Consider the following 72,089-nt stretch of genomic DNA (forward strand, 5'->3'; position numbering starts at 1 on the left):
ATTTTGAACTTATCTTGGTAAAAGGTGTGCCTTCTAGTATTTTCCTAGGAATTAGAAGTCTGACTCCCTGGTCCCTGAAAAATTCTCTTCCTTTTTTAAAAAAGAATCTCTCTCTCATCTTTACTATTCCTCTGTGTCTTTTTTGTCCCTGACTTCCTCACTCTCTATCTCTCTTTCTTCCATTGCCCTCTCCCTGTCTTTTTCTCCTCTCCCTTTCTCTGTTTCTCTGCCTTCTTTCCTTCCCTGTTTTTTTAAGAGAGCCTGGTTTCCAATTCCACTTTTGTTGGTTATTACTTGTGTGGCCTTTAGCAATTCATTTAAATTCCCTGGACCTGTTTTGTCAATAAAATAATTTAACAAATATTTATTAAGCACTTACTATGTATGTGCCAGATACTGTGCTCTGTACTTCTCATTTGTAAAATGAAAGGGGTTTCTAGCTCTAGAGATATAATCCCTAATGATTCTTTGATGAAATATAATTGAAATTGCCCTTTTAAATTCTATTTTAATATTTATTAACTCTGTGATCATGAGTAGTTACTTAAGTGCTTTGTGACTCAGTTTCCCCAACTACAAAGTGGGTAATATAAAAAGTATAGGGCCTTCCTCACAGGGCTTTTGTGAGGGTATAGAGCTCAGAAATCATAAAGCGAAGTAGAGAGGTCAAGTTTTAGTATTAGTAGCAGTATTTCCAAATATTTATTGTTGTTGTTCAGTCAAGGTTAACTCTTCGTGATCTCATATGAGTCTCTTGGTAGAGATACTGGACTGGTTTGCCATTTCCTTCTCTAGCTCATTTTACAAATGTGCAAACTGAGACAAAGTGACTTACCCAGAATCACACATCCAATGAGTATCTAAGGGTCAGATTTGAACTCAGGAAGATGAGTCTTTCTGATTACAGGTCTAGCACTCTCTCTCCTTTGCCCACCTAGTTGCCCATTAACCAGCTATTACTAAGTTCTTATGGGTCTTACTCCTCTTACTCTGAATTTTCCTTAAGGAACAAGCTGCTCTTACACTTTGCTCAATTACTTTGAAAATCTCTGTGACTATGATTCCAGTCTGACTTTCATATAGAATGCCCAGACAGTTCTATGACTCAGGAAGGCCATGGTTCTCTTTCCCTCCATTCTCCCTACCCTGAGGGACAAAGCAGCTGACTGAATTAAGTTTAACACAAGCTCAGCTTTCCAACTTTGCTGCTATCTAGCAGTTAGGTGACCTTGAGCAAATCATAAAATTTTCTTGACTCTACATTTTCACTTGTAACGTAGAGTAATATTTTGACTTTTTTGTCTTGAGAAAGAGTATATTGTTGTGGGGGAAAATATTGGATTTTGACTTAATAATTCCTTAGTTGGAAATAGCACTCTGAGAGTGTCATCTAAAATTCAGAAGTGCTATCTGTTCAAAAATTTTCTTAGCAGCATTTTATGTTGATTGTTAAAAATTGAAAGCAGGCTAAATGTACAATAATAAGGGGATGATTAAATAAATTGTGGTACAGTAATGTCATAGAATATTATAACGGCATTAGGATGAGTATGAGGAATACAAAGAAATTTAGAAATTTAGAACAACCTTATGAAGTCATGAACAGAAAAAAGGGAAAAAGAAACAAAACCATTAGAATGAAGTACTTACAAATTACAACAATCTATGTAAAAAAAACTAAATAAGAATGAATGATAGCATACTAATGGAGATTTAGATGGAATGACTGAAAAGTCGCTATGATTTTTCATGCAGCAAGAGTAATAATTTTTATCCTTAAATGTTTATTGTTAGCTTTGTTTTTTATATCATCTGCATTTCTAAAATGTATCCCTCCCCTACTCAGAACATAATTTCTTGCAACAAAAAATAAAAAAGAAAGAATGGGGTAAATGTAGCTTAACAAATTTAAACAACAGATCAACCAAGTATGCTAGTAAATGAAATGTTTCACACTTTTTTTTTTAGGTTTTTGCAAGGCAAACAGGGTTAAGTGGCTTGCCCAAGGCCACACATCTAGGTAATTATTAAGTGTCTGAGACCAGATTTGAAGCCAGGTACTCCTGACTTCAGGGCCGGTGCTTTATCCACTATGCCACCTAACTGCCCTTGTTTCACACTCTTAGTCCATAAATTTTCAGGACAAACTTTTGATCATTATAATTAGAGCATTCAGTTTTTTTGCCTGATGTCATTTTCCCCTCATTTACATTGTCTTAGCTATTGTGTATATTCTTTTTCTATTTCTGCTTATTTCACTTTGTATCATTACACATTTCTTCTTATGCTACTCTGAATTCTTCATATTACTCGAATATCTAATGGACTCAGGATGAATTTCTCTTGCCCCTCCATACAAACACACACATACATACAACACACACATGTATATTTACATGTATGTATTTGTTGTGACTCCTTTTTGTGACTCCATTTGGGGTTTTCTGGGCAAAGAGTGGTTTGCCCTTTCCTTTTTCAGCTTATTTCACAAATAAGGAAAGAGAGGTAAACAGAGTTAAGTGACTTGTTCAGGGTCATACATTCTTTTATAGCTGGCTTTTTATTCAGGTCTTATAGATATATAAATCATGGAGTTTTTTTTTAATATGGCCCCTTTTCAGGAACTTGTTTTAATTTACTATAAATATATATCAAGAGTTTTCTAATTTTTTAAGTGAGATTGGGAGAGAAAATTGATTTTTGGTCATTGAAATATATAATGATAGGATTATAAAATATTTCATGTTCATTGTGAAATTAATTTAAACATGAATAGTTACTTTAAAAGTTCAGTTGGTTATATTAATATGCAGTTAAATTTTTATTAGAAAATTACTTTAAAATATCCAGGTTTGGAATTTGAAAGAGTGGTTTAAATTTGCTAATTATGAGTTGTTTGACTTTGGCTAATTTGCTTCATTTCCCTATGCTTCCATTCTCTTCATCTGTAAAATGGGACTAATCATTCATCTATTATCTACATCAAAGGGTTATGAATAAAAGATGTTACAAAGATGTCAAGTGCCATATAAATGTGAATTATTATTCAAAATGTTGTCCACAGGAACTTTTGGCATTTTGGCATACTGTGGAAATAATGGTAATCCAAAAATGGCAAAGTCTTTCTAGGAAATGAAGTAATAAGAAATTATTAAATTCATTTTGTATAATAAAGATGTATTTTGGGGGCAGCTAGCTGGCGCAGTGGATAGAGCACTGGCCCTGGAGTCAGGAGTACCTGAGTTCAAATCCGGCCTCAGACACTTAATAATTACCTAGCTGTTTGGCCTTGGGCAAGCCACTTAACCCCATTGCCTTGCAAAAAAAAAACCAAACACCTAAAAAAATAAAATAAAAAATGTATTTTGAGAAGTAAGGAATTATAAGGAAGAATAGTAGGCTGAATAAGAGCACCTAAGTCCCTAGTGAAGAAAAAAAGAGAATTTATACAAAATTAAAGGAGAGCTGTTTAGTAAGGCAGAAATGCAATAGTTTTTTTTTTAACCTTCTCAGAGTCAGTTAGTTTTCACAGAGGATTAAATAAACACAGATTTTTTTGAATCACAGATTGAAGCTCCTACTCAGTCTCTGCTCTCTTTCTCTTTGCCTCTCCCCCAGCACACACCATACTTTTCTTAAACTGAACCATACAGTGAGGCTGGATCAGAGAGAATTTTCATGAATTGCGAGCATAATTTTCAGGAATTACGATACTCAAAGCCCTTGAAACCATGACTCAGAACAAATCTGTGTGCCTCTGTACATCCTGTTCTCCGATTATGTGTCATTAAGGAAAAAAGAAAAAGACAAGTTTCTTTTAGAAACTGCCATGATTATTTGAGCTCTGACGACAAAGGCCTTGGACAAAATAGTAGGTCATGTATCATTGTTCTCTGATTAGGCTATAAATGCTATTGTAATGGAAGTGATTATTCTTACTCCTATAAACTTTTTGAGGATAAAAAGTAACTTTAATTCATTAAAACACAGGATAAAAGATACTTTTCATTCTAATTAACAGCTCCTTTTCCCTCTCCCATTGCTTTTATTTTTTCCCTTTTTTTGTATTCTGAAGTTTAAGGAATCTGAAGATGGTCTTCTTATATCATGTCAGTCACTCAAGTAGAACATAATTTTACCTAGTATCATCTAAGACATTTTGACATATTTCTGTCTACCTGAGGTTCTTAACCTGGGATCTGTGAACTTGTTTTTTTTTTAATTGTTTTGATAATCATATTCTATTTTTTGCATTCAAAAAAAAGGTTTGTGGACTTTACTACATTGCTAAAGGGGTCCATGAAACAAAAAATATATTATGAACTCCTGTTTACAGAACTGCATTTAAATAAGTTTAATTTCTTTTGTAATTCTGTGTATTTTATTCTGAGAAAGGATCTGTAGGCTTCCACACTGAAAAAGGAGTTCATGACACAAAACAGTTTTTAGATCTCCTGTTTCTAGCTCTAGAGAAAATAAAATAAATTCATCTGGAGGAATAAAACATCTAAAACATTGGTCCTTAACCTTGTCTTTGAACGTGTTATAAAACAGATTTTTTGATATCTGGATTTCAATATAATTCATTTCCTTTGTAATTCTGTGTTGTGTATTTTATTTTATAATTTTACAAATATTTTCAGAAGGGGTTGATAGACTTTGCCAGATTACAAAAGGTGTCCTTGACAAAAGGTTAAGAATTCTAGTGGTTCTAAAGGGTGTCACAGAAATAAAGAATGTCTCCCTATCTGTGTTTTTCAAAAGGTAGAGAGATTTACCTCTGCATTCTCAACTAAATAAAAATATTTTTTTTAAAAAAGGATATCTGTATACTTAGGTATAAGTGGAAAAAACAGAATGAGATTTAAAAAAAAATAAGACCAGACCTCAAACTCTGGGCACACTGGTTACATATTTGGTTATACCATGTAGTCTTGGTAGGTGTGTGTGTATAAAATCATCCTTCATATTGCTAATTATAATTATATTTATTTCTATAGCTAGTTATAGAAATATGTCACATATTTATATAATTATAATTGTGTCATACATTAATATAAAGCATGCTTATACATATATTTATATGTTAAATTATTTTTATAGACACATCTCTCCCTCTCATCCTCACCCCCACATTAAAGTATTAAAAAAGAAACCCCTCACAACAAGCATAGATTGAAGCATGCATTAAGACTAATGTCTACATTGGTCATGTTAAAAATGCATGCCTCATTCTGAATTTTAGTGGGTAGCATGTTTCAGTTTCAATCCTCTTGCCTTTGTACCATATAGTCTTTATTGGTCTCTCTCACAGTCACTATTTATATGAAAACCCCAAGTTCAGTAAAGATAATAATTTTGTTTATTCTGGCATATATGGACTTCTTGTGAAGAAGACAATTAGAAAATTTTGGTGCAAGGAATACCTTTAGGGAACTTAGGGGATGTTTCCAATGAGATTGCAAAAAGTTTGTCAAAATAAATAGCAGAGGGTTAGGGGAGAGATATTTCTCCAACAATTATCCCTTTTCAGTGAAAGGAAGTAGTTAAAAAGGTCATAAATGTAGATTCTTTCTATTCTCTTAGTAGCATTAGATACACCAATATTTCAAATCACAGTTAAAATCGATTCATGCTTTGAAATTTCCTGTTTTAGCCTAAGTGCATAAAATAGTGGGTTTGTCTCTTGATGAGATATAAATTTTTTCTTTGTGCCTTGGTCTTCAAGGACTCATTTAAAAGATCTTCATACTGGGCATTGTAATAATAGCTGGTTGCTCTCTTCCAGTTCTATTTTAAAAAATGTCCCCAATCTTAGTGGAGAAATGACAGTCAAGCAGGTATTGTTGAAGTCATTCCTATCCAGGTATGAATTAAATAACCACTATAGTCACTGTTTTTAAGTCTGAAGACTCTGGAAAACATTTGTTTATTTTCCAAAAAAAAAAAAAACCCAAAACCCAACAACTATCCCTTAGCTTTCTATATTCACAAAAAATGCTTTCTTTTCACCTCTGTTTTTTAGGTTTTTGCAAGGCAATGGGGTTAAGTGGCTTGCCCAAGGCCACACAGGTAGGTAATTATTAAGAGTCTGAGGTCAAATTTGAACTCAGGTACTCCTGGGCTGATGCTCTATCCATTGCACCACCTATCCGCCCCTGTATTTCACCTCTTGAAAACCATGAGATGAACAAAGACAAGGCAGAATAAAGGTGGAAAACAGTGATACCTTTTAAAGTGGATGCTTTATTTCATGTTTCAGAGTAGTTTCATGGGGGGTGGTATCCGTCTAGCAAAATCTTTCCAATTCTAGTTTTCCTAATGAGGTTTCTTTATATGATTTCCATTTATATAAAGTAGGCCTTCTATGGCTTCATCTTTTTTTGCAGAAGTGAGGGACTTACGGGTGGTTAAATCTGTTCATAATGTTAAGCTTTTCAGTGTGTGGGTTAGTTTTGTTGAATTGTTTTCCCCCTCTTTTTATTCTTTGTAATAAGGAATGGCTCTCTGAGAGAAAGAAGGATATATTGGGAAATGTGGATTTAAAAAATATATTATTAATATTTATTTTAAAAAAATCAAAGCAATTCAATACATTTTTTTTCGGTTTTTGCAAGGCAAGCAGGCCAGGTACTCCTGACTCCAGGGCCAGTGCTTTATCCACTACACCACCTAGCCGCCCCAATTCAATACATTTCTAAGAAGTCATTATATGGGTGGCTAGGGAGCACAGTGGATAGAACAATGGCTCCAGAGTCAGGAGGACCTGAGTTCAAATCCAGCTTCAGACACTTAATAATTACCTGTGTGATCTTGGGCAAGTCACTTAACCATACTACCTTGCAAAAAAAAAACAAACAAAAAAAAGTCATCCAACATAAAATAATTTTGTCAACAGAAAGACTGCAAGGAAGACCTTGCCCAGTAAGACTTCTTGCCAAAAAAAGTATTTCACTGAAATGGAAAGCATGTAAACTGGGAGGCAAGAACAATGGTTGTGGTCAAGTTTTACTAGTGAAAAGTAAAGTTTAAGTTATCTAGTGAAAAGTAAGGTTTAAGTCTGGAAAGGTAGGAGGGACTTTGATACCTAATGAAGGAGTTTGAATGTCAAAGAGAAGACTTTATATTTGACCTTGGAAGAAATAAGAAGCCACTGGAATTACAGAATGAAGGAAGAGGCAGGTAGGTGGATAAAGGTCCAGGCTTGGAGCTCAATCTGGTCTTTTGCCTCAGTTTCCTCTTCTGTAAAATGAACCAGAGAAGAAAATGACAAATCTCTTGCCAGGGAAACCCCCGAAGAATTGGATATGACTGAAAAAAAACTGAAAAACAGCAACAAAATGAGGGATTTGGTTTTGATGGTCTGAAAGGCCCGTTTCAGAGCTAATGGTCTATGAATCTAAGATATGATTCTAAGATGTTAAGGCACTCCCATTAATGCTTAACATAGTGGCTCACTCCTCAAGGTGGATCAGCCTTATTGAAGTACTGTTATTTTTTAAAGCAAAGGAATGCTAGTTTTTCACCAATGAAACAATTTCCATCTTGTCTGTTTTTTGGGGGGGAAGCATATCAAGATACTTTAAAACTTATTTAATAGGAGTGAAGTGATTTTGCAACTTTTAATATTACTTTGAAGACAGGGCAAACTACAAGACTTAGAACATGACTTTATGGGTAAGCCATTTAGAAATTAAAAAAAAAAACTCTGAATTTGCATTTAATTAAAGTTTGGAAACATATGAAAGGATCCAACTTCAGGAAATGACAACTTATTTTTTTTTTTTCTCAGAGTTCCAAAGGATTGAACTAGGAAGAAAAGGAAAGAATTGATGGAAAAGAACATTCAAATTGACTATAATGAGCATATTTTCCCTCTGAGAGTGAACTTCATTCAACTAAAATAGACTTGCAACCAAGAAAAATGATAAGATACCCTAAGGAAATTTCTGCCACAGCCCAATAGTGGTGCAAGAGGGAGATCAGTGACATCAATCTATCAAAACAAATGAAGTAGACTAATTTACTATTATTTAAAAATATCAAAACCAAATATTTTGAATTGAACTGTAATAGCAGTCAAAATAGCAGAAACTGGGACCAACCTGGATTAATAGAAAGCAGAGTAGCTAGCCTTTGGCAATGAATTTTAGGTTTAGAACATAGACACAATGTGTTAAAAAGGGAAAATATTGTTGTGAATTTTTTTCTGATACCTAGGTACATGAGCATATGATAAGAATTCAAGTATGTACATATTTTAATGATCCTTATTAATATAGAATTAAGTACTTTTCAGGTGCTCACTTGCCCCTGCACATGTTACAGCTTCTTGGACCCATAGGTGAGAGTTGGGGGACAAGTAGACCCCAAAGGTGGATTAATAACCCTCAAAAGGGCTCAGCAAGCTCTTCTATCAGATGTACTAGTTTTCCCTTGTTACCTCATATGCTACATACAATCCCTGTTATCAGGGAGGCTAAGATTGCTGATCACTTGAGTTCTTTGATTTTGACTTGCAATAGGGTTAAAGCTGATCAGATGGCTGGACTAAGGTTAATGCCAACATAGGAGCCCCTGAGAGTTTCTTAATGAGGGGTGAACTAATACAGGTTGGAAAGGGAATAGTAGGTCAGAGCTTCTGTGTTGGTCAGTAATAGAGTCAGGGACAACACTGTGCTTATAACTGTTTAACAACTGGATATAGGGTGAGAAGAAACTGTACCCATGACACATTTTTAAGTTCAGTCGTTATTAACATTTTCTCCATTTCTTTATTAAGTCTAGACAATCAACAAAATAATAGAGCAAGCCTCAATTTATAGCTCTTTGAAGTATAAATTCTCATGCTAAAAATTTAGCATAGACTTTTTCAATCTAATTAGAGCTGACTTTAGTTTACCCCTTGATTAAACTTTAATTAGTGGTGAATGTACTTTCAGGTTCAAAGAGATTGGAAAAAACTAGTCTTCCCTCCAACCACACCCCCTCTACCCCACGGAAAGAAATATTAAAAAAAAACATAACTGAAAGAAGAGAGCACAAGTAGTATAATAGATAGAACAGTGGACCTGGAATCAGGAAGATGAGTTCAAATCTGACCTCAGACATTTACAAGTTGGGCAAGTTACTTAACCTGCCTCAGTTCTTTATCTATAAAGTGAACTAGAGAAGGATATGGTTGAGTCACTCCAGTGTCTTTGCCAAGAAAACCCCCAAAACTCAACAACAACACGGGTTATAATGAAGAGAGCAGGTGGTCCTACAGTCAGGAAAACATGATTTCAAGTCTGGCCTTAGACACTTGTAAACTATGTGGGCAAGTCATTTAACCTCTATTTGCTTCAGTTTTCTCAACTGTAAAATGCAGATAATGATAGCACCTATCTCCCAGGATTGTTGTGAGGTTCAAATGAGATAATAATTGTACAATTCTTATTAAAACAGTGCCTGGCTCATAAGCGCTATATAAATGTTAGCTATTATTATTTGTGAAAGAAGTTTAGACTAGATAGCTTCTGAGTTTTTCTCAGCTCTATGATTTGACTCCTGCTTATATTTGAAGATAAAATAGTTGAGACTTTTCAGATTTTGTTTGTAATATAAGCAAATCTAATAAATTCAATTTCCACGTTTCTCCATATTACAATTATATTGTATCTTCTTTCATTTGGTACAAGGCCATGGGAGACTCCAAGAGTCAGAGTAAGAGAAAATAAGTCATGAACCTTCCTGCCAGAATTTGCTAATGAAGTATCCAAGCTACAATGTACATATTCCAAATCAGGACAAGTTCTGCTTTGAGGTAGCAACTTATTTAGCTTCTGTGCTTGAATTCATAAGTTAGTTTAGCAGATAGCTTTGTGACAACCATTTCAAATCCAAGTCCACTCTTCCCAAGGACCAAGTAGTCGAAGAGAATATGTGATCCTGTTTTGAGGGGATGTGCTTGTACTTCTATTCTTTCTACAGCTTCTGGGTAAATGTTTTTTTCTTCAGTTATTTTGTAATGTCTGTATCTTTTTGATTCTATTTGTAGTTTTCTTGGCAAAGATCCTGGAGTGGTTTGCCATTTCCTTCTCCAGCCCATTTTACAGATAAGAAACTAAGACAAATAGGGCTAACAGATCTGTCCAGGATCATGCAGTTAAGTGTCTGAGAACAGATCTGAACTCATTTTAAGCTAGCACTCTATGCACCACCCATCTAGCTGCCCTAATAAATATACTTCTGTAAAAAGTTATATTGATCAATTCCTTATTGATGACACTAAGGACATATGGACTGGCTTATGATATCAGGGGAGCAAATGTCAGAATGGAGATAAATGTCAATAGCATCATAAAGGAACCCTAGCTCTTCAAGAGTTCTCCTTTATAATCCCAAAGAGATTTAGCTATAGCTTTGACTTGACTCTTGCTAATCGAGTGGTAGTTGATAACATAATAATTGTTAACATTAATATTATACTTACTATGTCCAGGCAGTATTCTATACACTTTGATTATTACCACATTTGATCTACAAAATAACCCTACAAGGTAGATGCTATTATTGGTCCCTTTTACAGATGAGAAAACCAAGGTAAACAAATTAAATGACTTGCCCTGGTAACACAGCTAAATTGTCTAAGGCTACATTTTGAACTCAGGTCTTCCTGACTCCAGAATCAGTTCTCATGTAGTAGGTAGTGGTGATGGTAGTAGCAGTAGTAGTAATAGTAATATTTATATAGAATTTTAAGTTTCCAGAGAACTTTATATTTATTATATTATTTGATTCTCATAATCAATCTGTAAAATGGGTGCTTATGTAGGCTACACAAATACTCACACATGCACGTACATACATATAGATGAAGGGAGAATACCAAACTCCTACCAATACTGGACTTTGAAGTTCACTCTCCTCTGTATCTGCTGTTTCTACAGGGTTCAACTCCATAGAACAAGATGATCCTATGCTAGATATCCCCTGGTATCCTACAATGTCTCCCTCTTTCCTACTTTCTTTTTTTGTCTCCTCTGCCATTAGATTATAAACTCCTTATTATTTTTCTTTTCATTAATTGTATCCCCAGGACTTAGAGCAGTATTTAGAATGTAGTACTTGCTTAATAGATATTTTTTTGGATTGGAGGGGTGTGTATATATATACATATATATATATATATATATATATATATATATGTGTGTGTGTGTGTGTGTGTGTGTGTATGTTATATATACAATATATAATATGTAAAACACAATAAATACATATGCACACTTATATACATACATACATAAATAAATATATACAATGTGTAGCTATATGTGAATGTAATTTATGGAAATATTTAGTTTCGATCTAATAACTTGTCTATTTTTTAATGTCCCAAACAGATTTGTCTATAAGCAAAAAAATTCTAGAAATCACAACAAAGAGAACCTAAGGAGTTTGTATCAATATTCCAATTCTTCAATAGTAACAAGTATATGTATGTGTGTGTGGGGCGGGATGGAGGAATAAGTAGATAGGGACCACACACTATTGTAAGGATGTAGGAGGATCTATAGAGTCAATCACTCAATCACTGATCCATACTTAGTTTTATTGAATTTCTTAGTAATAAATGTTAGAGGTGTGTGAGTTATAGTTTAGACATCTCCTTAAATCAATCAATTACAGACTGAAACAAGGGTGAAGATGTCCTTGATCTATTTGGATGCCTTTGAAGGCCATTGAATGAACTGGAGAGGAACAAAGGAAGTGTGTGCAGATTGACTAAGGAAACTTAGTCAGTCCTAGTGACTTGTGTAAAAAATAGTCCCCTAAACTCTATATATTGTTGTTGTTCAATTGTTTCACTTGTGTTTGACTTTTTGTGACACCGATTGATATTTTCTTGACAAAACTACTGGAATGGTTTAGCATTTCTTTCTCCAATTTATTTTACAGTAGAGAAAACTGAGGCACATAGTTAAATAACTTGCCCAGATCACCCTGGATCTTATAGTGACACCAGTTGGGGAGGATCTGAGGCCAATTTGAACTCAGGAAGATGAATTTTCCTAATTCCAGGTCCAGAATTCTATTCACTACATATCTCTATATGGACTGGTAAAAAAAAATGTTATAGATTTGGGGAGTGTATGGAGTACTAATTTTACCATTGTAGTAAAAACTCCCTTCTGAAAGATAATTAAGTAAGATTGACTAATAGTCTGATAATTAATAGAGAGTGCATTCTTTTGGGAGCCTATCCGCTATAGAATCAAAAAAACAACCCCCAACATCTCAAGGCCATCCCTAGAACCTTAAGGGGAAATGTAGTAGCCAAACTTTGGAGAACAGATCTGCCAGTAGAGTATAGTTTTGGAAGAATACCTCTTTTAGACCATGTGCTGCATTAGAAACAAACTCAGAAAGCCTCCCCTCTACCTGGCTTAGAGAGGGAGTATTTAAAAGGGGTTAGGAATATGATGGACAACTGTCAAACTACATGTTGCTAGCTATGATGATGTAGTGTTGACTTCTGATTTTGTTCTGTGTGACCTTCAATACCTTAACCATGTGTGAGTCCACAGTTTAGGACTATATGACTCTAAAACCTAGACAGCAAGTAGATGGCTAGGTGGTTCAATGATTAGAATGCTGGATTATTGAGTTTGAATCCTGACTCAAATACTTAATATCCTGGACAAATCTGCCTGCCTCAGTTTCCTTATCTGTGAAATGAGGATAAAGAATAACAATGTCATAGGCTTGTTGTGTAGTGTAAATAATATAGAATGTAATACTCTTTGCCAGCCACAAAATGCTATACAAATGTGAACTTTTATTACTATTTTGTTATTTTATACAGGGGTGAATCAGCAATGATGATGTATATTATTCTAATATTGTGAATGTGACCTTTATTAATTGAGCTCTGTTTCAAAATCCCTATAAAAGAGGTGCTCACTGATGGACAGCTGTCTTTTCCTGAAAAGGACTCAAGACAGATTTTTGCCTTTTGTTGTTTTTAAATTTTATGCAAATTTTAGCAAGTGAGATAGTTCCTGTTCTTAAGGAACTTAGTTTTTAATTGAGGAAAGATAGCATATAAAGAGGAGCAAGAAAGGAAGTGAGCAATTTATAGACAAGAACACATGCTTTGAAGATGACCTTGAAGAGAAATGGTAACCTGGATCTGGGTAAGATAAATTGGAAGCTCACTTGTGGGAGTCCAAGGAAATTTTTTAGGTGGAATTGCAGTTTCTAGTGGGGAAAAGTTGAAGAGGTTAGTGGAAACAGAGGGAAAATATATGCAACCCCAAATATCTAAATGAATCTGTAATCTCTTTGAATGTTCCTCCAGCTCTGGAAGGCACAACTCATCCAAACTTGCCCATTTTCTGTGATTCTTGTCCAAGTCCTCATAGAAAGTCCACCCACTTCCTCACTTCCTCCTGAATGTTATAAGGACACCGAAGGATCATTCTGACTTTCCATCTATCATTCATTCCTTGCTCTTTTCACAGGACCAACCCACTTTTTCTTCTTATCATCCATTTCCCTGATAACACCATTTAATGCTGTTTTTTAAGGTTCCTCTTGGGCTATGTGTTACAGTCAGTTCACAACCAACCTGCACCTCTCCATTATCTTCTGCAAATACATTGGGGATGATAAGCAAGAAAGGCAGACTCAAAAAGCATTGAGGAAGAAGACAGAAGAGAAAAAAATGTCTGTGGCCATGCAACTTTCAGGATCCCCAAAAGGTTAAAGCTTGAGGGAAGAGAGAGAGACTGCAGAGCTCTGTCCTCTGCCCCTGGAACAGGACTCTAGGGCTCTGACCAAATTCAGATCCTGATCGCAGTCTAGGCCCCCCCATAGAACAGCAGGGGCCCCCTCCACCTCAGCCCTGTGGCAGACAGGGGTGCATATGGTCATTCATAGACCAGGAAGGAGGACAGAGCTTCACACACTGAGATCCTTGTGGGAGTGTCCCAAAAGCTCAGGAAGCACCCCAAAACCAGGCTCAGGCTGGGAAAATGAGCAAGCAGAGAAACAAGAGGAAGACCATTGAGAAATATTTTGCATATGAGCCCAAGAAGGATCAAAATACTCAGTCTGAAGATGAGGAAGCACAAGCTCCTGCATCTAAAGACTCCAAGAAAAACAGAAATTGGGCTCAGGCTATGACAGAGCTCAAAAAAGACTTTGAAAATCAAATGAGGGAGTTAGAAGAAAAACTGGTAAAAGAAATGAGAGAAATGTAGGAAAAACATGAAAATGAAGTCAGCAGCCTAGTCAAGGAAATCCAAAAAAATGCTGAAGAAAATAGCATGCTAAAAACCAGCATAGGTCAAATGGATAAAATAGTTCACAAAGTTATTGAGGAGAAGAATGCTTTAAAAAGCAAAATTGGCCAGATGGAAAAGGAGATAAGAAAACTCTCTGAGGAAAACAAATCCTTCAGACAAAGAATGGAACTCAGGAAGATTGATGAATTTATGAGAAACCAGGATCCATTACTTCAAAACCAAAAAAAATGAAAAATTTGAAGAAAATGTGAAACATCTCATTGAAAAAACAACTGACTGGTTCAAAAAAAACCCTAAAAAAAGACTTGTAAATGGAGTCTGAATGTCTGAATGCAAACCACTGGTTCAAAAAAAAACACCCTAAAACAAAAGAAAAGAAAAAAACAACTGATATGGAAAACAGACTTAGGAAAGATAATTTAAAAATTATTGGAATACCTGAAAGTCATGATCAGGAAAAGAGCCTTGACATCATTTTCAAAGAATTACTACAGGAAAATTGCCCTGATATCCTAGAAGCAGAGGGCAAAATAGAAATGGAGAGAATCCACCAATCCCCCTGAGAAAGAGATCCCAAAAAACCAATCCCTAGGAATATTATAGCCAAATTCTAGACTCTCAAGTCAAAGAGGAATTATTACAAGCAGCCAGAAGGATATAATTCAAATATCATGGATCTGCAGTCAAGATCACACAGGACTTAGCAGCAACTACTTTGGAAGCTCGTAGGGCTTGGAATATAATATACCAGAAGGCAAAAGAGCTTAGAATGCAACCGAGAATCAACTACCCAGCAAGGCTGAATGTCCTCTTCCAGGGAAAAAGATGGACTTTCAGTGAACCAGGGGAATTTCAAATGTTCCTGTTGGACTGGCCAGAGCTGAACAGAAGGTTTGATCTTCAGCATGGAGGTTGGAGGAGAGGGGGAAAATATGAGGGACTTGATGATGAAATGCATGTATTCCTCCATAGAAAAATGACACTGATAATACTCATATGAACCTTCTCAGTTAATAGAGCAGGTAGAGGGAGCTTTTATAGTTGAAGCACAGGAGAAAGCTGAATTTGAAGATAAAATATGGTGTAAAAATGGAGTCAATAGAAAAAAAGGGAAATGTAATGGGAGAAAGAAAAAGGAGAGGGGGAATAGGCCAAGATATCTCATATAATAAGTTTTTTCTTTATTACAATGAACTATTGCAATGATATGGAAGGGAGGAAGGCAAGGGGGAATGAGGGAATCTTCACTCTCATCAGAAGTGACTAGGAGAGGAAACAGCATATATACTCAATGGGGTATAGGCATCTGAAGTAAGAAAGAGGGGGGGGGACAAGGGGAAGGGGGGGATGTGAGTGATGGAGGAGAGGATGGACCATGGGGGGAGAGTGGTCAGATATAACACATTTTCCTTTTTACTTCTAGGAAGGGGCTGAGATTGGATGGCCTGTCTGGAGCCATAGGGCCAGGTGGATGCTGGGTCTAAGAGGTGGTAGGGGGGGCTTGGAGCCTCTTGGCCCCAGGACCAGAGATCTGTCTGCTGCACTACTCAGCTATCCTATGGCAGAGTCAGAGTGAAAGGAGAGAGAAAATATAGTACATGGTAGTGGAGAAATATGAAAGGAGGGAGTTGGAATCAGCAATGGTAACAGTAGAAAAATATGGAAGTAACTTTTGTGATAGACTTGCCATAAAGAATGTGATCCACCCGCGACAGAGTTGTTGGTGTTGGAACAAAGACTAAAGCACATTTTTTATTATTATTATTATTTGGGGGGGTGCAGGGCAAATGGGGCTGTGTGGCCTGCCTGGAGCCGCACAGCAGGTTGATCTTTGGGTGTCTGAGGCCAGATTCGGACTCGGGTGCTCCTGGCTCAAGGGCCAATGCTTTGTCCGTCACCCAGCCACCCCTACTATTATTACTATTTTATTTTATTTTGGGTCTTTTATTTCTTTTTTTGGTTTTTGCAGGGCATTGGGGTTGGGGTGGCTTGCATGTCACATGGCTGGGTGATTGTTGGGTGTATGGGGCCGGATATGGGCTCGGGTGCTCCTGGCTCCAGGGCTGGTGCTCCGTCCATTGCGCCACCTGGCCATACCTACAATTGTTACTATTATTTTTTTAATTATAATTTTTTTCTCTCCCCTTTACTTTATCGCTCAAGTGAATCTATATTTTGTGGGGGAGGGTGTATTCTGTTTACTCTTAAACAAGAATATTTTATTAATGTATAAAAAACATTATTTGTACAAAAAGAGAATAAATAACTATATATAAAAAAGCTTAAAGCTGAAGAGCCATTTCTATATTTCCATATATTGGTCTATATAATGTTCTTCCCATAGAAGCAGTTAATTGATGCAGTAGTCAGTCAGGGAGAACTGCAAAGAAATCCTGCCCCAGACACTAACTGTGTGACCCCAGGTCATTCACTTAACTACTCTCTGCCTCAGTTTCCTCATGTGTAAAATAGGTAGAGCGTGTACCTCCTAGTTGGTGTAATGATCAAATAAGATAACATATGTATTTCCTATAAAATGCTAGCTCTAGGCAAGTTAAATCATTTAACTCCAAATATAGTTCAATTTCCATCTAGATAGCCATTCCAGAACCTTAATAAAGTTGGTAGTGTCTTCACCTTTAAAGTTTGCTCCTTTGATTAATGAACTCTTCCTGAGTCTCCTTTTGAGGAAGCATCCATGTCAGCCATGCTCACTCCTAACTTGTTTCAACCCATGACTCTTTGGTTTACTTCTGGACTCTGCCCTGGTGGCCTTCTTCAGTTGGCAGCATATCCATCTCTATCATTTCCTCCTCCAGCCTGAATATCCATTTGAGAAAATATCCATGCTAGCTCAGCTCCAGTAATCCCACCAGCGTACTCTGGCTCAGTTCAGATTCCTTTTCCCACTCCTCCCATCTTTTTTGCTTTCTTTTTTGTGCCATTCCCCCCAACCCCCATTGGATTGTGAGCTCCTTGACCGCAGGGACTAAAGTGCTTTTTAGCTTGTGATTATATTCTTAGCAATTAGACAAGTTCCTTGAATACATTAAGTCTTCATGAATCTCTCTCTAATAAATCAATAAACTTTACTGAGCACCTTTGATGTGGCAGTAACTATGCTAAAATGCTGGGGGATACAAAAAGAGGCAAAAGACAGTCCCTGCCCTCAAGGAGCTATTCGAGGAGACATCATGCATGTACACATATGCATATAATGCATGTTTTTGATATTTTCAATCTTTTTTTGTTTCTATCTCTCTGTCTCTGTCTATCTTTCTGTCTGTCTTTTTATCTAAAGAAACATTGTTTCAGAATTTTCATTTCAAAGAAAATTGCCAACCCATAATAAAATCTAGACATTTCCATATCATTTCTCTCTAAATCACATCATATGGCTTTGGCTAAAATACTTTTCTTCTTCCTTTTTAAATGAGGGGGGAAAAAAGACATGGGAGACTTTACAAAAATAGCTTCTCTAATTATGACCTCCACTTGTTTGTTCTTAACATCTCAATGAGTTGCCTTTTGCGTCAGATTACAGATGCACCTAGGTGACTGATGGAAACCAATCACCTGTGGGATGTAGCTTGAGTCAGTAATCCCTGAAAAACCAGAGTTTCTAATGACAATGCTGACGTATATCAGGCTTTGTGATCACACAGCTATAACCAACCTGTTCTCATGTAATTATCTCACAGAGAGAGCTGTACAAAAAAATCATAAAAGGCTAACGCTTTGTGAGTACATTTATGTGCATATTATGTGGATGGTGGGGGGAGGGCAAGAGAGACAAGGAAAGAAGACATTTCTCTGTACAAGAATATTTGTAAGAAAAAAAGCAAGCTAATGTGGAATGATGCTTCAAAAATACTGTATATGCAAATAATCTAGAAGATGGAAGATGAGACTACAATGCTGGCAGGTGAAAGAAGGCATGGCTTTTAATGGCTTAATAATAGGAAAGCTTTGGGAGCCAATGAGGTTAATGCACCAGTGACATAAACCAGTGGGGGGGCTCAGGGAGAACTTAATGTGCATACTAATTGAAGGACATTGAATGCTGATAATGGTAGAAAGATAGGGCTGTGGCTGAATTCACTTCCTCTTATTCACAAAGGATGATATGGCAGAATTTAATAACTTTCATGTGTCCCTTAGATAGAAGCATCAGTATTGATTAAAATACAGTCTTTATGTGCAATGAGGAGGAAAGGGAAGGAATAGAAACCGGGAATGAAGAAAAGATAGAAGGAAAGGAAGGAGAGAAGAAGGGAGAAAGGAAGAGTTAGAAGGAATGAGGGAGAAAAGAAATAGAGAGGGAAGGCAGGCAGACAGGAAGGAAGGAAGGAAGGAAGGAAGGAAGGAAGGAAGGAAGGAAGGAAGGAAGGAAGGAAGGAAGGAAGGAGGAAAGGTGGAAGGGTAGAAGATGGGAGACAAAAAGAGAAAGAAGAGAGGAAAGGATAAAGGGAAAGGGGAGAAGGGAAAAAAGAAAGAAACAAGGAAGACAGTAAAAGTGGAAAAATTAGGAGGGGAATATAAAGCAGAATAGGTTGTTTTTTCAGTCCCCATTTGGGATTTTCTTGGCAAAGATAGTGGAGTGAATTGCCAGTTCTTTCTGCAATTCACTTTACATGTGAGGAAATTGGGTAAGCAGGGTTAAGTGACTTTCTCAAGGTTATACATCTAGGAGGTGTCTGAGGCCAGACTGGAACTCAGGAAGATGAATCTTTCGACTTCCAGCCTGTTGCTCTATCCATAGCAACATCACGTAGTTGCCCTTCCTTGCTTTGTAGCATTTGATAATTTCCTACATGTAAATCCTCACAAATTTTAATGGCTGGCTCTCTGGCTTGAGTTGACTCCATCACACCCCAGCCTCTACCCCAGAAGCAGTACTCTAATAGACACAAAAATGTCAACAGCTCATTACAATTCAATCTACAATGGAGTGAGTAGCAGTACTCTCTGGATGTACTTTCTTTAGCATAGGATATCTGAGTACAGATATGACTCCATCCATTGATTCTTTATGGACCCTTTTAGGAAGGTGACCTGACAAATACTTGGGCAATACCAAACTACAAATATTTATTAAATGCTAATTATTTGCCAGGCACTGTGCACTGGGTTTACTGCAAAAAGTATCTGCCTTCAAGAAGTTTCTATTCTAATGGGGAGAACAACATAAGAAACATGGCTAATTTGAGCCAAAATAGAATCTCAAACTCAACTTCAGCATGCCCCAAATAAAATTCATTATCCTTCCTTTCAAAGTCTCTTCCCTTCTGAACTATTAAGGGGACTACTGCCTTTCCAATCCACTCATGTCTTGGTGTCATCTTTAACTCTTGACTTTCATTCTATTTATATTCTCACAAAAAAGGGCAGTTTAAAGTTCAAAAAGCTCAATTTATGAAATCCTACACATTGAATCCATTGCCATATTTTGACATTTTTACCTTCCCTATTTCTTAGCTACTTCTATTTCTCTACCTATTTCCCAGTCTCCTCTCCATTTAAACTGCTCTCATCACATCTCTCCCTCTGGCCATGAAGGCAACTGAAACAAGCTTGGTCAGACATCAAAGACGCCAAGGTCATCCACAGCATCTGAAGTCATCATCAGTCAGCCTGACTTTTGTCCTGTCACTAGAAGAGTGAGACTCTTGATTGCTGCAATTCCTCCTCACTTCAATCCAATTCATACATGAGTCAAGACATTACCCCCCCCCCAAAGAAGTTAGGTGGTGAAGTGGATTCAGTAATAACCCTGAAGTTAAGGGGATCTGAGTTGAAATTTGACCCTAGATACTTACTAGCTATTTGACCCCAGATGATTCACTTAATCCCACAAATTTTTTCAATTGAATCTTTATGCTCTATTATTTTAATAATGAAGCTTTTTCATGGAAAAACATATTTAACTAGGTCAGACTTGATATCTAGATTACTCAAATCTATGAATTTTCACCCTTGTTCATGAGAAATCGAATTATTTAGGTCAAAAAGTCATATCAGGCTCCTCCATTTGTCTGGTGTCGCTACCTAGTTTACAAGCACAGAAAGAAACAGTCTCTGACAGACTAGCCTTATGAACCCAATTCCATAAAATGATGGCAAGTTTAATATGTTGTATAACTAATTCAGGCTTATTTAAAACTACTATAGGTGTTGCATTATTGATGAGTTGGAAATGCCAGGGAATATGCAGAGAGTAAATTAAACAAGATGACTGATACAGATGATCACATACTTTGACTGAATCCAAAATGCAGGGGTTAGTGCTGCATCTGAGATCTCTAGTTATATTATCTCAAACAGACGGTTTAAGGTTCAAAAGACCTCAATTTGAAAAATTCAGCTTAAAGTCTAGGATATAAAGGTATTTTTTTTAAAGTCCTGAACAGCAAGATGTCAATAAGAAGGTGTTTATAAAGTAGTGAGATGTATTTTGCTTTTTACTCCTGTGTCTTTGATCTCTGGCCCAGAATGAAGTCCATGCTAGAGTGGGAAAAATGGGATATGAAGGTGGAAAGAGGTTGGCAAAGGGAAGAAAATCAAGGATAAAGAAGCTTGCTTGAGAGTCTCGGAATGGATGAAGAAAGCGCTCTGAAAACTGTGATAAGAATGTTAAGTGACTTTGACAAGAGAAGCATATTGAAACTAGAAGGCAGATTAGAGATGACTGGTCAAATGTCCTGCTTCAGGCCCATCTTCCTATAATGATGCTGAGTTTTATTTCTTCCTAAGGCTTTCCTTAAATACCCAGATATGTTTGAAGTACTTAATCTGCAGGGTTTCAATTACTGATGAGGTTTTGAAGATTTTGAGAATTAATTCCTCATTTGTAGACCCTCCAGGAAATTTTACCTTAACAGAATATGGAATGCTGGTGTGTGAGGGGGTTGGCCCCATCAAAAGGCAATCTCTTGTTTAATCATGAGGCTTGGTGCCTTTAAGTCATTAAGTTACATCATAGATGACAAAAACTTAATGCCAAATGATCCTAGCTTCACAAAGATTTCTATTTGGGGAGGGAGCCAAGTAAAATGGAAAATACAAAGACCCTGGAGCTATAGGACCTGGGTTCAAATCTCATCTCTCTTATTTATTTCCTGTATGACCATGGTGACACAAATCAATAGAACACCTGGCCTAGAGTCAGGAAGATCTGAGTTCATATCCAGCCTTACTAACTGTATACCCTGGGCAAGATATTTAACTTCTACATGCCTCAGTTTCCTCAACTGTAAAAGAGACTAATAATAGCACCTATCTCCCAAGATTATTGCATATCAAATGAGAGAATATTTGCAAAGCATCTGGCACATGTGAACAAATCACTTAATAACCTTGGGTCTTACTTTTCCCATCTGCAAAATGAAGAGATTGAACCAGCTGACATTAGAGTTCTCTTTCAGTTCTATGGGCATGAAAATAAACAGGAATGATAAGGAATATTTCCCAGCAAGATGTGAGTTAGATAAAAAAAAAGTGGGCCCAGAATGTTTCCATACATGCTAAAAAATAAAAATAAAAGCAACATATTATTCCTAATTTTTAATATACTTTCTTTTCTTTCCTTCTGAGCTATGAGAAAACAATAAAGGGAGGGCAAGAAAAAGGGATGGATTTTAAAGATGGCAAAAATAACTTTAAGGTTCATTAAATACTCCAAGGGTTTCCAACCTGGAGTATTTGTCCCCCAAAGAGAAGTTTGTCAAGCAGGTATAGGGATAGTCAGTAAATAGCATATTATCCTACTGAAACAATCCAAAGTAATATTAGTGAAATTTTATATTCCAAATAAAGTTTTATTTATGAAAAATTGAGCCATTTTACTTGATTTCTTATGTATGACAAACTCTGGAATTTTTTCTCGTTTAATATTTTAATGAAGCATTTTAATTAATTTAATGTTTTAATTAATTTTTTTTTTTTGCTTAAAAGAAGATGGAGGAAGATTTATAGAAAGCCAAGGGGAAAGGAGATTGAAAAAGGTTGCTGACCCATGATATTCCTGAAGGTCATGTCTCTCTTTTGGGAGATGAGGGAAGTGAAATCTAAGGAGTGATACTGGTCATGGTCAAATTAGGAAGCTATTGGGAGGGCTGAGTCTAGAATCCTAGTCTCTTGACTTCTGATCCAAGGTTTCTTCCTTTCTTTCCTTTCCTATTTCTCTTATTAGGGGTAGAAAACTGAGTAGGATCCCCAGAGTAATTTTCATCCACTTAGAAATAGAAGCAGACCCAGAGTTCCTTCCCCCTCCTCCCAATCCAGCATCATGGATTAGGTGCAGTCTTTCCCCAAGTCCAACATTATTCACAGGTATCCTTGCTACCTTTCTCTGGCTTCTGTAGTGAAAAAGCATAAGTCAAAGAAACAAGGTTTTTAGAATTGCTTCAAAGTTTTCTGACATGCCACAGTAATCATAGTAGTGTCTTAAATCATAGGAATTGTGTATATTTTTCCAGGTGAGTAACCTTTAGGTCAGCTTTTGATTTCTTTCTACTTGACATGTTAAGACTATTTTTTCCTTCTTCTATATTTATATTTTATAGCTATGGAGTTATCGGAACATAAAATTTACACATTCAAAATTTATCTTCTCAAATCCTCACATGCAGATTATTGCCAGGACATTTTATACAACATGAAAGCTGTCAAATTATGACTCTATTTGAAAATGCTGACCACATTTCCTGCTTTTCTGTAATGACAAATCAAAGAAAACTCCAGGGTGAATGGCCTTAATAACTGTTTGATTAAGTGTTCCACAATGGTTTTCCCTCTCCCTTTTCAACTGGCATCCATTAAGATGGCACCATCAAGACTTGATAGCTTCACTGGGAATTGTGCTAGTTTCTGTTACAGTGTGACTAAGATAATCAAAGATATATGTAGCATATCTCTACTTCCCTTAGTGGCATGTTACCCTTTCTTGTCTGTTTTTGGTAGAAGCTCTCATGGGCCATGTCAAAAGCTGTAGGTTGAACAATGGAGAAGAACTTGCCTAGAGTCACAGAGCAAAGTGGAATCTATGTGTCTTTAGCAATTGCTAAAGTTTTATATATATATATATATATATATATATATATATATATATATATATTTATTTATTTATTTATTTATAACTGTATCTATACATAGATATAGCTACAGATATAAGTGGGGTATCAGCTTAAATGGTTCATTACTGTACCACTAAATGAAATGTGAAAGAATCTGAATTGACCATTGCTCTACTAAGGGGAGAATCTGTGGTTTTATCAAGTAGAACTTCCAGAATGGAGAACACCAACAACAAATACGGTCTATTGATGACTATAAACACACACACATATGATCACATATGTTCATGATTTGTATATATGTATGTATCTATATAGCCTAACATTTCTAATTGGATGATGACTGTTTACTTTTAAAATCTACTGAAAATGAATATTAAGGATATAAAAATATGTAAAAAATTATATGAAGATATTTGAAGCTGAAAAACATTTGCAATTGTATACAAACTAATCATAACTGTATTAAAAAGAAAAGAATAAGAAAGAGACAGACAAGATGGACAGAAAATATAGTAAAACTGGAAAGAAAACTAGAAAATGACCAAGAACAAAAGGGCTTTGGTTTGTCTTTTATTGTTTATTAATCTATATTCTACTTCCCTAACTAGATTTGCTAAGGGGTATGTGTATGGTGAAGTATGGATTGCAGGATTTTTTGTGGGGGATGGGTTGTTTTTGAAGGTTATTATCAAATTAATAAAAATAATTTCCTATAAAAATTCCATACTTCAGGCTCCTTCCTCTTATCTTTCCACTCCCTACTCCTTTTAAGAGGGTTTACAATTTGTCAATACATCCTATTTGGGGTTGGGGCAAAGTAGTCTATTTCAGTTATATAACTAGTTATTTAACTGGAAAAATCACTTCTCTCCCTAAACATTTCTATTGCAATTAGTTTTATTGTAGTTAAAATTCAAATGAACACATTCTATCAGGTGTATTTTGAAGAGAAAAAGGATAATAGGGCAGCTTTAGGGATATATATATGCAGGTGTATGATGGAGTTGGAGCTGCTGAGAGCTGATTCTTAAATTTTCAGTGTGAGTATTTATAGCTTGGATCATGTTAATAATACAGATTAAATTTAAATGTGTTGAACACATTTCCCCCCTCTGGAGTATCAGTTGTTAAAGCAAGAGTTTTACTTTGGTCATAAGAGTTCATAGATTTCAACCCAGAAGGACTTTAGAGAGCATCTAAGGTAACCATCTCATTTATAGATGAGGAAACTGCGGTCTAGAAAAGTTCTGTGATTTGCCTAAGATTATACCATTTATAAGTATATAAAAAACTAAGTGATTAACTGATGAGAATAATTAATTATAAGTAATTTTTAGCATTTGAACCCATGGACTATGACTCCCATGTTCAACAATCTTTTTCCACTTTTGTTGCTTAGTCATTTTTCAGTTGTACCCAATTCTTTATGACTCCACTGGAGTGGTTTGTCATTTCCTTCTCCAACTCATTTTACAGATGAGGAAACTGAGGGTTGTTAGACTTGCCAATGGTTGCACAATTAGTAGGTGTTTGAGACCACATTTGAACTCAGGTAGAGGAGTTTTACTAACCAAGCTTCAGCACTCTATCCACCTATTCTCTGTTACTAATGATGATGATGATAGAGATGATGAAGGTGTTTAGGTATGGTGGGAATTGAATTAGGATTATTAGGCATATGTACATGAACTTCAGGTCTTTTTGATTACCACCTGAAAAAGACTTCTCACTCTAATGCCATGGTGGTGGCAATTGTCTAAGTTCACTGTACCCCATGAACAGCTCTGACCATTGCCCTCTCCTAGATATCCTGTCCCACTTCAGTGCATAATTAATCATCCCTAACAGTTAGGAGCATTTCTACCTGGAATTTTTATTATGAATTCCAGGAAGACAATGACTTCTGGATAATTTATAAATCCCAAGAAAGAAATCTGTCTTCTTTTGTTTTTGGTCCTAAATTTGTCTCTTTAATGAAAAAACAAAATCAATAGGTGGGACCACTATCACCCTTACCTTAAGATGACCCCCTTTTAATAGTATAGCAAAGAATTATTTTAGGGCCATCCCCTAGGGTCCCCCCAAGAAGCAGTATGTCTTTGCCCTTTGTTTAAAGTTTAAAGGAACTGAGACCATCTGATCTTTAATCTCTCCTGGATGCTTCTAGCAAAGAATTGCCCTACGACTCTTTATTCTAGATTTATTTCCATTGTTTTACCTGATTTCCCATAGAAAGTGACACAGAAACATTCTTGTCTTCTGTTGCTAATTAATTTGCTTCTGCTCTGATAGACTCGCTAAGCGTTTTATGTATGTTTAAATAAGGGTTGTCCTTTTTCTTGGGAGGGAGATTGGTTGCTGGTTTTAGGTTCCTTTTAATCGTTGTTGTTCAGTCTGGCTTACCATTTCTTTCTCCAGACCATTGTATAGATGAGGAAATTGAAACAAACAGGGTTAGGAGACTTGCCATTAAGTCACCTAACTGCCTTCTTTAATCAAAAGGATCATATGGATAGTTTGATTATCAGTCAATAAAAATTTATTAAATACTTTTTACAGGCCAGGTATCATGCTGAGTTATGAATACAAAAAAAATGGTAAAAGACAGCCAATCCCTGATTTCTAGTTACTCAGAGTAATTTCTATGGTATAGTAAAAAGCACCTTCCTCTGGAGTCAGAAGGTTTGGGTTCAAATCCTACTTCTGACACATCTATCCGTGTGAGCTTGGTCAGGTCCCTACTTCTCAGTTTCCTGATTACAAATTGAGGGTTCTGGACCTGATACTTTCGAAGTCACTTTAAGATCCATGATCCCATAATGCTTCTGTAAGTTCTTGGTGCATTTTTTTTTTAGATTTTTCAAGGCATTGGGGTTAAGTGGCTTGCCCAAGGCCACACACTTAGGTAATTATTAAGCGTCTGAGGTCGAATTTGAACTCAGGTACTCCTGACTCCTAGGCCGGTGCTCTATCCACTGCGCGACCTAGCTGCCCCTCTTGGTGCATTTTTAACGTATGTTCACTTATTTGGCATTATTCAGTGCCTACTTTGAATAAGGCACCATGTTTCGGTGCTTGGATGGAACTTCCTAGAGGCAGGAACTATCTTTTGCCTTGCCTGGCACATTGTAGCAGCTTAATGAATGTTTCTTGATTATCAGTTGTTTTTAAATCTCTTTTGCTATTACTCTACAATTCTCACAGTCTATATAAGGGTTCTAGTAACTTTCATTTCAGTCCTGATACTTATATTAGAAATACTGTGGGGGCAGCTAGGTGGCGCAGTGGATAGAGCACCGGCCCTGGAATCAGGAGTACCTGAGTTCAAATTCGACCTCAGACGCTTAATAATTACCTAGCTGTGTGGCCTTGGGCAAGCCACTTAACCCCATTGCCTTGAAAAATCTTAAAAGGAAAAAGAGAAAAAGAAATACTGTGGAGTTCTCTTAACATATCTATATGCATTTTGAGTAATTGGTCTTGGACTCTAAGCCTTAATTTTCTCTTATTTGTCTCCATGGTTAAATCAGGTAGACTTCAGTTGATTTACTATCAATAAAAAGGAACGTTTGTTTAACAGGGGAGTATATTGTTTAACGTGTGGATTCCCTCCAAAGAGAAACTTGGAGAGTGGAATGTCTTTGCTTTTGTAAACTGCCTCAAAGCCATTGTCTCAGCCTTATTTAATTGGGTTTGCTTTGGGGTTTATAGGAAAGGATACTTGGATTGCCAAATTCAAGTTGCAATCTTCCTGTTACCCTGCCAGACTGCCCAGAAAAACCCCAAACCAGTTTTGGACACCCTCAAAGCCCCTTGAGTTAAAATAGTTCTATGTGGTGGACTCATGCTGGATGAATGACAAATACCCTTTTCTCCTTTTCCTTAGATTCCTTAATGAGAATTCCTCCTTTCTTGAAGTAGTGGTAGTGGGCCCATAAATCTCCATTCCCGCTCCCCCTCCCAGTATATTGGTCTGTTTTTTTGACTTGTCTTATCTAAATCCTGTGGCCTTAATTCTTTTCTCCTTGATTTTCCAGAAGCTTTTGAAAGTGATTACTCTTTTAGAGATATTTTAGAGAGTATTTTTCATAAATGTTCTCCAGTCCAATCCAATAAACATTTAATAAAAATAATCCCTGCCTTTATAGATAACAATCAAATTGGTGGGGGGGGGGCAGAAAACACATGAAAGGAGGCAGGAAAGCTGGAGTGTAGGGAAGTCTGTGGAGTTGAAACCAGTTGAATCTCCAGCAGCTGCAGAATGGAGTGATCAGAGAAATCCAGTCACTGGCCTCTATAAAGGATGTCATTGGGAGGAGTTTTGTGCTTTACCTCCATCAGAAAGAGAGGAGGCTGAGGGAGATGGTGTCAATCAAAGCTTGAGTTAGCAACAAGATAATGAGATTTCAAGTGATAGGTTTATTGGAGGAGGGGAAGTGCATCTTGTTCCATGGAATGGTAAGCAGAGCATCTCAAAATTAATATATTTGTTGGAAGGTTGAAGTGAGTATAATGTGTAAAGTGCATTGAAAACTTTAAGGTATTATATAAGTACCAGTTATTATTATTAGTAGTAGTATTAGTATTAGTATTAGTATTCTTCAAGGTCTATCCATGATTCTCTGTGATTCTCTTCCTCTGTCTGTCTCTCTCTAATTATATCTGTCTGTCTCTGTTTCTTTCAGCAAGCTCCCTCATTCCTATGCCTTCATCTAACACCTCCAAAAATCCATCTTCTTCACCTTACATCAGAAGAGAATCTGAACTACTGATATAACTTTCAGCTGCCTACAAATTTCATTTTCTGATACTTCTCCAAACTCATCCCTAAACTGGGCCCTTTATTTTCTCCCTAAAATACTTTTCTTTTTGACTTCTCTGTGGCACTACCATTCCACTGTCTTCTGAGCCTGAAATCTTGGTGGTCATCTTTGACTTTGCACTCCCCCTTCTGCCATATTTGATCAGTTGCTTGCTCCTGACATCATCTCCTCAATATCTCTTTTATCTTTTCCCAATGTCATTATCCCAATCGAAACCAGCAATCTAACTATGACAATAATTTCCTAACAAGTTTTCCCAGAACTTTTCTCTCCTTTGTCTATTGCATCAATCATCCAACTACCAAGAGAACCTTCCTTACACATGTTCTTGGTCATTTTCATCTTCTGCACCCCTCCCCAATTTCAGTGGCTCCCTATTATCCAGCAAATGAAGTTTGGATTTCTTTCCTTAGCACTTTAGATCACAATCTGGTCTCACTGTAATATACTAGTCAAATGACCAAGCATCTTTCTATTAAAACTATTATGCTAAGGAAATCAAAGTAAAGTCCCCACTTTCAGGTAGCTCACAGTCTTATCTCATGTCATGCCTTTCCAAAGGTACTTATGTTTTAGCCAAAGTTTTCCCATACTCCTATTTTGTGCTTTTGCTATTCCTAGATTGTTCTATCTCCCCCATTTGTCTCCTAAATTCCTATCTATCTTCTGAAATGCTACCTGTTTCAAGTAGTGTTTTCTGATCCACCTGGTAATAACCTCTTCTCCTTCCGTCTTATACAACACATTCTTTTGCTGAACTGAGAAATTCATTTGCACTTCTCTGATGAATTTAAAATTTTGTGGGGTGATCATTATTTATAATACTTCCAATAATGATAGCTAACATTTTTACAACATTTTAAGGTGTTCAAAATGCTTCACATATAAAGCCTCATTTAAACCTCACAGTATCTTTCCCTTATAGTCTGTGAGCTTTTTGAGACCTGGGACAAAGTTCTGTTGAAACTTTGTACCCTGTCCTGTATCATTTAACATATGTTGATTGAATGAATCAATGTGTTTTTGTTCCTACCCACACTTTGGGCAAGTCCTTTACCTACGTAGACAGTTTTCTCATTTGCTAAATTAAGGGCATTCAAATGGAATATCTCTGAGCTCTTTTCAAGTTCTAAAATTCTGTTTTCTATGAAAAATTGATTATAGAAGACCAGATACTGTTCAGTGGGTGTATATGTTATAAGTTAGTATATGTGGGGTATGACAGCATTTTTCAATTGTGTCCAGCTCTTCGTGACCCCATGTGAGTCTTCTTGGCAAAGATATTGGGAAGGTTTGCCATTTCCTTCTACAGTCAATTTTATATTTGAGGAAACTGAGGCCAACAGAGTTGAAGGACTTGCCCAGAGCCACACAGCTAGTAAATATCTGAAATTAGATTTGAACTCAGATCTTCCTGACTCCAGGGACAACACTCTATCCACTGTACCATCTAGCTGCCCTATGGTATGGCATGTTATGGTATAGTATAGGATGCTTGTAGCCCTAGAGGAAGCCACAAGATGAATCTCTCCCTTAGCAAACATTTTATCACATTATTTAGGAAAATAATATAGAGAATGATTCCAGAAACGTTAATGTACCTTCAGAGTCAGAAGACAAGCCCATTTGGCTAACTGTTGTTCAGTTCAGGCCAAGAACTGCTGTTGGGGGAATTTTACCTGTAAGAGATTTATAGAAAGATGGGCTAATAGCTGGAGCATCTGGCTATGTCAGTGTCTGAGAGATATACTAGATTAGATGCATATACCATTAAGAAAGATAGTAATACAGTCATTTTTCAAAAATTCAAATTAAGTCATCTAGCTTTAGTCAGGTTTGAATAGATAGAATCTTAGATCCTACACTTTGAAAATACTAGGTTTTTTTAAATCACTTTTCCTTTGAAGATCTTTAAATTAAACCAAATACTTTTTTTATAGTAGGTACAAAAAATGAACAAAAGGACTCTGACCTGAGGAAGAGTCTTCATTTTTGCTCCTTCTCCTACATTAGCTTCTATTCTTTCTCCCTCTCATATTCTTTCTCCCTCTCATGATGAGGAATTGTATACTTAGCTAAGAATAAAATTCGGAATGGGTTTTTGTTTTGTTTTGTTTGTTTATTCTAACATAATCCAAATCTCTTGGATTAATTTTTGGCCAGTGATACATTCATTTGATAATTACATACAAAGCTCAGTGCTAGACAAAAAAAAATAGTATTAAGGAAATTTTGTAATATTGATTGGGACATAATTGGTTGGGGGTTGGAAGGGGATCACTTTGAGTATGGAAGACTGGTGTAAGAAGGAGAGGAGAAGGCAATAGAAGGGAGAAGTTATGGGTGGGGAAATCCCACTTTTCTACACTGAAGCTTCCTTTCATAGGAACTGAAGAAATATTTCCTGGAGAACTGGGAAATATTAATGGGTGGGCCTGGCTTTGAGGTGCCTTTGGATGTTGACATATATGAAGCCTCTGGGATGTTGGGTCAATATGTGAACAACTCAGTCCTTTTGCCCCATTCCAGTTAGAGACTTTACTGGATGATAATACAATAAAGACAATTAGCACTACTTAATAGCATAGAATATTAAAGTCAGGAGGAATCTTTGATAATTTTTGACCCAACCCCACCATCTCACATTGATGACTGATCAATAATAATAGACCTGGACCTGGAAGAGACCTCATGTAATTTAATGGCCTCATTTCAAAAATAAGGTAAGAGGTCTAGGATTAAGAGATATGCCATCAGATGAAACTAAATTGAAAGGAGCCATTTGCCAGATAGCACTTTCTTTACATTATATTTAAACCTCTCCAAGTTGAGGGACTTTTCCCTTCTTTGTATTCTTAGTGCTTTGTATATAGAAGGTATTCTAAAATATGTTTGTTGAATTAAATTGAGTCTGAGTATCTTTTCACAAAAGCAGTGAATCTTTTTTTTTTAAAAGAGAATTCTTATTATTACAGACTTTTGCAGTTTGAAGGAACCTTGAAGACCATCCAATATCCTCATTTTCCAGGTGAGAAAACTGGGAGTTTTGAGGAGGTTAGTTGATCTGCCCTAGGATGTAAGACTAGAATAGGGAAAGGTCTGGGCACTTGACTTTCACAGTTCAGGGCTCTTTCCATTAGTCACATCCAGTCACAAGCTAGAGTCATACAGGCTCATACAAGCTCCCAATTGTTTAGTATTCATTGTGAAATTTTATATTTTGGAAAGTGGCAAAACCTATAGATCAGGGCTTGATTTATTGTTTTATTGATTATTTCAATTTAAGTGATAGGGAAAATCTTAATAATGCAGATAAAATTTAAAAGTAGCTCACCCTTTTTTCCCCTAGAAATAGAACCTTGTTATTCAGTCATGTTCGGCTCTGATCCCATTTGAGTTTTTCTTGGCATAGTTATGGAAGTGATTTGTCATTTCCTTCAATAGCTCATTTTACAGATAACAAGCATGAGGGTTGGCTAGGTGGTACAGTGGTTGGAGCACTGACCCTGGAGTCAGGAGGACCTGAGTTCAAAATTTGAACTCAGACATTTAATACTTACTTAACTGTGTGACCTTGAGCAAGTCATTTAAGCCTGTTGCCTTGAAAAAATATGAACAAAAACAAAACAAAAAATACTGAGGCAAACAGGATTAAGTGATTATTTTTTTCCTGGAGAGTTAGTTGTTTTTTGTCAACACACATCTGGTAAAACCCCAGTTTCAGGAACCAAATTTCCCCTTGATAATTTCCCAGATTGGCTTCATTCACAATTTTACAAATACTGTAGATTACACTCTTTAAATATGGTGGCTTTTAAGAATCACATACCACAAACTGACAATTTCTTTCATTGTTAAAACTACAAATTAATTCTAATAAACTCCGATATCAAGTGCTGTCATGATTAAACTAGAAAAGTAAAGGGGTGACTTTACTGTAAGCCTAATTCATTATCCCCAAGGGGAAATACTTCATCATTATTGGTTTATCTTTTTCCCCTTGTTAGATACATCTGTAAGAACTCCTACAGAGTTTTCCAAGTTCTGGATACGATTATCTAAAATAAGTATATATTTGTGTGTGCAGATGCTCAGAAGCAGCAAGAATAAGCATGGGAACAGTGGAGAACTGTATATGTAGGTAGATAGCAACATCTATTTCAGTCTCTTCTGTTTCTATGTATTTACCTCTATTTTTATCTCTAATTCTATCTCTACCTCTTATCTATTTCTCTAGCTCTTATCTCTTTATTTCTGTTTTTCTGTCAGTATCTATGTCTATCACCTTTGTCTCTAGCTCTCTCTATTTCTATCTCCATTTCTTACCTCTCCAGCTATTTCTCTATCTCTGTGTCAATATAGCTCTGTTTCTATTTTTATCTCTTATCTCTTTTTTTTAGGTTTTTGCAAGGCAAATGGGGTTAAATGGCTTGCCCAAGGCCACACAGCTAGGTAATTATTAAGTGTCTGAGATCGGATTTGAACCCAGGTGCTCCTGACTCCAAGGCTGGTGCTTTATCCACTGTGCCATCTAGCAGCCCCTGTCTCTTATCTCTTTATTCCTGTCTACCTATCTCTTTTTAATCATCATCATCACCCTTATCTCTCTCTCATCTGTCTCTGTCCTTTCTTTAACATAAAATAATCTTAAAATCAAGATAACTCTTTCAGAGGAAAAAACAAAAACAAAAGCCAGTCATATTATAGCTTAGTACAATTTAACAACATATGGTCCCATGGAGTATTTTGGTCCCAGGATTAGGTTCCAGTTAAACTAGTCTTTCTCCCCCCTCCCCAAATTCTTGTTTTTTTGTGTAAGTTTATGGGCAGAACTGAATAATATAGCACCCTGCCCTGAGAGTTTCCTGTAGCAGGAATGACTTTCAGATTCCCACTGTGCTTTTGATTAATGTTCTACCTGTGACTTCTGCAGATCTGGACTGTTTTGTTTCTGCAGGAAGGAAGAAGGAGAAAAGAAGACAAGGAGGATAAGCTTGTGCAGCTGGTGCCATGTTAAGCAGGCTGGAATGTAAGATTCATAGTTCACTCATATTTCTTATTAAGGGTAATTCACCCAAAATGCATTTCCCTGACACTATTCTGAAAAGTAGCATAATCCAATTGTCAGTGAACTGAGGGAGGAGAGATGCCCAATGTCATTAACAGTAGCTTCCGATCATATCACAAATGAACGCAAACAGGCCTGATTGCTCTCCCTAATATCCTGTAGTCTGTTTGGACCCTCCCCAGCCACTGGAAGGGCTGAGTGCAGACTTCCAATCTCGCCCCAGGCAATGCACAGCCTTCTTGCCCTTTTCAGATCCCAGCTTGTGACAAGCCATAGAACATAACAGAAAATGATGGGCAGCCCAATAGTTGAAACTAGCTGCTATCATGGTACAATGTGTGTGACCTTTCTGCAGAGCTGGAGAAACACATATCCCATTAGAGTAGCCCTATGCAAGTCAGGTCATCTTTGGCTAGACAGGGCCTGTTTTCTAGCCTCTGTTGGGGGGTGATGCGAGGACCTTCTTCTCTACTTGTCTTTACTTTTGCAGAAGAGCCCAGATCTCTTTTTTTCATGTATTACTTGAACCATTCTGCTCCCCAGGGAGCTAGATTAATGGGATGGGGAATGAATGAGACAATAGTGAGGGAACCAGATGAAGAAAAATTTCCTTTCAAATTTTTTCAGGAAAAAAATTATGGAGTTTGAAAATTCCCTAAAGGACAATACTAGAAGATAGACTAAGACAAACATTACTCTCTGCAGCCCCCCTCCTTCCCCTAGCAAGTTCTGTGATACATTTTCCTAATGGTTCTTACATAAATGTGTGTATTAATTCACACAGATTTATTTGCTATATTAAGAAAGCCTATCTCCAAACATGTGAAATTAAATTAATAAATCACCAGAACCTAAACCAACTGAATTCAAGTCTAATTCTATGGATCTCTGGAAGAGGTAGGCCCAAAGTGATCTCCCTTTTGGCTTCTTTGAACTGTTCTCCAAAATGAAGGAAAAACACTTTGGAAAGGGTACAACTTAAGGGAAATGATAAAATTGTTGATTCTCAAAAGGAGACACTGACTAGAATAAGGACAAGGTCAACAAAAGTACCTTTTCTAATAATCTAAAAATTTTTCCATTCTGCTAATTTACTCCAATGCATTCCAAGATGTTAACAATAATAGATCATAATTATACAGCTTGGGTATGCAGAATGCTTGCCTCACAACTCCCTAAGATAAGAGGTCCAAGTATTATCATTTCCATTTTACAGATGAAGAAATTGAAGTTCAGAGTGGAGTTAAACTTGGAGTTTAAGTGTCTTTCCCAAGATCAAGTGTATAACTCAAAACTAGAATGCTGATCTCCTCTCTACCCAGTCTTTGGTACAAAATCTAGTACTTCTTTTCTCTCAAGCTAAAACAACAATTATAAAATATAACTATTTTTCCAGGCACTTACTAGGAATACCAAGAAAGGCCAAAAACAGTTCCCTCAAAGAATTCAGTCTAATGGGAGGAGGTAACATGCAAATGACTATGCACAAAAAAAGACATAGAAAGAATAAATGGGAAATAATCTCAGAGGGAAGGTACTAAGATTAAAAAAGGATAGAGAAAGGCTTCTTGCAGAAGGTAATGGCGACTTGGAGGAAGCCAGAGGAGGTGTAGATGAGGAGGGTAAGAGTTCTATAAGGAGCTTTGAAAATAGCCAAATACTTGAGATAATCAGCTCTCCATTGCTCATCAATGCATCCTTCTACCTCCCTTAGATATTGTCCCCATACGAATATCCTAAAGTTCCCCCTCATTCAAGTCAATTAATATTTATTGGCTGCCTCCTGGAAATGACTGATTTTCTCTATTGAGGTCTGCTTCCAGATTCCCGATTTGTAATCCCAGTTTCCTAGCCTGTTTCTTTTCCATTTCTGTTGGCAGCAGCCCTGATATGCCCCAGCAGGCATCTGGAGCCCATTAATGTTGCATCAGGTGGACAAGCACAGAATGGAAATACAAGTTCACAAGGTCTGAGGCCAGGAAATAAATATGCCCAGCATTAGTATAGGGGCATCTGTAATTTCTGAGGATGAGATCGCTGCTTTTTTTTTGTTAAGTTCCCATGGGACCACAGGTCTTGGAACAAAGGGGATTTCTTTCAGGCATCTTTTATATCACTCAGATATGTCAAACATAATATTGGGCTAGTCTCCTTGTTTTCCCCCATCTTAGATGGAATGTCTTTTCAAGTACAAACACCCTTACTGTAAAGAAAAGACTATTTCCTTATATATTTGACCATACTACATTGTTGAAATGAATGTTTCTCTTATGACACCTTTTGACATCAGCAGTATAACCATCCTTTCTGCCATATTACTTTAATGCATCCCCTGGCTCATTCTGTTGTAGAATATAATGAATTTTAGTTAAAAGTCCCATTTTCAAATATTTCATCAGTTGGAAAGCTCTGGAAAACAGTGTTTCCAATATCAATTAATGCAAATCTTAACCTGCTATTATCCTAGCATTGTAATGGCTATTCATTTGAGAGACAAGCCAGTGTAGTAGATAGATTGAGGGACCCGTAGTTGGGAAGATATGATTTTTGAACCCTGCTTCTTTATGTTTACTAAGATCATTGTGGCCACTAGGTTGCACAGTGGATAGTGTGCAGAACTGGGAATCTTGAAGACCTGAGTTCAAATCTTGAATCAGATAATCTATCCCTAGCTGTGTGAAACTGAGCAGCTAGGTGGTACAGTGGCTAGAGCACCGGTCCTGATGTCACAAAGACCTGAGTTCAAATGTGGCCTTAGACATTTCACACTTGCTAACTGTGTGACCCTGGGCAAGTCACTTAACCCTGATTGCCTCACATCAAGGGCCATCTTCATTCATCTTGATGCATATTTTGAAGCCATATGTCTTTGGTAGAAAAAGTGAGACTGGTGATTTAGCATAGCACCCCTCACTCAAATTCAATTCATGAGCATATCATGGCATCACCTCCCTGATTTCATTGTCTTCTTTGAGAATGAAGGACAAACAATGACTCTGAGCAAGTCTCTTAATTTCTCTGTACCTCAGTTTCCTCATGTGTAAAAAATGTAAAATATGTTCCTCTATTATTGTAATTATTGTAATTATATAGGTTAATATATGTAAAAGTGAGAAACTTTAAGCCTTAATGTGCCACATAAATACCAATTAAAGCAATTTAACCTCTTTGACTTGGATTTTTTAAATTTTAAAATGGTAATATCTAAAATAAAAAAGGCTATATTTGTAGTAGAAATGCAAAGCATTCAATCTAAGGGACACACTCCAGAGTGCTTTTGAAACTAGATTAAAAATGTAAATATTAAAACTAGATTAAAATATAAATACTTAAATATGTAAAAATGAGAAAAATTTAACAAAATAAATTAAAATACAATAAACCATAATTGATAGTAATTTGTAGCTTTCAAAGTGAATATGCTGCATAGGGATCCTCATGGATCATTAATAGATTTGACTCCATTGATCTATATAGTACCTACCTCAGAGGTTGTTGTAAGACTTCCAGTATATATCCAATATCCAATATCCATATCCAATATCCTTTGTCAGTTATTATTTATTCTACTTTCTGCATTTTTGGAATTTTCTCCTTGCCCCACACATCCAGTATGACCCTTTCCCCATTATCTATTACTCATCATACTAGTTAATTAAACTTCTCTATTTGGGAGCTTTGTCTTTGCCAACATTAAATAATAAATTTTCATCTTTAATTTTTTTTTCTTTCTTAGAAACCAATAAAATTATCTTGTTGCAATGCTCTCGTTCATAGGTTCATAGACTTTAAAGTTGGATGGGACTTTGGAGATTACCTAATCTATTCCCCAGTGTTATATCTCAGTATGTAAAAGACTCCCATTGGTGAGTAAACTGACATTTTACAACAGAGTTTGGGTTTTGATGATGTGGATCAGAATATCATAGAGTGATCTAGTCCACTCCCAATTAAGGAAATGAGGTCCAAAGAAGTGGTTTTTCAAGGTCATACAAGTAAACATCAGAAAAAAAGCACTGAAATCCAGGATCTCTAACAACAAATGCAGCTGCACTCTTAGCCAAGGTTTTTCAATCAATCTTTAACCTTGGTAAGTTATAGGTATTTATATTCATTTGCCTGCTCATTAGATGCTTGAAACATGATTTTGAAATTTCATCAGTTTTCATTTAGCACAAATCATCATCCAAAAAGCAAAAATAGCTCACCTAGGGAACTTTTGTGTGAGTCATGGACTCCTTAAACAGTCTGGTAAACCTATGAACCCTTTCTCAGAATGTTTTTAAATGAATAAAAGAAAACATATAGGATTGCAAAAGAGGCTAAATACATTGAACAGTCTTTAAGGGAGCATTCATAATTGGAGAACAGCTAAATAAATTGGGATATATGAATGTAATGGAATGTTAATTGTATTGTGAGAAAAGAAAGATTGTTTCAGAGAGATCTAAGAAGACTTGCATTAACTGATGCAGCGAAATGAGCAAAACCAGAACAATGTATCTATAACACCAATATTGTAAAAACAACCTATTTTTAAAAATCTTGAGTATTCTGAACAACTAAATGACTAGTCATTATTTCATAAGACTAATAAAGATGGATGTTACCAACAAATAAAGGACAGATGATTAGAACTCATTTTTAGACATAGCCAGTGCCAGGATCCCCCCCCACCCCCGCCGCCTCAGATTCTGCTTATATGTTACAGGGTTTCTTCTTTGTTTTTCCCTTTCTTCCTTCCCTTTCTCTACTCCTTTTCTTCCAGGACTGATAAAAAAGAATGTTACTTAACTCATAAATAAGGGATGATGAATTAATGCAGAATAGAGAAATCATTTTTCGATATGACCATTATCAGGATTTTTTTTCTGAATTCTGTTTTAAATGACACAGAAGAATTTCTCCTTCCCTATCTTCCTTTCCTTTTCTCTCCTTCCCTCCCTCTTTCTCTCCTCCCCTCCCTCTTTTTTTCTTCCTGTCCCCCCTTTCTGCCTTCTTTCCTTTTCTTTTTTATAGGGAAAAGTGGGAGAAAATAACAATAAATGAAAACAATAAATGAAAATGTATTTTTTTTGTATTTCTTAAAAATGAAATGTACCATGAATGAATAAAAAAATCATTAAGTACTTACTATCAAAAATGCAGTTATTATTTTTTAAAAATTCAAGGAATTCAGGATGTGAACTTTGCTATAGGGGCATAGATCTCTCTCTCTCTCCTTAAAGACAGTTTGGTAATTTTCTCCTGTTCAAATATATGGAACTTAAAGAGACACTAATACAAAATGGTCTGTATCTTCTCCAATTCTTAGTTACCTTCTCTGACCCTAACCAGACTATTCTGTACAATATCATCCATTTCCTTTGTTTGAGTGACTTCTCTGCCCAAAAACTCTGGAGGTGTAGTATGAGTTCTGTGTTGAACAGGCAGCATAACAAATGATGAGGCTAAGATAGGCATCTAATTTCCAGTGGGATATTCTGGATTGTTATATGCTGAGCATTGATATCGCACTTAGATATATGGATCAAGTGACCTTGACCTTGAATGATTCTACTGTACTGACCTTTGCAGGACTAGCAGCTGACTGGGAAAAACCCATGGGAGAAAATGAACAGAACCCTGTCAGGCTTATGGAGACCTGAATGGAAAACCACTGAGGTATCTGTATGGAAGGGGAAATCTCTGGTTGTCTCCCCAGATATACTGGAACTGACCAGGAATTGATTTTCCTGGTGTCTATTATTCCTATTTTTCAGATAAAATTTCCAGTAAAATTAAGTGACTAATCCAAGGCTACATAGCTTGTTTAGAACAAGATTGGAAGGCAGGTCTTTGTGATGCTAAGTCCAGTACTCCATTCACTATGCCACCTCATGGATCACAAAGGGAAGTGGTAGAAATAGAATTTGACCCCAGGTCCTCTGACTCCATCTTCAATTTCAGTTCAATAAACATTCATTGAGTGACTATTTACTAGGATGCAAAAAAAAAAAAGACAAAAGGCAGTCTCTGCCCTCAAAGAGCTTAAAATGTAATGGGGGGGAACAACATGCAAATAGTTATATACAAAGCAAGTTATTGGAAATAATAAACAGAAGAAAGGCACTGGAATTACTGTATGTGACTGCAAAATGGGAATAGCATCCATGATACCTCTGCCTGTTAACAGGATGTCTTCCACACCAAATCCTCTGTCTGTCCCCCTGAAGAAAATGTGAAGAAAATACTTTCTGACTTGATGGGGAAGGGGTTTATTTCAAGATTGAGGTATTAATAGAATGAGGAGAGAAATGCCAAAGTCTTTCCTACAATTTTTAAATTCTGAAAATTTGCCTGGCCTGCTTTGACGAAATGACTGTGCAATAATGCATAGTAATAATAACTGTCATTAATATGGAGTGCCCCAAAGTTTTAGTGCAATTTAAAGTCAGTAAAGCTTTTAAGCTATTAAATCTTAAAAGTAAACTAAGTCCTTTAGGAAATCCTATAAGGGTTTTCAATAGAATATATCATTTGATCCTCACAATAATCCCATAAGGTAGGCACCATGGGTATTAATACACCCATTTTCCAGATGACCAATATAAGCTCACATTCATAGATTGCTTTAAGTTTGTAAAACACTTTATTTATATGCCATTTATTTTGATTTTTACAAACCTGTGAGGATCATGGTATTATTATCATCCTTTTTTTTTACAGAAGAAGAGATTAAGGCACAGATAATTTCAGCAACTTGTTCATTGTTAACCAATTAATTTATAAGTGTCAGGCACTGAAATTGAATCCATGTTTCTTTTGGTTAAAAATTCTATGTCTTTTTCACTCCTGCTTCACACCCTACTTCCTTTAGAGGTCATTGATAAAGAACATGATTATGGAAACCTTTTCTGAGTGGACTAGAATTGGTGCTATAGAGTTAATTAACCTATTTCCCATTCTCCTGCCTCAGGTTTCATTCACCTTATGGTAAAATGCAGGTTGGGAATTTTAAAGGGGGTTGATTGGTGGGTACAAGTTAGATTGCTTTTTCAGTTTGGTAGGTATTTCTGCTGCTGCTGCTGCTGCTACAACTACTACTACTATCACTACTATCACTACTACTACTACTACTACTACTACTACTACTACTACTACTACTATTACTACTACTACTATACTGCTGCTGCTGCTGCTGCTTCTACTGCTGCTACTACTACTACTACTACTACTACTACTACTACTACTACTACTACTACTATCAATATTGCTACTATTACAGCTACTTTAAGATCTAAGTCCTTACAACAGTAAGGTCTCAGGGCACCTAGGTGGCATAGTGGATAAAGCACCAACCCTGGAGTCAGGAGTACCTGGGTTCAAAACCAGTCTCAGACACTTAATAATTATGTAGCTTTGTGGTCTTGGGCAAGCCACTTAACCCCATTGCCTTGCAAAAACCTAAAAAACAAAAACAAAACAGTAAGGTCTCTGTTTATTGAAGATTATTGTGTGGTTCAAAGGAGTCAAGGGATAGCTTTCTAAAATTTTCATTTATGACCCTTCCCAGGGTCTTTTTGCAGATATATGTTTTTAAAAATGAGGGTAGTCTCTTTTCCCACTGTTCATGTAGTCTACCATTTTCCCCTTTGTTTAGCTACAGAGTAGGTTAAGTTGAAGAGAACTGGAGATGAAAATAGAGGTTAGGATTAAAGAAGTCAACAGATCTGGATTGCTCCAGTCAGTAAGAGAAGAGCATTGCATCAAAACAGGTCTTTGGTAGGAAGTGCTCTTCACAAAGATATTTCCATTGCACATCCTCTACCCTTTAATCTTCACACCTCCTTGGTGCATTTGGTGCAGCAAGTAGAGCAGCTTGGCAGGGGCAATAGTACAGTGTATGTGTGCAGTGTGGCTTATCATAATGAGACCAAAGATAAGGTCTGATAAATTGATTGAATAAAGAAAGGTCAGCTACATTTCTAGGATTCCTCTGTCATTTGGACCAGTGGGACTGGGTGTGGAAAGGGGCAGGAAGATGGATATAAATTGTGATTCTAGGGAGACTTTGACCTCTCAGTAAATCCTGCTGCTAGTCATACTTTCATGCCACATATAAACTCCATTAAATCACAAATGACAAAGTTAAAATAACATTACAGGTCTGTTTTAAACCCCCAGGAGCCAGAGAATTCAGAGTTAAGGCTCCCCAACTGGGGATGACAGCTTGTCCGTAACTCAGACTGTTGAGCCTGGGGCCTGAATTGCACAGAGGTGCAGCTTGCAATTTGAAGTCTAGGCACACACACCAGTCAAGCTGTTTCTCCTGCACCAGGCTCCCCAGAATCTCACAGAGCAGACATGGTGCCCATCATCCCTGTGGCTCTGAGAGAAGTCCTGATCCTCAGTACCATATGTGCTCAGACACATGAGGACAAACAGCATGTGTTAAGGGTGGGGCAGCTACAGCTGAAAAAGGGAAAACTCGTTTGTGACTTTAACCCTTTGGGGGGCTCTTTTTCTTCTCCTCCAGAGCCAACAGTCATGCCCTCAGCTTACTTCTACTGTTACTCTAAATTTTATTCTCCTAAAGGGAACATCAAGAGGCAGAAGGAAAAGAAAAAATCTCTTCATGGAAACAAAAAAAAGTAAAGCTGGTAGCTCATTTCACCCTATCCACCCTCCACCACCACCCCTGTTCATCTCAGCGAGAAGAAAAGGTCAGAAAACCTCCTGAGTATGGGGGGCATAGCCATATACAAATCCATAAACACACATAAGGTCTCCCAAAAACTAAGTATAGTTTGATGTTATAGTTGTTTAAACTAAAGTTTAAACTTTAGTAGCTTTAGTTTAAGCTTTAAACTTTATTATTTAGTAGCTTATAGTTTAAATTTAAAAATTATCCTGAGACTTTTGGAACACTCTGAATAGAGAGATGTTTATATAGGCATACATACATATACAATTTGCATTTATATACATATATATGTCTAGATATCCATTACACAGAGATGTGTTGCTCATATAAATGTTATATATGTACATGCATACATATATGTAATATAATCTTGATGTAGTAGAAATATAAATTATATGTGTATGTATACCTAAATGTAAACCCTATTTATGTATTGGTCTCTCTGTATGCATGCATGCAAATGTGTGCATATGCATATATGCATGTATATGGACCTATAACTCCTCCCAAGTAGTTCTCTGCTTATATGGGCTTTATTCTGTATTATATAGATAGATAGATAATATATATAATACATATAACAGGCATATATATACACGTACTTAACACACAGGATGGAGCATGTACATGCATGGTATATACATTTATATGCATGTGTGGGCTCTACTCTGTATGTCAGTATACATATAAATATACAATACATTCATATCTATGTATGTATCTATGCATGCACACATCATCTTGGTGTAGTGGAGAGAGAGAACCAGACTGGGAGTCAGAAAGACCTGGGTTCAAGTCAGCCTTTGGATCAAACTGGCTGAATGACCCTGTATAAATCACCCTTTCAGTGCCCCTGAGCAATTATCTAAGAGAAGTTAGAAAGCATATGCCATCCATTATTAAGGGTTATTGGAAGAGAAAGCCTCCTAATTGGGAACTCTCTGATGGAATGAAAGATTAATAGTACAATCTCATCCCATACACACACACACACACACACACACACACACACACACACACACACACACACACATATAGATATATGTGAGTGAGATAGTCTGGAGACATGGTGGAGAGGGAGCAGTTTGGGAGTTAGGACCACTTGTGTCCAAGCTCCACATTTGACACACATTAGTGGGACAACAATGGGCAAATCATTTTAACCCTTTGGAGCTCCAGACAAAGGTGCCCACCTGCATTGGTAGAGGGAATTCCACACCTCCCCCTGCCACCCAGGACTTCCTTATACCAGTGAAACCATAATCTATCCTGTTCCATCTAAAGTCTCTCAAGGCTCCAGACACTTTGCAGATGTTGCCAATATTCTCTGGTAAGTAAAACTTCCTCTCCAAAAGTCCTGGCAACAATGAAATCCCAAGTTCCGTTCAAATACATCCATATATCCATGCATACATACATATACAAAGTCACATATATGAATATACTCACAAGGATATTATATATGTATGTGTATATCTCATATTTATGCATTATTTGAAGGTATGCGGTATGTGAAGCACATTCCATACATTATCTAAATTGATCTGACTTGTCCTCCTTTCTGAGTCCTAAAAGATCTGACTGTACAAAAAAATCAACAATCCATGAAGCAATCTTCCCAGAGGTCACAGTGACCTCACAATCTGAGGAAAGCATTTTCCCTTGAGCTCAGACTTTCTGCTGACCTGGCCCCATTTCTTCTCAGCACAGCTAGTCAAGTGGGGAGACTTGGTCTTCAAGAGGATGAGGAAGAATGAAAGTGAAATGAGACAAGGGGGGAGGGGTTGTGGGGGGCGGGGATCAGAGGAGTGGGAAGGTAGAGCAGAACCCTTCTGTTTTCCCTCATGAGAAGATGGGTGAATAGGGGGAGAAGTAGGGAGGAGGGCAATTAAGATAAAGACTGCTGGGTTTGAATGATTAACAAAAATGCTGAAGCTTTTTAAACAATGTAACTGGACCCTTGGTTTTTTTTTTTTCTGCTCCTAACTGGAGGCAAAGATGAAAAAAAAATGTAAAGTTTAGTATCTTGGCTCAAGTGAGAGACTCTCTCTGAATAATAATTTATTTTAATTTGAGACTTCTTATACTACCCATATGGCTAGTATTCATGGGAAAACAACTGTCTTACAACTGACACGGACATCTGAAACATGCTTTTTTGGCATTCTGGGGACTGCTTTTTAGCTTTGTTGTTTTGTTTTGTTTTAAGTTGTTTTTAATTTAAATCAATGACTTGGTTTAACTGAGCAGTTTGAAAACATTTCCTTAATGTTTCCATCATTTTTCAATTGCTGGTCATTTATCATCTCCCTTTGGAAGTTGCAAACTCTTAAATCCAAGGCAAGGAAGGGCAGTAGTTACAGGGAACCCCCCAGAGTCCACAAAGAGCTACTGTCAAGAAAAGCAGAGGGTGGGGGCAGGGAGAGGGAGAAAGGCTTTAAAAAAGCAAAAAGAAACAAAAGAGCATTTCAGTAACAAAAAATGACCAAAAGGAGTTCAGGTTTTGTCAGACTGGAACATTGTGGTCTTGTGGTTTGGGGCCTCTTCTTGGAGCTGACCACACTTTATCTCCATCCAGGATTCCTTGAAGAAGAAGGGAGATTCTCCAGGTGGGACTGAGTCAGATCCAGGAAGAGTCCATGCCATAATGGGCAGGTGGTTTGTTTGGGGTTCATGGAGAACCTCATGGAGAAACTGAGCCTGATTTTTTTCTTTCTCTTCCTCCATCTCTATCACAATAATGCCTAAAACAGGGAAGGGAAAGAATCCAGTAAACTTTCTTTTAACCCTACCTTTTAGAACCTGAGATCTTGCAGAGCAACCCTGAAGTTGGTAGTACATACATTACCAGTTAGGTGGTACAGTGGATTCAGGAGAATGGGACTTCGAATCTGACCTCAGATACTTTTCTCTAATTAGTTGTATGACCTTGGGCAAATTACTTAACCCTGATTACCTCACATCCAGGACCTTCTCCAGTCATCCTGATTCATATCTGGCCACTGGACCCAGATGAGTCTAGAGGAGACAATGAAGTATAACACGCCCTTATTCAAATCCAATTTGTGTGCTTGTCATGGCATCGCCTCCCTGATCTTGTGATCTTCTTTGAAAATTAAGGACAAAATGTTATTATTATTATCATTATTATTATTATCATCTGATATTAATGAAATGAGATAGGCCTTGAAGTCCAAGAAGCAGTAATGCCCTCCAGATCAAGAGACCTACTTCCAAGCAGTCCCTGAAGCTAGCATGGCAGGGAGTGATCACTGTGGAAAAGGAACTTGCTTCCCTCACCACCACCAACACCAATTGCTAACTCAGTGGGCAGAGAAACCTAAAATAGCTGGGAATAGCAGCACCCTCCCAGACTACTGGTCCTTCTTCCAGTCCATCCCCTATAGCCATTGTTCCAGAAATGAAATCAGATGTATCTTGGCTACTGGTACAGAGTATGCTGCAGCCACAGTTCCTGAAAAAACCTCAAAAGTTCCTGCCAATAGTTTCCTTGGCAATGTCAAATAGTTCAATATCAGGAAAATGAAAGAATTTTATGAATTTAAATGAAATCAAAGAAGATATAGAAAGTCCAGTATCCTTAACCCAAGTATCTTGGGAATAGGAGTACTTCCAGGTCAATGCCCACATTCATAATTCTGGAAAGCAATCCCTGTACCAGATGCAATCTGCCAACTGGTCCTCCAGTTGTTAAAGCAATATCTTTTAAAGACCAGGAAAGAAAGTTCTTGTCATCAGTCCTTGGCATCATCACTTAGTTCAATGTCAAAAACTGATAAAATTTTTCAGTGGAAATGGTTAAAAAAAAAGAACCTGGGGCAAGTAGGTGGCATAGTGGATAGAGCACTGGCCCTGGAGTCAGGAAGACCTGAGTTCAAATTTGACCTCAGACATTTGATACTTACTAGCTCAGGCAAGTCATTTGTCATTTAACCCCTTGCAAAAAACAAAACAAAACAAAAAACCCCCAAAGAACCTGTATTTGGCCACTAAGACCCTGGGACTTTGCTGTCGTTGTTGTTGGGGCAATTGGAATTAAGTGACTTTACCAGGGTCACATAGCTAGAAAGTAGCTCTCTAATCTGAGACCAGTTTAGAATTTAGGAAGATGCATCTTCCTGACTCCAGGCCCAACACTCTATCCAATGCAAATACATTTATTTATGTATTTAGCACATAGAAAATGCTTAATAAACATGGTTTTTATTCATTCATCTCCCTTTCTGGAATAGTACAAGAAATTCCATGTGAAGAAATTTCCTTCTACAGATGAGGAAATTGAGGCTTTGAGAGAGAGAGAGAGAGAGAGAGAGAGTGAAAGAGAGGTGATTTGTAGTATAGAAAGAAGCAAGAGTCAAGTTTCAGACCCTAGATTTCTTCTCACAAAGTTCAATGCCATCTCTACTACACCATTCCTTCATATTCTTCCACTTTGCCTCTCCCTTACTAGTTATATTTGTTTCCTGCAATGTCTTCCTTCCAAACTCACAACTAGGAAAACTTACTTACATCTCCCTACAAATGGTATTTTCCCTCTTGTCTCCAAATTTCTTTCCTGAAAGCCCCTCTGCATTTCCTGGCTTTTGATGTTTCTTGCTCCCATAGGAAACCTTGATCAGGAATCTCAATAGTGAGTTTACAAGGGATTTGGAAGACAAAGTGAGATAGGACTGCCATCCCCCAAATCCTTACAATTTAGAGGGGAATAGAAGGTTTAAAACACCTAGAAAAAGCAGTGAACAAATCAAGTTTCCAAGAATCTCATGAAATGCTCAGTATAGATGGTTCTAAAAGTTCAGAACAGAGGGAAGTTGGATGAATTAAGACCCTAGCTAGGTCTTAAAAACAAGAGTGATTTGAATAAGTGGGTTGAAGAATGGAAAGCATTCAAATTTAGCTAAATACTCTTGGTTTCAGAATCACTTATCAGTTATATGCTTTTTTTCTTGTCAATTTAGTTTAAGAAACATTTATTAAGTGCCTACCATGTGCAAAACTGCTGAGGGATGCTGTGGATAGATCACCTGGCCTAGAATCAGGTAGATCTGAATTCAAATTCAGCATCAGACACTTATATGCTGTGTGACACTGGACAACTATTTGCCTCAGTTTCTCATCTATAAAATGGAGACACATTGGCAAAGTAAATGATAAATCACTTCAGTATCTTTGCCAAGAAAGCCCATGGAGTCATGTACAACAACAATAATAAATAACAAAGCCAGGTAGAGATGGAAAGAGTATGCCTTCTGGGGATGGGGAGTGGTGAGATTGGACAATAGTTCACATCCAATTGAACTGAAATCTATATATGGCAAGAGGAGGAGAATAAAATAAGGTTGGACAGGAAGGTGGGGAATAAAATTGTGAAAGGATTTAAATGGCAGAATTTCTATTTTATCCTCTAATCAATAAGAAGACAATGAATATTTTTGAATGTATGTATGTGAGTGTGACATTGTCAAGACTTCTATATTAGCAAGGTTAATTTGGTAGCATGTGGAGGATAGACTAAACAGGGGAGAGAATGGAGACATACTAATCAACTATTGATGCAGTCAAAGTGATTTATGCATATATTCTCTGCAATACACAAATTTGTTTTGCATATGTGTTAATTTGACTTGTCTGTCATTAAGCTGTCAGCTTCTCCCATGACAAAGGTCAGTTTCCTCATCTCTAAAATAAAGCACCTACCCCAAAGGATTGTGAGCATCAAATTACAACATCCACACGGAGAAAATGAGAAAGAACTTTAAAGTCAAAAGATCACAAGATTTCAAGGTGGATGACCTTAGAGAATCATGGACTCTAACTTTACCCAACCCCCATCCTTCCATTTTATGTGAGGAAAAAGAGACCCAGAGGAGAAGCAAATAGCCTAAGATAGCACAGCAAATTGGCTCCAGAGTTTGAACTAAAAGTCTGGTCTTTGGATTGATGATGATGTTTAGCCTTTGTTCTCAAAGAAGGCCATGACATTAGGGAAATGATGCCATGACAAGCAAATGACTTGGATTTGAGGGAAGGGGTGTCAGCTTCTTTCTCCTCCAGAATTCAGTGACCAGATATGAATCAGGACTACTGGAGATGGCCCTGGATGCAATCAGGGCTAAAAGATTTGCCCAAGTGTTAGCAAGTGTCAAGTGTCTGAGGTCATAGTTGAACTCAGGCCCTCCTGATTCCAGGGTTAGTCCACTATCCACTGCACCGCCTTGCTGCTTTTACTTTTCAATACCATTGCCTTATACATTTCATGCAACTTCTTTGGAACTTAGTTTACTCATCTGTAAAATGGAGGCAGATATGATGATCTTCAAGGCCCCCATCTGGCTTGAGAATATCCTGGTTCTATAACTCCTCCAGTGCCAGTCATACATTATGTTGACACATAAAGATAAATGAATGCTTGAAGTTTCTTTTTTACTATCTAAGACCCCACCTAGAGGCAAAGGTGAAGGAACAAGTGACTGACTAACTCAAAGCTTTGAGATTTCTCCAAAGCACTTAGAAATGGGTAAAAGGAACAGTCACAAACGAAATGTCAAGTGAACATTTTTTTTCAGATTCAGTAGAAAAGGAAATACGGGCAGGGCTTGGGGGTGCTTGCCTACTAGAGGAGTTCAGGGATGGGATTCTGAGCTACAGAGAGCCATGAGGACCTGATGTCTGTACTGTCTGATACCTCTGTTGAACCCTTGTAATGCAGATGAAAATCCAGATTGCCTAAATAGGGATGAAACTGTTCAGATCAGAACTAGAGCATGTCAAAATACCCTAGGCCATCAGTAGTAGAATTGGGTCCATGACTAGTTATTGTATTTCTAGTTTGAGTGACATCAGAAAACTTAGTTTTAAAATAAAAAAAAGTAAAAATTGTGTCCCTAGTGACCATGCCTTGGCTGTTAATGGTTTTCCCCCCTCTTCCAAATTCAAATCCAGCAAAAAAAGATACAATACAAAGAATACAAAACAAAGAATACAAATGTAAACATAAGACAAGAAGCACAAAAGCCCTAGTTTCCATTGAAACATCCATTTATATACCGACATGACCCATATTAGCTAGCTTGAAATATAAGTTACACATTCAAGATGAAAAGAGAGAACTTCCACATTTCCTGACTTTCAGTGACTACATGGACACAAACTATTAACGGTTATGCAAGAGATGGGTGGAGTGGATTTTTTGCCTTTAATTTCCTTTCCTTTTTTCCTCTCTTTTGTGACAAAAGAATTTTAAACCCTTTATGTAGTTATCCAATACCACAGGGAAATAGCAGCCCAAAACCCACAGCTACCAGACAATGATGCTAAAATCCACAGCTATGCAGCTATCAGAACATGATACTGTGTATTTACCAACCTTCCTCTTCACAGGAAGTCTGTTTTAAACATGAGTGAGATGTTTTAATATTTTTGAATAAACAATGTTTTTTAATCAGCGGGATGTTTGAAAATCCCTCTACCCCCTCAAACATCTCAGGGTCTGGTTCCCTGTGAGAATGAGATAGATCAAATATTTCCATGGTTAACACAATTCAGTGGTGTGTTAAAAATAAAAAAAAAACCCAAACTTTCCTAGTTGAAAATAGTTCAGAATCAAACACAGATATTTACAAATCAGAACAAGAAAAATGTCTCAGTCCAAAAGAAAGTCCTGACCCCATACTGAGTATTCAGACTTCAACACCATAAGTTTCATCCTCCAGTTTCTCTCTGCTTGGGGTCTCCTCCTCCTTTAATATCCATGGACCCCTCTGCCTTATCGTGGTGGAATATCCCTCTGCCATTTGTGGGCTTCTCTCAAAGACTCTAATTTGGGGAGGGATCCATGGAGCCAACCTTGATTCTGCTCCTGGCTATGCTTCTACATTCCTGGATTTCAACACTTAAGGAAATATCTACCTCCAACTCTCTGCTCCCTCTTGTGGATGGGTTTCCTTTACTAAACTGGAAGCTCTTGGAGTGCAGGTAGTGTCTCTTTTTGCTTCTATTTCTAGCATAGTGTCTGACACACACTTAGCATTTAATATATGCTTGTTGCTTTGCCCTAAATATGGACTAATAGAGCCAAGAGGAATTAAACATGGCCATACCCAACTGAAATTAAATCATTTTGAAGTTATCTCATGGACAAGGTCCTCAGATGCTATTCCAGAAGTGACTTCTCTTTGCCTCGTCTCCAGTTGAAAAATTAACGTAGCAAATCTTTAAAAAATAACTGCAACAAACAACCAACCCCCCCAAAAAAGGAGAGACAAAAGTTACTGAACCTAGCTGACAGCCTGAGAGTTTTCCAGCTGAAACAGGCAAGGCAGAGCATTTCAAGTGTCCACCTTTCCAATCAGATTATTCCCCTATCTGTTCTGGTTCATGGCCCCAAGTGCCAGAGATTCCAGAAGAACGAGTACCTAGTATTTCTAAAGAGAGAATATTTATCTTGTTTTCATTTTGGCTCTAAGTTGAGCAGGTAATAAAATTACTTTCTTCTGAGTGCTTTCATACCTTTGTGTGTGTTTTTGTAGGAATTCACAGACACCTGAAAAGGATATTTGCAAAATGACCTATGATCCTTGACCCATGGTGCACACAATAAATCTGCCACTGTTACTAGTGCTGGCTCTTTGGAATCAATGGTTGTATTATACGGCACATGTGTATGACTTGTGGGCTATATATCTTATTGGATCTCCTCCTATTGGGAGTTCTTTTTGGACAAGAGGTGAGGGCAAGTGAAACCACTCTTCATTGACCTTTTTGTCTCCTTCAGACCTCAAAAGGTGCAATACTTTCACAGGACTAGATTGGAGAGTGACCAGTGAACTCTACAAATTGTTCCTGAGAAGACTTCAGAAAAACTTACTCAATCAAACTTCTGTAAAATGTTGCGTTGGATTAGATGATTCCCAAGGTCTCTTCCAGCCCTAACATTCTATGATCTTTCTACCTATCAGGGAGTGAAGAGGAAGTGGGGTAAGGGTGAAATTGGGGGATGGGATTTTCCTGAATTTCTGCATTAATGAAAGCTGCTTTTCTATTCATTAAAATCTGAAAATGAATTAATGCCAAATAGCTCTAAATGATAATGAGATAATTACCACATTTACATATTTAAAGGACTCTGACTTAAGAGTCTGACTTCTGTTCATCAGCATCCTCTCAAAGACTAGTCTAAGCAAGCTGTTTTTTTTACTTACCTCTCCAGGGCAGAGTAATTTTGATATTGGCCCTTTAGGCAGGATGAGAGTTAAGACTGGAGAGTTGAAAGGGATACTCTGTGTTTATACATAATTTAGGGTACTCATCTGTTTTTTCCCATTTGAGGAAACTGAGACCCAGAAATGGAAAGCATAAAATTAGATTGAAATAGCAATTTATATAATATTTTCAAGTTTTCGAGATATTTTTGTCTACATTTGTTTATTTGATCCTCCCAATAGCTCTTTGAGATGAGTATTTGGAGTAGTTATTCTCCCCATTTTTACAGACTGAGGTTCAGAAAGATGAAGTGACTCTTTGGGGTTGGGGTGGAATGGGGGGTTGGGTGGGAGATATACAGTTAATTGTGACAGAGTTAGATTTAGATAACAGGTCTCCTAACATAGTCCGGGGGGCTTTCCATTATTCAGTACTGCCTCATTGGAATATTCATAATTACCCCATAGATGTATTCTCTTCTCTAGGCATATTCCAATGCTTTATTGTGGCAGGTAGGAGAATCTGGGTCCTTTTAGGTTATGCCAGAAGCTCTGCTGTGAGACTACCAGTCAGTGAAACTACCAGTTTTTGACTCAGTAACAAAGTATATGCTTGTTATCTGAGTACCAGCTGAGATACATGGTTCAGTCTGGAGACATTTAACAATAGAAGGTTGGCCATCACCAAAAGAAACTTTTATAATCACAGTCTCCTTTTTTATGACTTCAAACCCCCTGATTTTATGCATTTCCTGTTACATATGTTAGAGTATTTATTAAAGACACAGAATTCAATATTTCCTTTGGGTTAATCAATCTAAGACTGTGCAGCTACCAGAAAATCAGTGTGCTAAGGTGTCACAGTGGAAAGACAACTGCTCTCAGATACTTCCTGTGTTTTTCTTTCTTTGTGATTGTTAGATTTTGTACTGAAAAGATAGCAAGGTCTCAAACTGGATCATTTCATCCTATTCAATGTATACAGAGATCAGACAAACAAAAGAACGATTTTCTCAAGTCCCAGATTGCTTTTCCCTCATCAGTCTCATGACTGACATTCCTTAGGCAAAATTCCAAGTCTGATTCTGGTATCCTGTGATTGGTGCCCTACTGTATTGATTGGAGAAGGAAATGGCAAACCACTCCAGTATCTTTGCCAAGAAAATTCAAAATGGGGTCATGAAGTCAGACATGACTGAAACGACTGAACAAGTATTGATAACTCCATTTATTCAGCATTGCTGGCCGGGGAAATGTGGTATTCTACTTAAATGGATTTTCTAGCTAATTGAAGCTTTGCTTTTTACGTGTCAACATTTTTAAAAAAATTAACAAATATTTTTTCTAAATCATGTCACTCAATTCCCAGTTTTCTAAATCTGATTCTATATGCTGTACATTTATTTCTTTTTTGCAAATATGATTTTTGAAGTTTTACTGTTGCCTCTGCTTTTACATTAGTTAGTTCTCAGTCTCTGCTGTCTTCAGTCCCCTCCTTTGTAATACAAAGAAAGACAGAAAAACAATGAACCACATTGTAACCATACTGTGTATACAATATTTTATATCTGTAGGTCTTCGTTCTTTGAGAAAAAGGAAGTACATTTCATCATTTTTTTTGCTGTGATTGGTCATTACAATCAATTAGAAGTCAGATGCCTTTTGTGTTATTTTAGTTTATGTTATCATTTTAATTCTGCTTGTCTTTTTTTTCTGAGTCACTTCACACAGGCTTTCCCAGGTTTCCTTTGAATGTCCCATATTTGCCTTTTATGTACAATAATAATGCATCATATTGGTATACCATAATTTGTTTAGTCATCCCTGTATTGCTTCCATTTTTTTCTATGAATATTTTTCCATATACAGAGGACTGTCTTACTGTCTTTGATTTTCTTGGAGTCTATGCCCTGGAAGAGGATTGCCGGGCCAAAGGGTACAAACAGCTTTGTGACCAAACTCACATAATTCCAAATTTAATTTATTTTTTTGGATGATGCAGGATTCTTATTTATGTACATGTGTTCATACAGTGAATGAACCAGAAAAAATATATATACATGTGTATAGATCTATATATTTACACACATATCTATATTATCTATAGTCACTATATATTATATCTATCTATATCTATAATCTAATCTATATCTACTATCTTTATATCTATATCTAGCTATGTTCCTAGCCTGCTGGAATTTTTTCTGTTATTTATGTCTGTTAGGTAACCAGGCCACTTCAAGTCTAAATGTTACCTTCCAGGGAGTAGTCACCTTATTATTGTTGTTGCTGTTGAGTTATTACAGTCTTGCTCAACTCTTCATAACCTCATTTGGAGCTTTTTTGGTAAATAAATTGGAGTGGTTTGCTATTTCCTTCTCCAGCTCATTTTATAGATCAGGAAACTGAGACTATCAGTTAAGTAACTTGCTGACACAGCTAGTAAGTGTCTGAGGTCAGATTTGAACTTAGTAAAATGAGCTTTTCTGACTCAACTTTTCTATCATCTGGGCACCTGGCTTGCAACAATCATAACAAACCAATCAATCAAGCAACAACAAAGACATCAGTGAGGTTCTGAATTGAGGTAGAAACTATGTGAATAAAGAAAAGGTTAATTTGAGAGACAAAAAGGAGATAGAAGTGGCAAGATTTGATAATGACAAATATCTGAGGAAGAGGGAGACTAAGGAGTCTAGGTTAAAGGGGTTACAAATTTGGGAAACTAGAAGAAGGATGGTATCTTTGGCAGAAATGGAAAAATTTGAAAAAGGTGAATATTTGAGAGTGGGGTAGAGTAGTGGTGAAGTGTGCTGGTCCTGAAGTCAGACTAATCTTCGTGTTTGCCTCAGTTTCCTCATCTATAAAATGAGCTGGAAAAGGATATAAAAAATGACTCCAGTAGTACTGACAAGAAAATCCCAAATGAGTCATGAATCGTCAGACATAATGAAAGCAACTGAATAACAAGATTGAGAAATGAAGATAATGAGTTGGATATATTGAGTCTGATAGGAGATCCAGTTTGAAATGTCTGATAGGTATTTGGTGATGTGGAACTAAATCTCTGAGTCTCTGAACAGATGGAATTGGATACAGAGCTCTGGTTTTTATCTGTATAGGGATATATTTAAACCCTATGGAAATGATGAGATAACCAAGAGAGAAGACTAGAGATAGAAAAGAAATCCCATAACAAAAAATTGGGGGAACCCATATTTAGAGGATGAATGATGAATCAGCATAATAGATTGAGGAATGTTAAGACAAGAGATAAGAGGAGAACCAGAGGAGAATTAAAAACCAAGAGATGGAATTTTCAGGAGAAGAGAGTTGCTAACTGTTTAATCGATAATCGAAGCATGAGGACTAAGGAAAAATCCATCAGATGTGGACTAAGTGATAACTTTGAAAAAAAGAAATTTCCTGTTACATTATGAAGTCAGATTTCATTTGGGAGGGGAAGCAATTGAGTTTAAGTGACTTGTTCAGGGTCACTTAGCTAGCAAACATTAAGTGGATGAGACTGGAGACTGAGTTCTACTCAGATCTTTCTGACTCCAGGACCTGTGCTCTAGTCACTGCTCCATCTAGTTGATACTTATTACCTGATACTTTTGACAGAAATGGAGAAATTTGAAAGAGTGACCTTGGACAAGTCACTTAATCCCAATTACTTTGCATCCAGAGTCATCTCTAGTTCTCCTGACTCATCTCTGGCCACTGGACCCAAATGGATCCAAAGGACAAAGTGAAACAGGTGATTTAGCATAGCATTCCCCTCAATCAGATCCAATTCATGTGCTTGTCATGGCATCACCTCCATGATGTCATGGTTTTCTTTGAGAATGAAGGACAAACATAATGATCAGACATATGCTACAATCTAAATCTGGCTGCCTATTGTGGAAAATCATACTATGATTTCTGTCTTTCAGATCTAGCTACCAGGCTGTTTGTCATTATTGAGGACTCTGTAACTGGTGGCATCCCTATATCCTAGACTTGAATGTGCCACCAGGACATCAGATTCAACATGTTTCAAATTGAGCTTATCTTTTTTTTTCTTTCTTAAATCTGTTTATTCTGACTTTGTTGGGTTTTTTGGCCAGTGACTTTATCTTGTATCTGGTCTCTCATATTAAAAAAAAACTTTGATTCTTCCCCACCCCTGACCTCCTATATCTCCTATATCTATTCAGTTATTGAGAACTGTCAATTTTAATGATTAAAAAATCTCCCATATATCACCTTTCCTCTATACATTTATCACTTCCACTTTGTGACTTTCCCCATCGCAGTTTCACTATAATGCAGGTCAATATAAGAAATTAAGTGGGAATTTTGGGACTTTTGAGGAAGCTGAAAATGGCACATGAAGCCCAGCAGATGACACAAATTTTAGAACCTTAGAAATGTTTAAAATATGTATAATATTATATAATATCAACATATTTTATCTTTTAATTTCATAATAATTCAGACCTTCTCAGACACAAAAAGGGGGCCAAAATTTTTATGTAGATTTTTCAGATCTCAGAGATGGGTGAGTGTGGGAGATGAGGGGATGGATGTGTGGGTAGTATCATGTCTCTAACCCACATAACTGTGTAACTAACTAATGTAGACCTTCATTGCAGACCTAACTCTCAGTACTATTGCAATAACCTCCTAACAACTCTTTCTTCCTCCAGTCATTCAATCTTTCCTTAATTACTTATCAATGTTTATGTCATTGATCTACAAAAATATCTTCAATGCCTTTCTATTGCCCACCGAATCTCTATCTACATATATCAAACTTTTGTATCACTGAGTCTTATGCTTTGGAAGGTCCTTTCCCCAGCCTCTTCTTGCCTATCAAATCCTTTAAACCTATTTTAAAACGCAACTCAAAAATCATTTGCTCCATTAAAACTTTCTGATCTAGGGAGAAACAACTTTCTCCCTTGGGCACTATTGTAACAATAGGTTTTTGAACCTCTCTCATATACTTTCATGAATTAGATACTCTAGTAATTCATGTAAATATCTTACCTCCCCTACAAAATTAATGTATCCCCCTAAGGAAATGACTGTATCTTATCTGAATCTTGCTTCTGCGCTAGCCTACCTTAAACTAGGTTCTAAAAACAGGAAATATTTATTGAATTGAGCTTAGCATCCACAAGACTATTCTGGCTGTTAGGCAATAATATACTGATGTGTGTCTGATGTGGTATTACTTCTGTCTCCTCCCATGATCCTTATGTTCCATTGTATTTTCTTTGCTACTGAAACTGCAAAAACATTAAAGAGAGATCAAACTATCATATTAGTATTTTGTTGTTCATTTGTTTTCAGTCATGTCTAACTCTTCCAGAATGGAGGCAGAAATACATATTAAGAGGCTATTATAATACCCATCAATTGAGAAATGTCTAAGCAGCATATGAATACTATAGTATACGAATAATATAGAATACTATTGTTCTATAAGAAATCATAAAGGGTCAGACTCTAGAGAAGCATAGAATGACTTAGCAGCTCCTCTCTTGCAGTCCAGAGAGTTAGGACAACTGTATTTGACTAGTTATGGACTATATTATCCCCAACCACAGCAAGAAAAACAAAACAAAACAAAACACACAGAAAATAAAACAACCCTTCAGAATCTGATGAACACTTTATAAAAATTATCTCTTTCCCTTAATTCTAATTCCTCATGCCAAAAATGACTAATTTGTAAACATGTTTAACAAAATATGCATGTAAGATGCTAACCTGACTGTTAGCTGCTGAGGGGAGGGGAATTTTGTAACTTGGAAATATGCATGTACACATGGATGAAAATAAATAAATATTCTTTTAAAAAGAGTCTATTATAAAAAAAATTGAGGAAGGGTCTATACTAAAGTGGGACCAGTGGAAATAGAGAGCAGGCTATTGTTCAGTCATTTCAATCATTTGACTCTTTGTGACCCCATTTGGGATTTTCTTAGCAAAGATACTGCAGTATGCTATTTCCTTCTCCAGCTCATTTTACAGATCAGGAAACTGAGGCAAATAGGGTTAAGTGACTTGCCCAATGTCACAAAGCTAGGAAGTATCTGAGGCCTATCCTGACTCCAGATCTAATGCTCTGTTCATTGAGCCACTAGCTGCCTAATAGAGCATGGCATCAGAAGTAAAAAAGATCTGAATTTAAATTTGGTTTCAAGGGGCAGCTAGGTGGCATAGTGGATAAAGCACTGGCCTTGGAGTCAGGAGTACCTGGGTTCAAATCCAGTCTCAGACACTTAATAATTACCTAGCTGTGTGGCCTTGGGCAAGCCACTTAACCCTGTTTGCCTTGCAAAAACCTAAATAAATACATACATACATACATAAATAAATAAATTTGGTTTCAGGCAATTATAAACTATGTGACACTATGTTGCAGAATGATTAGGGTCACCAAATTTAAGATTGATAGTTAGTAAAAGTGAATGAATTTGCATACAACCTTGGAATTTAAAACTGCTCAAGATTTATTATATAAGCTACAAAGTATACAGATTAAAATATTTTCTCCTCTTAAACTTTGAGGATAGGCTAAGTAAGGGGAGGGAGGGAGTGAAAGAGAGAGAGAGAGAGAGAGAGAGAGAGAGAGAGAGAGACAGAGAGACAGAGAGACAGAGAGAGAGACAGAGAGAGAGACAGAGAGACAGAGAAACAGAAAGAGACAGAGAAAGATACAGAGACAGAGATTAGATATTCTTAAGGGCTGACTTAGTCCAGTTACATGATATAGGGGCCTATAGTTTCACCAGAGGGCCTAGGCTGGAAACATATGACCTAAGAAAAAGAGACAGTTATTCTTGCAAGGAGAAGGTAGTGTCAAGAAAAGGGAATGGGTGTGGGCCAGTGCTTCTCTCCTGGACAGAAATTTCCAAAGTGGACAAGGGTGGCACTTGGGGAGTGGTCTATCACCTGGCTCCAGGTGTTCTCCAATAGACAAGCTACGTACTGGTCCTTCCTATCCCAAGGTGCATGACCTCTAAGCCCAACATGTCATTTCCTGTCACACCAGTGTAAGCTTGACCCATCAGTGACCAAGGTCAGTTAGTTGGAAACCAGAAGGTAGAAGAAAGTAGAGAGAAACAGAGACACAGAGAGAGAGACAGAGACAGAGACACAGAGACACAGAGAGAGACAGAGACAGAAAGACAGAAAGATCAAGGTTACTCCCATCTGAAATGGAGTCACTGAACAACAGAGTTCCCCAGATAGATACAAAAAATATTTTTCCTTCCACAAAATTTGTTTCTAACCACAATATCTGTCATGTCCATAGTTCCCTGCATCAACTAGGCAAGACAATTCATCTCTCTCAGTCTCTGCTGCCATATCTATAAAATGCAAATAATAATAGCCCCTAAGAACTTGGAAAGTGTTTTGCAAAACTTAGTGTGTGAGTTATTATTAAATGGAAGTTGGAGGCCTAGACTTGAATGAAAACTGGCCCATTTCCACGCTGTACAACTGTTAGTCCAGTGACTCTGCATAAAATAACAAAACTAGTATAAGTGTCCTATCACATTCTGACAAAGCTGCATTTGATTCTGACTAGCTAGTATTTGAACAAGTCAGTATAGCAACCAATAATTTAGCTTGCTCATATTCTGAGAATCTTTCACCAAGAGCCTGCATATAACAAAGAAAAGTAGTGAACTTAAGGCAATAACTTTGAAATATCTAGATTCTGACTGTTATAAGCTTCAAAACCTCATTAGGGAAGATAGGGCATTTTCACCCTAATCCTCCTTCCCCAAGTAATAACTAGGCACAATTGGATATACTTGCATGAGACATATGATTCATTACTTCTGCTTCTTCCTACCTTCCTTCCTTCCTTCCCTATCTTCTTCTTCTTCTTCTTCTTCTTCTTCTTCTTCTTCTTCTTCTTCTTCTTCTTCTCTCTCTCTCTCTCTCTCTCTCTCTCTCTCTCTCTCTCTCTCTCTCCCTCCCTCCCTCCCTTGGTACTTGCATTTAGAAAGGATGAGAAAGCAGCACCATTGGGAAAATGAAACCATTGAATCTCTATGTAGAAATGCTACCATTGTCCACATGTTTTATATCTCCCTTTCAAACCATATTTCTGAATGTTATATTTCCATTTCATCAAAATACTACAATTTCTGAGAGCTTCTGAATGAAAATGAGAGAAGTCATCTTTAGGCAGTAAGTCTGAAATAAGTAGATTACTGGAACTTTAAACTCCAAAACTTCATTAGGGAAGATATGATGTGTGTTTTTTATTTGAAATGACCTAATATTTTATAGGATGTGCATTTTCTTCAAGTCTTTTCTGATCACTCATTTATTTAGCAATTGACCTTGGCCAGCAGCTATACTAGGTACTAAGGTTATAAAGAAAAAAATGAGAAAAAAAACTGTACTCACCTCAAGGAGATTATATTCTACTGGGAAGAAAAGGAGCAGAAATAACATGTACACATTTAAAAAATACTATACACACATACACACAGGGAGACACATAGAGACCTACCCCCCCCCACACACATTAAATACAAATAATTCTAGTGTAGAGGGCAGCTTTAATACTTGAAGGAGCAGGAAACGCCTTGTGCAGGAGGTGGCTACTTGTTGTTCTTGAAGGAAACTTGAAGGAAATTGAAGAATTCCAAGAGGAAACAGAGATAGCATTCAAGGCATAATTGGTAAAATTGTTGTAAATGGGAAGTAAAAAGTGAACCAGTTTGACTGAAATAGGAACTTATATTTCTAAAATTAAATCAATGTCACAACTCTCCCTGTATTATCTAACTCTGTTAGAACACAGGATAGAAAGTTCAAGGAAGCATCATATTTTTAATTATTGTTTTCTTGATTAGATGTAAAAGCATTTTTTAACATTCAATTTTTAAAAAATTTTGGATTCCAAATTCTTCCCTTCTCTTCATCCTTGAGATAGAAAGAAATTTGATATAGTTTATTCATGTACAGTCAGAAGATGATGACTTTGGGTTCATGATAGGAGAATGGAGTCCAAGAAGGGACTGCTTTTAAGATCTGGTGTATCCATATGCTCCACTCTCATCAATTCAATCAGTAGACTTCATTTCTCTGCCCACTTCCCCAGCTTAATTCTGGTTTCAGAATATATGTGCATACAAATATATATATATATATATATATATATATATATATATTATTTTAAGATTTGAAACCATATCCACAAGGCCAAGGACTCCTGCAACATCCAGAAGACCTTTATCCCATTAAATAAGGTCATAGGATGAAGCAGCTCTGGAAAAGGCAATGAGAACAATATCTTTGCACAACACTGCCCTCACTATAATAAACATAATGTGCAAGTCATGTCATCATGAATATGAAGACATAGTCCTCATTGAATATGGAGAAAACTCATTATTATTAAGGTTTGAAAACACTTTATATAACTTATTTGATACATCATTTGATCCTTAAAGAAATTTGCAAGTTAAATGTCACAGTTACTATTGTCCTCATTACTTGGATGAGGAAATTGAACCTGAAAGAAGAAATTAAGGTCCAGAGTCACATAGCAAGTAAGTGTGTGAGGTGGGATTCAAATCCACATCCTTCTTGTTTTCATTTTAGTGATGCACTATGCCTTGTCTGCCTAATAATTTCACTTGGTAATGGAGGAAGGGATAAAGCACCATGCCATTAGCCAAGAGAACACATAAAAATTGATATCACAAACATTTCATAATAAGCTATAGTCACAATTTCACTGTTTTTAACTCAGGAGGAAGGAGACTCATTTAATTCTTGCTGCAGTTTGATTTGAAGTGCAAACTTGAAATCATTATAGCTCTTTGATGGACAATCCAGAGACCAAATCTTTCTTTCTTTGGGACAGAACAAGTCAAAAGCAAATGAAATGAGACCAGTCACAGAGGTAGCAAAGTAATTTAAGGGTCAAAATGAAGGCCAACCCTATTCCCACCCCCCTCAGAATATTATCTCTACTTATTGAAGAAAAGCATGCATTAGTCTCTTGTCAAATCAAATAGTTGATTTATTAGAGATAAGGAACACCTTGAAAGCAAACTCAAAACAGACTGTCCCAAGAGTGCACATATCTAGTCTTTACCTAATGACTGGGAAAGCAGTGGAATGTGGAAAGGAGGATTTAATAGACTTTTGAAGTACTGGCTAGTGCAATCTGGATAAAGCACTCTTTCCTTCAGGTGCTGATTTGTGTTTATTAACTGTGATTTTTATTAGATGCTGAAGGAATTAGAAATGCTTCTACATGGTCACTGAAATGTCTGGTGTTGGAACCAAGAGTGAATTGACAGTGGAGCCCTTCTGGAAGAATTCTGACTTCTTCCTGCTGTTGCCAAAAAAAGAAAACAAACACTTGAATGAAAAGTCTATCCATTCAAGTTATGAATTGTGATATTTATATAAATATAGGCTTCCCTTCAAAACACTTCTACCCCCACATATGGCTTATATAAAAGCTGAGTGTAGTCATAGAGATCATAGAGATGGAAGGGAATGTAGAGGTCATTTTATCCACCCTACCCAAATTCTTAATTCTCTCCATAATAGCTCACATAGTTTGGGCTGTAGGAACTCTTAGTGATGGGGAATTCACTATCTACTTTAGGCAGCCCATTTTATTCTTGGGCAGCTAAAATTTTTATGAAGCTTCTCTGTACATTGAAACCTGTTAAAATTACACTAAAATCTACTCTTAAAAAGCATACCTGTAATTCCTGCTATCACAAAAGCTGAGATTGGCAGATCTCTTGAGCCTGAGAGTTCTGAGGGACAGTAAGTAAAGCTGATAAAGGGTTCTCCCTAAGATCCACGATAATATAACAAGCTCTTAGATGCTAGAAGTCATGGTGACTAGGGAGGGATAAAATGGTCCCCACTAATGAAAGAATAGTGCAGAGTTCCCCTGCCAATTGGTAGTGGGGATAGTCTATGAACTAAACAGAGAAATCTAGGAAGAATAATAACAATAAATAAAATAAAAAATGGATAAAAAATATACTTCTATACTTTTGTCAAAACTTTATGTTCTGAGATGAAGAAGAACAAATTCCTGTCCCACAGAACAATTCTTCATGTGCTGGAAGACTTTTTTCATATTTCTCCTGATTCTTTTCTTTAGATTATTTTAGATCTTTCAGTATCATTGATTTCAGTCCCTTTAATTATCCTGATTATCTTTTTAATCATATATTTTATTCTATCAATAATCCTTATAAAATATGGTATGCAGATTTGGATGCTATAATGGAGATATAATATTATCCAAATAAAGTATAACAATAACGATAGTGCTCTGGCTATAGACATTATATTTCTATTAATTCACCAAGAAAATAATCTTTACATCTTATTTTGTTTATTTTGTTTTAAATGACTCATCACACTTATGATTCATATTGAACATTCTTCTAATTAGGACTTCTTAGGTCTTTTGTACATGACCTGATTTCTAGTCATGCCTCGTCCATCACTGACAAATGTTGTTTTGACACATATAGAAATTCTGTAATAGTCACTACAGAAACCTCTGCAAGTGAGAATGAGTAACTGGGTACTGCATCGGATAGAGTGCCACTTCTGGAGTTAGGAACATTATCTACCTATATTCAAATCTGGTACCATACACTTATGTGACCCTGGGCAAAACACTTAACCCTATTTGCCTCCATTTCCTTATCGGTAAAATGAGCTGGAGAAGAAAACTGCAAATAGCTCTAGTGTTTTTGCCAAGAAAATCCTAAATGGGTTCATGAAGAGTCAAGCATTACTGAAACTACTGAAAAAAAACAAGGTAGAGTCTCTTAGGACAATTAAGCAAAGTCATATTATCACTGGGAGTACATGCAATAAGGGAAATTAGGTGTCATAGTGAGACTAGAGTACTGAACCTGGAGTTTAAATATGACCTCAGACACTTGCTAGCTGTGTGACCCTGAATAAGTCAGTTCATTCTTGTTGCCTTGGTTTATTAATCTGTAAAATGAACTGGAGAAGAAAACTCCAAAATGAGTTCACAATGAGTCAAAAATAAGTAAACTGTCTGAATTAGGTAGAAACCCTTACAACAGTTAAGCAAAACAACATTAAAATGATTAGAACTCATCCCTAGGAGCCCTAGCTCCTGGCAGCAGAAGCAGTTTCCTGACCTGCCAACCCAGGGAGCACTAAGCACAACTTGAAAGTTCAGTAGGGAAACCAATGCCAAAGCAAGCATGAAGACCAGGCCTACATGGCTCTCCTCAGTGGCTGCAGCCCTCAGCATAGCCCAGATCCCAGATCCCAGGAAATGGAAGCAGGCCCACAGAGCCTCCCAACAGGAGCTGTCTGGCAGCTGCTTCCAGAGCACTCAGTCCACAGAAGGTAAGGGAATGGGGGAAGAGACTGTGGAGGTCTTTCCTCTGTCCCTGGGACAGGACTCTGGGTTTTGTCCATATTCAGACTCTGATCACAGTCTGGGCCCCCATATTGTCATAGAGCAGGGATCCTCCTCACAGCCCCGGGGCAGAATGGTATGCTTGCGGTCATCCACAGACCAGAGCACAGGCAGGAAAGCAGTCAGAGCCTCCCATAAGACTTTGAAGGAATTGAGATCCTTGTGGGGGGTGTCCCAATAATACTCAAAAACTCAGGACGAACCCCAAAACCAGGGCACAGACTGGGAAACTGAGTAAACAGGGAGGAACCTGACCATAGACAATTACTTTGGTCCCATGGAAGATCAAAATACACATTCAGAAAATGAAAAAGCCCAAACTTCTACATCTAAAGACTCCAAGAAATATAGAAGTTGGACTCAGGTTATGACAGAACTCAATAAAGATGTTTGAAAATCAAAAATACAAACAGAGGGAAGATAGCACAGAGGGCAATAAAGAATTAGTAATAACCTTGAATGTGAATAGGATGAACTCTCCCTTAAAATGTAAGCAAATAGCAGAGTGGATTAAAAACCAGAATCCTACAATATGCTGCTTACTAGAAACTCATTTGAAGCAGAGAGATACATATAGAGTAAAGGTAAAAGGTTGGAGCAAAATATATTTTGCTTCAGCTGAAGTAAAAAAAGGAGGGGTAGCAATCCTTATCTCAGACAAAGCAGCAGCAAAAATAGATAGCTTTAAAAGAGATAAGGAAGGAAACTTTATGCTCCTAAAAGGTACCATAGCCAATAAAGTCATTTCAATATAGAATATATATATATGCATCCAGTGGGACAGCACCCAAATTCTTAGAGGAGAAGTTGAAAGAACAGCAGGAAGACATAGACATCAAAACTCTACTAGTGGGAGACCTCAAGCTCCCACTCTCAGATCTAGATAAATCGAATCATAAAATAAACAAGAAAGAAGTTAAGGAGGTAAATAGATTGTTAGAAAAATTAGATATGGTAGACTTATGGAGGAAACTGAATGGGGATAGAAAAGAATATACCTTTTTCTCTGCAGTACATGGAACTTATACAAAAATTGACCATGTACTAGGACATAAAAACCTAATGATCAACTGCAGAAAGGCAGAAACAGTGAATACATCTTTCTCAGATCACAATGCAATAAAAGTCATATGCAATACTAGGGCAAGGAGATATAGACCCAGAACAAATTGGAAACTGAATAAACCCATTTTAAAAAATGCGTGGACCAAAAAACAAATTATAGAAAGAATTAACCACTTTATTCTAGATAATGATAATAATGAAACAACATACTAAAACCTATGGGATTCATTCAAAGTGACTCTCAGGGGATATATTATAGCTCTAAATGCTCTAAATGAATAAATTGGAGAAAGAAGAAATCAATGAACTAAACATACAAATAAAAAAAATTAGAGAAAGAACAAATCAAAAATCCCCAATTAAATACCAAATTAGAAATTCTAAAAATTAAAGGAGAAATTAATAAAATCGAAAGCAAAAACATTATTGAATTAATAAATAAAACCAAAAGTTGGTATTATGAAAAAACCAATAAAATTGATAAACCTTTGCTCAATTTGATTAAAAAAAAGAAAGAAGAAAACCAAATTGCTAGTACCATAAATGAAAAAGGTGAACTCATCACCAATGAGGAGGAAATTAAAGTAATAATTTGAAATTATTTTGCCCAACTCTATGCCAATAAATTTGATAATCTAAGTGAAATGGATGAATATTTACAAAAATATAAGTTGCCCAGGTTAAATGAAGAAGAGATTAAACACCTAAACAAACCTATCTCAGAAAAAGAAATTCAGGGGGTGGCTAGGGGATGCAGTGGATAAAGCACTGGCCCTGGAGTCAGGAGTACCTGGGTTCAAATCTGGTCTCAGACACTTAATAATTACCTAGCTGTGTGGCCTTGGGCAAGGCACTTTACCCCATTTGCCTTGCAAAAACCTAAAAAAAAGGACCTGTATTAGTTCAGTTTTGGGGGTGGCTAGGTGGCACAGTGGATAAAGCACTGGCCCTGGAGTCAGGAGTACCTGGGTTCAAATTCAGTCTCAGACACTTAATAATTACCTAGCTGTGTGGCCTTGGGCAAGCCACTTAACCCCATTTGCCTTGCAAAAAAAAAGAAAAGAAATTCAACAAGTCATTATTGAACTCCCTAAAAAAAAATCTCCAGGGCCTGATGGATTCACAAGTGAATTCTACCAAACATATAAGGAACAGTTGGTTCCAATCCTATATAAACTCTTTGGAAAAATAGGGAAAGATGGAACTCTGACTAACTCTATGAAACCAATATGGTACTGTTACCTAAACCAGGAAGAGTTAAAACAGAGAAAGAAAATTATGGACCTATTTCCCTGATGAATATAGATGCAAAAATCCTAAGTAAAATCTTAGCAAAACGACTACAACAAGTCATCACTAGGATAATACATTATGATCAAGTAGGATTTATTCCAGGAATGCAGGGTTGGTTTAATATTAGGAAACTTTTAGTATACTCAATTATATCAACAAAAAACCTATCAGAAATCATACGATCATATCAATAGATGCTGAAGAAGCTTTTGACAAAATACAGCATCCATTCCTATTAAAAACACTAGAGCGTGTAGGAATAAATGGACTGTTCCTTAAAATAATTAGCAGTATCTATTTGAAACTGTCAACAAGTATTATATTCAATGGGGAGAGGCTAGATGCATTCCCAATAACATCAGGGGTGAAAAAAGGGTGCCCATTATCACCACTACTATTCAATATTGTATTAGAAATGTTAGCATCAGCAATTAGAGAAGAAAAAGAAATTGAAGGAATTAGAATTGGGAAGGAAGAGACAAAACTCCCACTCTTTGCAGATGACATGATGGTCTACCTAGAGAATCCAAAGAAATCATCCAAAAAACTACTGGAAGCAATTAGCAATTTTAGCAAAGTTGCAGGTTATAAAATATACCCTCATAAATCCTCAACTTTTCTATATAGGTCTAGCAAGAAACATCAGGAAGAGCTAGAAAGAGAAATCCCATTCAAAGTACCTTCAGACAATATAAAATATTTGGGAGTCTATTTGCCAAGACAGATTAAGAATCTTTTTGAAAACAATTATAAAACACTTCTCACACAATTAAATCAGATTTAAATAACTGGGCAAATATCAACTGCTCATAGATAGGTAGAGCTAATATAATAAAAATGACAATTCTACCAAAACTAAACTGTTTAGTGCCTTGCCAATCAAAATTCCAAAACATTACTTTAATGAGTTAGAAAAAATGTAAATAAATTCATATGGAGAAATAAAAAGTCAAGAATTGCCAGGAGCTTAATGAAAAAAAAAGTGCAAAAGAAGGTGGCTTAGTCCTACCTGATCTAAAATTATATTATAAAGCATCAGTCATCAAAACTGTTTGGTATTGGCTAAGAAATAGAGTGGTGGACCAGTGGAATAGACTTGGTGTAAAAGCAGGAGATGATTATAGTAATGTGCTGTTTGATAAACCCAGAGAGTCCAGCCAATGGGATAAAAACTCCCTCTTTGATAAAAATTGCTGGGATAATTGGAATTTAGTATGGAAGAAACTTAGATTAGACCAACACCTCACACCCTTTACCAAGATAAGATCCAAATGGTTACAGGACATAGACATAAAAAACAATACTATAAGCAAATTAGAAGATCAAGGACTAGTCTACCTGCCAGATTTATGGAAAGGGGAGCAGTTTATGACTAAGGAAGAGTTGGAGACCATCACCAAAAACCAATTAGATGATTTCGATTACATTAAATTAAAAAGCTTTTGCACAGATAAAACCAATATATCCAAGATCAAAAGAAATGTAGTAAATTGGGAAACAATCTTTACAACTAATGATTCTGACAAAGGACTCATTTCTAAAATATACAGAGAACTGAGTCATATTTTAAAACAAAAAGCCATTCCCCAATTGGCAAATGATCAAAGGATATGCAAAGGCAATTTGCAGATGTGGAGATCAAAGCAATCCATAGCCATATAAAAAATTGCTCTAAATCATTAATTATTAGAGAAATGCAAATTAAAGCTCTGAGGTACAGCCTCACACCTCTCAGATTGGCCAATATGACCAGGAAGGTTAATGATTATTGTTGGAAGGGTTGTGGGAAATCTGGGACACTATTACACTGTTGGTGGAGCTGTGAACTCATCCAATCCTTCTGGACAGCTATTTGGACCTATGCCCAAAGGGCAACAAAATGTTCATACCCTTTGACCCAGCAATACCACTACTGGGTCTATACCCTGAAGAGATGAGGAAAAAGGGTAAAAACATTACTTGTACAAAAATATTTATAGCAGCCCTGTTTGTGGTGGCAAAGAATTGGAAATCAAGTAACTGTCCTTTAATTGGGGAATGGCTTAGCAAACTGTGGTATATGTATGTCATGGAACACTATTGTTCTATTAGAAACCAGGAGGGACGGGATTTCAGGGAAACCTGGAGGTATTTGCATGAACTAATGCTGAGTGAGATGAGCAGAACCAGTAAAACACTGTACACCCTAACAGCAACTTGGGAGTGATATTCATCCTTGTAGGATTTGCTCATTCCATCAGTGCAACAATCGGGAACAATTTTGGGTTGTCTGCAAAGGAGAGTGCCATCTGTATCCAGATAAGGAGCTGTGGAGTTTGAACAAATTTCAAGGACTATTCCATTTAATTTAGAAAAAAAATAGATATCTTATTATCTGATCTTGTTACCTCTTAGACTTCTCTTCTCTTCTTTAAGGATATGATTTCTCTCTCATCACACCCAATTTGGATCAAGGTACAACATGGAAACAAAGTAAAGACTGACAGAGTGCTTTCTGTGGGGGGGGAGGGAAGCAAGATTGGGGGTGATTGTAAAACTCAAATAATATCTTTAATAAAAATAAATTAAAAATTATAAAAAAAGATTTTTGAAAATCAAGTAAGGGAGATGGAGGAAAACTTGGGAGGAGAAATGAGAGAGATGCAGGAAAAACAGCTTAGTCAAAGACATCAAAATAAATAGTGAAGAAACAACATGTTAAAAAGAGTTTAGAACAAATGGATAAAATTATCCAAACAGTTAATGAGGAGAAGAATGCCTTAAAAAACAGAATTCACCAGATTGAATAGGAGATAAGAAAGCTCTCTGAGGAAAACAAATCCTTCAAATGTAGAGTGGAGCTAAAGGAAGCTGATGATTTTGCAAGGAGACCAGAGCTAAATAGAAAGTTTGATCTTCAAGTACAGGACTCAGGTGAGGCATAGAGAGGGTGAACCAGAAGGGTGAATTATGAGGGATTTAATGATGATGAACTGCATGTATTCCTGCATGGGAAAGTGATACTGATAATACTCATGAACCTTCTCATTTATTAGAGCAGTTGGAAGGAGCTTATGTAGACAAGGTACAGGAGGGAGCTGAATTTGAAGGTACGATATATTGTAAAAATGGAGTCAATGGGTGAAAGGAGAGGTAGAATAGGCTAAGGTATTTCATGTAAACGTGTCAAGAAATCACTTTTGTAATGGTTTGGAAGGGGGGAAAGGTGAGGGGGAATGAGGGAGCCTTCATTCTCATCAGAAATGGCTCAGAGAGCAAACAGCAAACATATTCAATAGGGTATAGAAATCTGGAAGTAAAAGGAGAGACAGGGAGAGGGGAGGGGGGATGTAAGTGATAGAGGAGAGGGTAGATCATGGGAGAGGACAGTCAGATATAATACATTTTCTTTTTTTTTTTATTTTTTGTAAGGTGGTGGAATTGGGTGACCTGTCTGTGACTAGGGGGCTTGGTGGTTGCTGGGTCCCTGGGATGGGATGTAGGTTTGGGGCCTCCAGGCCCCAGGGCCAGTGCTCTATCTACCGCGCCACTAGGCTGCCCCACAGCACATTTTTGAAGAGGGACCGAGTGAAAGGAGAGAGAAAATATAATAAATGGTAATGGGGAGGGATGGAGGGAATTATGATCAGCAACAGCAACTGTGGAAAAATATGGAGGTAACTTCTTTGATGGACTTATGATAAAGAATGCAATCCACCCAGAGACAGAACTGATGGTATCAGAATACAGACTGAAGCACATTTTTTTCTCTTTCTTTCACTTTATTTCTCATAAGGTTTTATATTTTTGTGAGGGGTGGGGGGATTATGATTTTACTCTTACAACAAGAATATTTTGGTAATGTGTAAATAAATAAAATAAAGACAAAAGAATAGACAAAAATTATTAGAACAAATAATATATACAAATATGCACTTTAGCAGGCAATTATTTTTTATTAAATATTTTATTTATTTTGAGTTTTACAATTTTTCCCTTAATCATACTTCCCTCCCCCCACCTCCCACAGAAGGCAATTTGTCAGTTTTTACATTGTTTCCATGGTATACATTGTTCCAAATTGAGTGTTATGAGAGAGAAATCATATCCTTTAGGAAGAAATATAAAGTATAAGAGATAGCAAGATCAGACAATAAGATATCAGTTTTTTTCCTAAATTTGAGGTAATAGTCCTCCATCTTTGTTCAAACTCCACAGTTGCTTCTCTGGATACAGATGGTATTCTCCATTGTAGAGAGCCCCAAAATGTCCCTGATTGTTGCACTGATGGAATGAACAAGTCCATAAAGGTTGATCATCACCCACATGTTGCTGTTAGGGTGTACAGTGTTTTTCTGGTTCTGCTCATCTCACTTAGCATCAGTTCATGCAAATCCCTCCAGGCTTCCCTGAATTCCCATCCCTCCTGGTTTCTAATAGAACAATAGTGTTCCATGACATTCATATACCACAGTTTGCTAAGCCATTCCCCAATTGAAGGACATTTACTTGATTTCCAATTCTTTTCTACCCTCTTTCATATATCTATATTTTATACATACTTCTATTTATCAGTTTTTTCTCTGGATACAGATAGCATTTTTCTTCATATGTCTTTTATGTTTAATTTGGGCATTTAGAAAAATCAAAATAAAAAGCAATTTTCAATAACTTCCTTGTGATATAAAGCATATATCTCATCAAAGGGTATGAATTTATTTGTTACTACTTTTGAATAATCTTTAAATGTCTTACAAAATTGTTGGACCAAATTATAGCTCTGTTTTCATCTTTTTTAGCATCATTACCTTTTTGATCTCTATAAGATATTTTTATAGGCAATTACCTGGTTGTTTTTCAGAGATTCCTAACTTGACATTCATGAATTTCTTAGAGAAATTTGATAATGATATTTTTTTATTTATTTCCTTTATCATCAGGGTATAGGCCCAGTAGTGGTATTGCTGGATCAAAGGGTAGGCACATTTTTGTTGCTCTTTGGGCATAGTTCCAGACTGCTCTCCAGAAAGGTTGGATGAGTTCACAGATCCACCAACAATACATTAGTCTCCCAGATTTCCCACAACCCTTCCAACAATGATCATTATCCTTTCTGGTCATATTGACCAGTCTGAGAGGTGTGAAGTGGTACCTCAGAGAAGCTTTAATTTGCATTTCTCTAATAAGTAATGATTTAGAGCAATTTTTCATATGGCTATGGATTGCTTTGATCTCATCTGTAAATTGTCTTTGCATATCCTTTGACCAGTTGTCATTTGGGGAATGTCTTTTTTTAAAAAAAAATATGACTCAGTTCTCTGTATATTTTAGAAATGAGTCCTTTGTCAGAATCATTAGTTGAAGAGATTGTTTCCCAATTCACTACATTTCTTTTGATCTTGGTTACAGTGGTTTTGTCTGTGCAAAAGATTTTTAATTTAATGTAATTGAAATCATCTAGTTTGTTTTTAGTGATGTTCTCCATCTCTTCCTTAGTCATAAACTGCTTCCCTTTACATAGATCTGACAGGTAAACTAGTCCTTGATCTTCTAATTCAGCAGGCAATTATTTTAAAAAAGAATTAGCGTGTACTTTAAAAGTTAATAATAATGTTGTATAATCCTTTTGTTATGAGCAACTAAAGTATTATTCTTTGGTTATGTTTATTTATCTTACTTCATACAGATCATCCTATATCTCTTTGAAATTTTCCTATTTATTATTCCTTACAATTGTGTAGTATTACTTCAATTATATTCATTCATCCCATTTTTGGCCATTCTCCAATTAATTATCAAAATTTACTGTTAATGTTTATTATTCCAAATAGTACTAACTAATACTAGTACTAGTACTAACTATTAGTACTAACTAATACTAGTGCTAACTAATACTAGTACTACTACTAATAGTACTAACCAGATCATTTTTGTATGTATAAAAACTTTTATTTTATTTTTAATTTATGGAATAAACCAAGCATTTTCATGACAGTAAGATAAAAAAGACACTAAACTGCAAATCTTCTATGCACAACTTCCTATTCTTTTCAAATATACAACACAATTATCATATAATTTTTAAAATTTTCCTCCAAGATACTATCATTA

At 36.7% G+C, this 72,089-nt stretch overlaps 1 long non-coding RNA gene across 1 annotated transcript; it reads left to right on the forward strand.

Annotated features, from left to right (window-relative positions):
• The first annotated feature begins 9,819 nt into the window (after nucleotides 1–9,819).
• LOC141492042 (uncharacterized) lies at nucleotides 9,820–38,919 on the forward strand. The gene is made up of 5 exons (XR_012469838.1): nucleotides 9,820–9,979; nucleotides 31,167–31,219; nucleotides 33,149–33,220; nucleotides 37,037–37,125; nucleotides 38,837–38,919. It is a non-coding gene; the product is annotated as an uncharacterized LOC141492042 (long non-coding RNA).
• The last annotated feature ends 33,170 nt before the right edge of the window (nucleotides 38,920–72,089 follow it).

The sequence above is a fragment of the Macrotis lagotis genome, chromosome 6, assembly GCF_037893015.1.
Source record: "Macrotis lagotis isolate mMagLag1 chromosome 6, bilby.v1.9.chrom.fasta, whole genome shotgun sequence".
Taxonomy (NCBI): Eukaryota; Metazoa; Chordata; class Mammalia; order Peramelemorphia; family Peramelidae; genus Macrotis; species Macrotis lagotis.